The sequence below is a fragment of the Scyliorhinus canicula genome, chromosome 5, assembly GCF_902713615.1.
Source record: "Scyliorhinus canicula chromosome 5, sScyCan1.1, whole genome shotgun sequence".
NCBI classification, from domain to species: domain Eukaryota; kingdom Metazoa; phylum Chordata; class Chondrichthyes; order Carcharhiniformes; family Scyliorhinidae; genus Scyliorhinus; species Scyliorhinus canicula.
This window is the reverse complement of record NC_052150.1, coordinates 42,076,575-42,148,663: the sequence shown is the minus strand read 5'-3', so window position 1 is coordinate 42,148,663 and position 72,089 is coordinate 42,076,575. Positions and strand designations below refer to the sequence as shown.

The 72,089-nt window shown below is 47.4% G+C and overlaps 1 long non-coding RNA gene across 1 annotated transcript; it reads right to left on the bottom strand.

The window, feature by feature from the left end:
• Nucleotides 1-14,068: 14,068 nt before the first annotated feature.
• On the bottom strand, nt 14,069-70,223 carry LOC119965936. Its single transcript, XR_005460640.1, has 2 exons — nt 68,729-70,223; nt 14,069-14,803 (listed from the first exon to the last, which is right to left on the bottom strand). It is a non-coding gene; the product is annotated as an uncharacterized LOC119965936 (long non-coding RNA).
• Nucleotides 70,224-72,089: the final 1,866 nt, after the last annotated feature.

The window sequence follows — 72,089 nt, the reverse complement described above, 5'->3', positions numbered from 1 at the left end:
CAATGTCACAATATCTTACACTTTGAGATGGTGCTTACAAACTAAATAGGAGTCATAAACCTTTTTAAATCCTCAAACAGACTATCAGATATAAAGGACTTTACCGTCATTTGAACCTTTGCAGACATTTTCATACTCTTATTAAGGAGGGGTTATTGGGAAACCTTGGGGGCGATTCTCCAAGCCCTGCACCGGGCCGGAGAATCGGAGCAACTGTGCCACAACGCCCCGCGCCGGCGCGCTATTCTCCTAGGTGTGGAGAATCGGCGCCATTTGCGCCGCGCGTTTGGCACGGTGCCGGCCGCAGGCTGCTGGAATCGGCAGGGCCGCCGATTCTCCGACCCGGATGGGCCGTGCGGCCACTCCAACACGACAGAGTCCCGCCGGTGCCGTTCACCCCTAGTCGCTGCCGGCGGGAACTCTGCGGGAATGCTCGGAGGGCGGCCTGTGGGGAGTGGGGGGGGTGGTTCCTTCACCGCGGGGGGGGGGGCTCCGATGGGGTCTGGCGTGGCGGCTCTGAACACCGACGCCATGTTGGGTCGGAGCCGGCGCGCGGAAGAAGTCCCCCGCGCATGCGCAGGTTGGCGCGCCGCCCGTTCGGCGCCGCATAAGGAGGCTGGAGCAGCATGAACCGCTCCAGCACCGTGCTGGCCCCCTGTGGGGGCCAGAATAGGCTGTGTCTGGGCCCTGTTCGCACCATTGTGGAACGCGACGGTGTTCACGAAGGCACGATCACTTGGCCTCCATATTGGAGAATCGCCCCCATTAATTTCATTTCTATGTCGTATGTGTATCTCTGAAAGACCAGGTCACATTTAACACCCAGAATAGTGGTAATGCTAACGCTTCTCTTAATTGTTTCTGCAGCTTGCCATCACAAGTCTCATCCACAAGGTTTTCCTTTACCACATCTTCCCTTTTATCTTCTTTCTGTTTTGCCTCTGCACAATGTTCTGTTTTTTTTTGCCTCCCACTCTGCAAATAGCTGGAGTTACTTTGATCATTATCCTTTTATTTCAAACAGTTCAAAAAGTCTAACCTCCTAAAATTTCTAAAGCCATCAAGCTGATGTTTTTGAGCAATGCACAAACTTGTTTTTAAAAATAAGTCTGACGTGTTCACAAATCCTTAAGATTTGTGGTTGCTTTTTGATGTTGAACATTTTGACCGAAGCTTTCTGCTGCTCACTCCAGCCCCCTCCTTGATTGGGATCCGGAGCAGGTGGATCAGACAGGGGTCTTGCCTGACCCCCAAACTCTCTCCCTCTCCTGATCTCAATTGTATATTCAGTCCTGGGCACATTTACCTCCATAAGGCAGCCTTCCCATCCAGGAGTGCCCTTGAATCTACAGGCATTGCTAAAGAGCAGTGCTGGGAACAAGACCAAAATATTGGCCAGAATTTCACACTGTCCCCCAGCGGGATTTTAGGCTGTAGGCTGTGTGAGTGTGGAGGGGAGGGGGGGGGGGGGGGGGGGGAATTGCAGGGAGGGAGTCCCTCCAGGTACCTGACCTTGCAGCAATTTTATGCTGGGGTAGGCAAGGCCTCAGATGGGAAGCCCATCCTGGCCCAAATTGAGGCCAATAAGTGTCAATTCATGGCCGCTTTAAGGGCCGTTTACCATCCAGCTTAAATTTTTAGGCTCACGGATGAATTAATGATCACTGGAGGAAGGTCTGAAATAATATAAAGTAGATCTTGGGTGGGAAGGGAGGGGTCTGACTCCATCAGAAGATCCTTTCTGTCTGGGGCACCCCTCTAAACACCGAGTGACCCCATGATCTCAAATGCCTGTGTAGAGATGTGTGGTCTTAGAGTATCTGAATTGCTCCTTCTTTGCACATTAGTACCAAACTCTAAATTCTGGGGGCCCTACAGTAAAATGTTGAAAGATCTTGGAAGTTAACCGTATGTTTACCTTTCCGTTCTCTTGATATTACTGGCAGAGTTGCCAACTGGATGTCTAACTGGATGTATTCCTGAAGGTTTCGCTACATTATTTCTTGTCTCCAACAGCCCTGCTCAATCAAATGGCTTTTCTCCCCCTCAATGATCGTCAGTACGTTTATACCTAATAAATAAAACTATTCAGAGAAAGTGGTAAAACTCAGTTTTTTAATGGCCCAATGTTTTTATTTTAGGTTGGCAGCAGCAGTGTCCAGGAGATTGATTTTATTTATTCCGAGAGACTTCGATCATGGAGGGATTGGTTAGACACCGTTTTCCCCAAATCTTCCTGGCTCAGTGAAAAAGTCGGGAGATGGGAATGCAATAGAGCACATTCCCATTTAACTCTCTACTTGGCTTGCCCCCAATGTGCTGATGAATCAATGGGAGAAGTGGATAGGCTGATATGCGTGGATAAAAAATTGTTTCCGTCTCTGTGTGAATCATGCATTCAAAAGGAATGGATTTATGATTTTACTGCACAAAGCAATCAGGACAGTTTTGTCTTCGCTCCTCCCCCAAGATAATAGCCCATTTCTATTATGTGTGCACCTGTGACACACAGTTTAGAGTTTGGGATGACGCTTAAGTTACAGGCTGATTAAATTCCACAGTTGTTGTCAATCTGGCTGCAGCAATAAAATTGTCAGGCAAACAGTACAAGATTAAGGAATAGATTCATCTTCCTATTCATCAAAATGTTACCTCCTGTACGAATTAACCTTTACAACCTTTGCAAAGTGCTTCTCAGCACCAATGACTGAAAAACTAATTCATGCATTAGATTCTTGAAAAGTTTTGTTGGAAAAACACGCCCTCTTGGATGGTAATAAAAATGTGGGAAGAGAAATTAGTTGCTCAGTCTTGGAGACTAGGCGGTGTGAGGAATCCCTGGATGAAAGAGCTAATAGGAACAGTGGTGGGCCAATAGGCTTTCAATTCCTCAAATGCTTTGCTGTAGAACAGGTAAAATAATGGGCTAGACCTTCCATTCCCCAGAGGTTTGTACCCCTGAGGTACTCTGCAAGATGTGCTGCGGACCCCTCAGAAGTCTAGGTAATGTCTGCATGAGAATTACCCGGGAAGTTTCAACTTCCATTGGGTGATTATCCTATGTCTGGAAGCCTCTGAAACTCCAATTTAATGTTAGAGGACTTTGAATGGTTCTGACTCACTGAACAGAATGCTTATCCAGGAAAGGTTAGATTAAAATCAGTTCTAACTCCTCCAGTAACAATACTTGTGACCACCCCATCCCCACCCAAATCAACCCCCCCCCCCCCCCCGGACTACGCATACCCAATCCCCACTGACCCACCCCCAACCACCCCCTCAAACAACCCTCCACCTCCGACTACCACCCTGACCCTTTCCATCCTCCCGGACAACACCACACACCCCTGACTACTCCCAACTAATGCCCCTAGGCCTCAACTACTTCCCATGATCACGTGACTAAACCGCTCACCTCCTGACCACTTGGCTAAGCCCATCAACTCCCAGCTATCCGCCTGATCACCTGGCTATCCTCCCAACCCTCTGACCTGTCCTGAAGACTTACCTTCCACGCTTTACTTCTCTCCTGTCAAAGTGGCCGGGACCTTTAAACTTACCGGTTTTTGACAGCTAGGCCATAAGAAGGAGACGTATTTTCACTTTCCCGATGATCCTGCACTGCACTGAAGCCCTCGAGGAGCAACTACGCTGGGCATGGTGAGAGATGTGCAGCTCCAGACTGAGGTAAGTGAAAAGGAACAAAGCAGCAATCTGATGGTGATTGTCACGCCACCGAAGGTGTGGCCCAATATCTGATTGACGTACTTAGATACTACCCCCCTCTCACCCCGCCCACAGAATCTCCACTCTTAAGATCCTTGATCTTGCTGGGGCCTAGCAGCCCTCAAGTACCTTATCCTGCTATATTTGCTATTCGACTACTGGTGATGTCCAAGTCAAGTCCAGTTTTTTCCCGTGCTCATTGTCCATTGATGTGCCCTCATCAGCAGGAGTTACGAGATAGTGATCAGAAGCAGGACCTTTGGCCGATCTTTTCTTTCTCCATTTCAACTGGGGCCAATAGCTGATGGACACTGAGCACTGCCTCAGCTGAGATACCTCAATACTGGCTCAATACCACTCCAATCGGTGAATTTAGAGAAACAGGAATACTTCACATACCAGGGCTGTAAAATACAGATTTTAAATTAACAGACGCACTTTTCTGATCACAGTCTAATGTCTTGTCCAGAAAATGGAAATGAAGGGCCAAAGTGGATTGATTACGTGCTGACCGTCCATTGTAGAGCTTCAAGCCGCAATCTCATGACTGGAAGGTGGGAGTGCTGCAACTGAACCGAACTGATGCACGCGCATGGGGAAAATATAAAACAGTTCATGAAATACAGCAAAATGGGCGGCACGCAGCGCAGTGGTTAGCACTGGGACTATGGCGATGAGGACCCGGGTTTGAATCACGGCTCTGGGTCACTGTCCTTGTGGAGTTTGCACATTCTCCCCATGTCTGCGTGGGTTTCACCCCCACAACCCAAAGCTGTGCAGGGTAGGTGGATTGGCCACGCTAAATTGCCCCTTAATTGGAAATAAAATAATTGGGTACTCTAAATTCCTTAAAACAAAATACAGCAAAAGCTCCCTGTGCCTCATCACTTTAACCCACCTTCCGTTCCCCTCCCACCTCTCTATCATCGGCCTGTCCACTGTTCCTACAAAACATAACGTAAGCACGAAGGAAAATGGCCGGATTTTTTCGACCGTTGTGATTCTCTCTTCCCACTGGCACGCACCCCAGCCCATGGGTTTCCTGGTGGCTTCGGGTGGCTTCAATAAGAAACCCCATTCACAAGCAGTGGAGTAGTCAATCCCGCCGCCAGTGGTTGACACGCTGCAGAGAAACACCTGGCTGGTGGACTGGAGAATCCAGTCGGATATTTCCTCTTTTTTTTCCCTAAACTCCCTGCATCCCACTTACTGACTTCAGTAATTCGACCTGAGCTCCGTCCTCGATTTGAAACTGAATTTGCACCCGATTCCTAAATTTGCCTGTTCCCTGAGGCTTCCCAATTCCTTGGCTGTTTGGATAGTTTAACCCATTGCTGTGCTACAATTCCTATCCATTCCTTGACTGAAACTACATTATTCCACTCTGATTCATTCCTGTTTTACCCTGTTTGTTCTTTATATATAGCATCATCCCATCCTCTAAACGTATTCTTACACCTGATTACACCAGTTTTCGAGCAGGATTACATCTGAAATATTAACATTTCTGTTTTGTTTACAAATGCTGATCTGACCTGCTGTGTGTTTTTGTTTCAGGATTCCCAAAAGTTGCAGTATTTCACTTTTTACTAATAGACATTGGGACAGGCTCAAGAGGGCGGGTGCTGAGAAAGGGGCGGGTACGGGCTGGCGCGTCTACCGTGCTTCCTCGGGAGGACAGCCACTGCAGAGTCGTCTCCGGAAGCTGCAGACCTGTAAAAACTAAATTGCGATGGGAAAGCTATGCAATGAGTGTCTGGGCAGCGCATTCAAACACCAACCTCCAGTCCCCAGCCACCTTTAGAAATTTTATTTCAGCCCTGACATTTCATCCCGGCCCGGATCGAGGTTACAGCTAAGACGTAAAGGCCACCTGGCCAATCAACCCGCCCACCAATTGTTCGATCCTGGCTCTGGGTCACTGTCCGTGTGGAGTTTGCACATTCTCCCCGTGTTTGTGTGAGTTTCGCCTCCACAACCTAAAGATATGCAGGGTAGGTGGATTGGCCAGGCTAAATTGCTCAATTGGAAAAAATTAATTGGGTACACTAATAAATAAATAGTCTGCCTCATTGTCCCCGTGGGTGCATTTCTGACTGGCTCGCATCCATCGACTGAAATATTGCATGAGTGCGCGTTGACAGCAGAACACACGCCCCTTATTCTGAACTGGAACCCCTTATCGCGTGATTTCACAAGTTTCCAGGAAGGGCGCACCCACCTGAGCAACGTAGAATTCTGCTCACAGACTTTCCCAGTGTAACTGAACATCCAGAGCCAGGTAAAATCCATGGATGTGCGCTCCCTGTATACGCAAATATCTCACAAACGCAGTGTCCCAATGACCGACTAAATACACCAGAAATTCACAATGTAGGTCAGATTTTCTGAAATATGTGTTGACAGAATATCCAGGAAATTGTGATGTGCAACTTACAATTCTTTTTGTTCATTAAGGATAGAAAAACACAGGGCAGCACGGTGGCTCAGTGGGTTAGCACTGCAGCCTCACGGCGCTGAAGTCCCAGGTTCGATCCCGGCTCTGGGTCACTGTCCGTGTGGAGTTTGCACATTCTCCCTGTGTTTGCGTGGATTTCACCCCCACGACCCAAAGATGTGCAGGATAGGTGGATTGACAACGCTAAATTGCCCCTTAATTGGAAAAAATGAATTGCTACTCTAAATTTTAAAATAAATAATCTATTTCCAGTTCAGAACAATACCAGATATTTCCCAAGTTTAAAAAAAAATTAAGGATAGAAAAACACAAGCAATGTATCCATGATTCTGTGATGTACGTGGTTGGCAGTAAGGCTCCCCACCAATTCTGAATAGCCCTTGTGTGCAAATCATTCAAAAGTCTAGAAGTGTTTTATGTTCATAAATGCTGAAATTAAGTGTATTTGCTTGGAAAGTTTTCCGATCAGCATTTGATGACTTTTCCAGTTACAGATATTTGTCCTCATGCAACGATCCAACATAGAATAGTTACAGCACACAGTCAGCATCCCATGTCTGTGGCCACTTTACATCAGAAGCAGGAGTAGACCATTCGGCCCTTGGAGCCTGCTCCTCCATCAGATGGCTGATATAATGTGGTCTTAACTCCACCTCCCTGCCTGTTCCCCATAGCCCTTGATTCCCTTGTTAATCAAAAAATCTGTCCAACTCAACCTTGAATATCCCTGCAAGAGGAACTCAGCTGATCCCAACTTCTCAGCCTTTTCCCCATAGCCCGGCATTTTTTTCCTCATTCAGATAATTATTCAAATCCCTTCTGACTTTTTGAGGGGCAACACGGGAGCCCAGTGGTTAGCACAGTTGCTTCACAGCTCCAGGGCCCCAGGTTCGATTCTCGGCTTGGGTCACTGTCTGTGCGGAGTCTGCACGTTCTCCCCGTATGTGCGTGGATTTCCTCCGGATCCTCCGGTTTCCTCCCACAGTCCAAAGATGTGCAGGTTAGGTGGATTGGCCATGATAAATTGCCCTTAGTGTCAAAAAGGTTAGGTAGGGTTACGGGAATAAAGGGGCTAGGGTGAAGGAGTGGGGCTTAGGTGCTCTTTTCAAGGGCCAGTGCAGACTCGATAGGCTGAATGGACTACTGCACTGTAAATTCTATGGGCGGGATTCTCCCTTTTCTCCCACACCTGCCGGAAAACGGGCAAGAATCAATCCGGACTTTTTTCTCGAAAGTCCAAGGTGTTTTTCCGTTCTCCATGGAGCTAGCATAGGCCCGGCGTGCGTCCCGCGGTTCTGGCTGTCGGCGGGGCCTGCTGTCCAGGCTGTGCATGCGCGAGGTTTCCACAAGCGGGTCTGCGCATGCGCGCGGCTTCCCACTTCGGCGCGGGCGATGATGAAATGGCGGAGCATCGCCGCTGGGGGCTTTTCAGCGGCCCCCAACTGGCCCCGCGTGGACAGCGCCGCACAGCTGGCGGGCGATTCTCCAGTCCGTGGAGAAGCGCGTCCCGGCGTCGCAGCGGCGTGGTGGGATTCTCACTCCGCCCCGGCGACTCTCCGAACCGGCGCGGGCTCGGAGAATCTCGGCCTATGATTCTATGAAAGCCACGATTGGATCTGCCTCCGCCACATTCTTGGGCAGTGCATTCTAGATCCTGACCACTCACTGCATGAAAACCGTTTTCCCTCGTGTCACCGTTGGTTCTTCTCTCGTTCACCTTCAACTCTGGTTCTCACTCCTTTTGCTAATGGTAATAGTTTCTCCCTAACTACTCTATCCAGACCTCTCAAGGTTTTGAGTATGCCATCAAAGTGGGTGGTGTTTTATTTGTTTCCGATTTTGGAATTATCAATTTAACTATAACTTGGACGGCATGGTGGCACGGTGGTTAGCACTGCTGCCTCACAGCTCCAGGGTCCCAGGTTCAATTCCGGCCTCAGGTTTGCACTTTCTCTCCTTGCCTGCGTGGGTTTCCTCTGGGTACTCCTGTTTCCTCCCACAGTCCAAAGATGTGCAGGTTGGGTGGATTGGCCATGTTAAATGTTCCCTTAGTGTGCAAAGGTTTAGGTGGGGTTATGGGGATAGGGTGGAGGTGTGGCCTTAAGTAGGGTGCTCTTTCCAGGGCTGTGCATACTTGATGGGCCACTCTGCACTGTAAATTCTATGATTCCATGGTGGAACACTGTAACAACTAATGTACCATCTTTCATTAAATAAAATAGTCTTAAAACTACTTCACAGAAGCTTTATCAGACAATTTACATTAATGATTTTGACCTTTGAAGCAAAATTTCTAAATTGGTGGATGACACCAGATTTGGGGTTGGGGTGTGGGAAGAGTCAGTACTACTGAGGAGGACTGCATCAACCCATATTAACCCTCTTGCCTTTTAGGATCAATTCCAGGTGAGAGCATGTCTGACAGCATGGCTCGAAAGCATTTTAAGTCAAACATTATTTACCACATGTTTCTGATTTTCTGACCTTAACGAGCAGCGGTGTTAAGGGCAACTCGAAACTACTGATGATATTGCTCTCGCAATGTCACTTTTATTTGTTTGGTAGTTTATTTTGCATACCTCATTAAAGGCTGGAATCTCTTCTTTAGCAAGGCCGAGCACAGCTGCACCAAATAAAGGCAACTATGTGGCCTCTTCACACATGTTTCAAGAATTTTCCTGAGCTAATGCTTTTATCACTGGACAATTTGTTAACTGATGCAAAGGTAAATTTAAATAAAGGGCTTACTGACCCATTGAAAGATAGCTGGGTGTGGCTCCTGGTTTACTTTTACAAGCAATAAGGTTTTTCAATTGAACCACCTCTAATATAGGAGTAAATATTTGAAATGCTAAGAACCGAGTGGGATATCTTTGAAACTGCGATGTCTAACTTTCAACCGTAAACCTTCCTGTTCACTGTTGCAGCTATTTTTGGCCTCTTAGCAACATGTAAATAGGCTTTATTTTCTCTCCCACTTAATTTTTCTTTCAGACTTGAAACAAATGGCAAAACATGAAGGAATGACCCAGCTCCTTTTCTGTCCCGGATCACTACCATTGCTAAGTGATCATATCACGTTTAATATGAACAAGAAAAAAAATGTTGGACTGGTTTGCAAATTCAGAACTTTGTTCTTAAACCATTTCAACTCGCAAGCTCCAAAAAGGGCCCAGATACAAGCCGACCTTTGACCTAAGATCCGGAATAATTACCAGATGTGTGGCTTAAATGCGCAGCCTGGTCTCCACAGTTACATTCTGGGTCCTTCAAAGCATTGTTGCCACTACCACAATCCCTTTTCCACTCTCGGTATAGCTGATTACTTGCCTTGTGTTTTTTTTTGATGAAAGAAGTTTCAAGTTTCGCCTGCAGGTTAATCTGCACATGAAAATAACACGTTTGTGTATTTTATTTATTTTTCAATTTTCTCTCTTGTTCCCAAGGGTAGCATTCCGTTTATTTCTTTAATTGTCCTTGGAATGTGGCCCTCACTGGTAAGGCTGACATTTATTGTCCATCCCGAGGTGTCCCGAGTAGGTGTTGATGAACTTTTTTCCTTGAATTGCTGTGATTCAACTGAACGGGCTCACAAGGTCACCCCAGAGGGCAGTTAATGTTCAACTATTTTGGGGTGGGTCTGGAAACGCGAAGTGATCGGGCCTGGTGAAGTCAGGAGGTCTTCCTCCCGAACATAGAACAGTGAATCAGTTGCAATTTTAGAACAGACTGACACTTTCACGGTACGAGGTTCTTAATGCTCAGATCTAAATTATTTTAATTAAATGAATATATATTTTAAATTCTCAAACTGCCATTGTAACATTTAGGTTCGTGAACACACACTTCTCTCGGCAGTTCAGTAACATAACCATTACACTGCCATGTGTATATGCGCATGGAATGTTTATAGATAGAACAGTACAGCACAGAACAGGCCCTTCGGCCCTCAATGTTGTGCCGAGCAATGATCACCCTACTTAAACCCACGTAACCCGTATCCCAACAATCCCATTAACCTTACACTACGGGCAATTTAGCATGGCCAATCCACCTAACCCGCACATCTTTGGAGAATGTATGGCTGGGATTTTGCGCACCTGTTTGTCGTGGGCGTAAATAGCGAAGGGAGCGCAGAATCTCACTAGAGGCTGAAAACGCGCCGATGAGATCTCGTGACGCGATCGTCCCTTCCTCTGTCAGTGGCGTAATGGGGTCCCAACGTTCAGTGACGAGAACCCCATTTAAATACAATTCAATATCATTAGTGGGCTACGTGGCTGTATTGTCCCCCCGCATTTAGATCTCAGCTTTTCAACAAGCCTGCAGCATTGTGAACCAGGTGAGGGAAGCCCCTGGGGGTGCGCAGCTATGTACAGCTCGGGGGGGGGGGGGGGGGGGGGGGGGGGGAGGACGACGACATTCCCAGGCAGTACCATGGCTTGGCCCTCTGGCACTGTCCCTTTAAAAAAGGTGCCCTGATCTCTGGTAGGCTGCCATTGCCGTGGGGGGTTGCTCTTGCATTTTTTTTCTGAATGTGTAGAAAAATACAGAAGGAAACGCTGATCTTTTCTCTCTTGAACCTTGTTCATGCTGGCATTGTGCATATGTGAATTGTGCGCCATTGTGCATCAGTGACCCACTTTTAAACAAGGTTATCCTGTTCCAGTTTTGTTTCCTGGATTCCATACATTTCAGCAGGGATGAATGGATAGCCCCGAGGAGAGGGAATCTTAGCTAATTTTTCCTTCCACATCCCAGTGGAATTAAGAGCAATTGCAATACTCAAACCATTGTCCTGACTGACCAGGATCACAACAGGACCTCCGGTGTCAAATCTGGGATGTTCCTGTGGTCTAAATGGTCCAATTGGAGAATCATTCTGAAGCATCGGTGGGGTTCCTTGGACAATTACTTGCAACGTACACAAATTATGGAGAGAGCAAATGCACAGAGCAGTTAGAATGGCAGAAATTGTCACAGACTAGGAACTGGGTGGTTTTGTGAACTAAAGAGAATAGAGTTAAATGCATATGTAGAGTGACTGTGAAGTCATGTGATTTAATTTATCTTTCTTTAATGAAACCGTAGTAAATGCCAAATGGGATATGGTTATCACAGCAAGTATTGCAATTAAAAATTATTTTGATTTGAGAATTTGCAATCCTAAATAATTAAGAAAAAAACAGAATTTGAAAAAGAAATGTGAAGGGTAGCATATTAATTAATGTCATTAGGAATTTCCTGGGCTGAAACGGGATGCTCCGTTTTGCCGTCAGCTTGGGGGTTTTCCGACAGCGTGGGAAACCCCAATGACCAGCCGGCGAAACGGAGAATTCTGACGGAGTGCAGAACCAGAAATCTGGCGCATCAGGACGGAGAATCAAGACCTCTGTTTTACAATCACCCACTGTGCACAGTCACTAGACTAGGGGCGGCATGGTGGCACATTGTTAGCGCCTCCCAGTGCCAAGGACCTGGGTTCAATTCCGATCTTCAGTGACTGGCTGTGTGGAGTTTGCAGATTCACCCCTTGTCTGCGTGGGATTTCTCCGGGTGCTCCGGTTTCAACCCACAGTCCATAGATATGCACGTTAGGTGGATTGGCCACGCCAAATTGCCCCGTAGTGCCCAAAGGTTAGGTGGGGTTATGGGGGTAGGTGGAGCATTGGGCCAAGGTGTGGTGCTCTTTCGGAGGGTCGGTGCAGACTTGATGGACCGATTGGCCTCCTTCTGCACTGTAGGGATTCTATAATTTCTATGACTAGAAGGACGGATATGAAATAACGAAGCCTTGTTTTCGTCTCTCCTCTCCTTAAAATATTAGATTTGAAATTGGTTCTGGCCCGTTTTCAGACTCATAACCAGCGACGCATGGTCTGGGTACATTCCCCGAACGCTCACCTGAAGTTGCTCCTTGAGCCTTATTTCAGTAATCTGGCTAAGCTATTTTCTGCCAGTTGTGAACCTCGAAGCAATGTGCCAACGCCAACAGATCAGTTTTGGGCTTCCTGACTTCCTGAGGGAGCAGAGGAGCCAATTGGAGGCCAGCAGCAGCCCTGCTCCTTCTCGGGGGTGGGGGGAGTGGTTTGGGGGGGGGGGGGGGGGGGGGGGGGGGGGGCAGTGGAGGGGGGGGGGGGGGGGGAACCTTTCTGGTGGTTTTCAGGCACTTGCAAGCCAAAGTGGAGCGGGGCAGGTCCAGATCTGTTCCCAGCTGATCCAGTTTCCCAGAGGAATGATAAAATAGGTTGTAGACCCTTAATTGTATCGCTTGTCAGCCCTTTGCCGAAGATCGAGCATCAGATCAAGCCTAAGATGAGGTGCAAAGCCGTTTCTTGTCAGCTTGGATCTTGTGTGCCTCCCTTTGTGGAGACCATGAATTGGGTTCAAGTTGAATTGGCTTTTGCCTTATAAGATGGATTAAGATTTTGCCCTTTCCACTTTGCATATTGGCTTCTTATACCCCATATTGACATATGTTAGGCACCAATACCTATTTTGGGCAGCCATTACAGACACACAGGTGATAGTCTGACCCAATATCAGATTGGTAGCCTTGGGCCACACGATATTGGACCTCAAATTGGTCCCAGTTTTTTAAAATATAGATTTAGAGTACCTAATTCATTTTTTTTCCAATTAAGGAGCAAATTAGCGTGACCAATCCACCTAGCCTGCACATCTTTTGGGTTGAGGGGGCGAAACACACGCAAACACGGGGAGAATGTGCAAACTCCACACGGATAGTGACCCAGAGTCAGGATCAAACCTGGGACCTCAGTGCTGTGAGGCAGCAGGGCTAACCAACTGTGCCACCGTGCTGCCCACCGGTCCCTGTTGGCACATATTTTAAAGCTGTAAAGCGGACACAGCGCGTACAGTTTCTACCCCATTGTGTCGTTCTCAGGTTCATTTCCACAGGCACCAGTTTCCTGCTCCAACATCTAGCAAATGGCCATTATTCATATCTGTACAGAGCCATCGCAATCACGTCTGGTCTTGTTCTAGCGTGTCGTCCATGTAAGCACGTAACCAGCTGGATGCTGGATAGTGATCAGGGACATGGACAGAAATCCTGGCTGATCATTCCCTCTTTCTAATTCAGGGAATGCTGATTGCCCCAGGTCCTGCCCTCCAACCCACCTGAGATCAGGTGGCTCAATGCAGATTGTGGGTCAAACTTGGGGCCTTTTGAGTTGTTGGTAAGCCTCCAGCTATTTGCTCCTAAATCTACTGATCTGTTAGGATTGCTTTGGAAGTACAATCTTGATTTGAAAAGATTTTCTTAAGGAGATTGTGATTTTAAAGCTCTACTAAAAGCATCTCACTTGTTGACCTGAGGTTTTGCTGTCATGTTTTGAGGTTATCGTTGATTCCCTTATGGTTTTAAAGTGCGAGTCGGAGCTTCTGTTTGCTGCAAGTAGTCTGGTGTAATCTGAGCTTCCTTCTGAAGAAGCCAAAGGTCACACATAATATGCGGGCCCATGGCGATTAAGCAATAAAACTGACTGAAGGTGCTGTTTCTTCCCCTATCCTGAGCCTTTTACAGCTGGTTACCAATAAGTTTCAGAAAGCAGCTGAAGGACTGGATAAATTCATGTCACCTCTTGTCTATTGGAATTAGAGTTGGAAATCTCCAGTTTTCATTCCAGCATTGGTTCAAAAAAACATACCTAGTCACACCAGGGAGAATCTCAAGTGTGCAGACTGAATTGTGTGGTTGAAACATATTTTCAACACAATTCATCCACACAGCAGAGAGATTGCTTCATGATCCATTCTTCTCACATTTATTTTGTGCTGTGAGATGGATTGTGCAGTGTGGTGTGAAGTGATAATGGCAAGATGCACTTTCTGTACCATACACACAAACTGGAACAAGAATAGAAAGCATCTATAAGGCATCTTTAAAATGTCTGCTTTACAAGAATAATTATCAAACAAAACTTGACGCTGAGCCACATGAAGATATTTCAAGATAAGCGATCAAAAGCTTGGTCAGAGAGAGATTTTAAGAGTCTTATAGAGTGGGGCGGCACGGGGGCACAGTGGTTCACACTGCTGCCTCACAGCTCCAGGGTCCTGGGTTCCATTCCGGCCTTGGGTGACTGTCTGTGTGGAGTTTGCACTTTCTCCCCGTGTCTGCGTGGGTTTCCTCCAGGTGCTCCGGTTTCCTCCCACAGTCCATAGGTGTGCAGGTTAGGTGGATTGACCAGGCTAAATTGGCCTTAGTGTCCAAAAGATTCAAAAGGTGGGTTACGGAGCTGGGGTGGAAGTGTTGGCTTAAGTGGAGTGCTCTTTCCAAGGGCCGGTGCAGACTTGATGGGCCGAATGTCCTCCTTCAGCACTGTAAATTCTATGAATCTAAATGAGGGAAGGGAGGCAGAGAGGGAACTCAGTCAAAGGCATAGCAGCCAATGGTGGAGCGATGAAAATCAAGGATGCGTAAGAAATCTGAATTGGAGGAACGTGGTGTTCTTGGATTGTTGTGGTGCTGGAGGAGGTTACGGAGCAATGGAGGGCTTTGAAAACAATAATCAAAATACTTATTTTCCAGCCGCTTTCTGCGGTGATCTCCTTGAATGCTGGAGACCCATTTGAACAATCCAGTGTTGCAATCTGGAAAGAGAAAAAAAATGCAAATCAAAGTTTGTCACACTTCAAGCGTAATGCTCATTTAAAAAAATACTTTGAATGAAATGGTTGACTATTCTGCTGGGCTGAAGATCTGTTTTTTTACTGCCTAACCTTGGATAGGGTGATCAAGAGGAACTTTACTTCGCTTGGATGAGAACCAGGGGACCTTGCATTTAAATAGCACTTTATCATTCCCCCAAAGCAGTGTACAGTCAATAATGTACTTCTGAACTGTATGTCACATACAAAATGTATTACATGCAGCAGTCAATGAATGCACAGCAAGGTCCCGGAAACAGGAATGATGTAATGATCAGATCATCTGTTTTTGGAATACTGATGCTGGTTGTGGCATAATTATTCAAGAAAATCCCTCCACCCTTCTTTCAATGGTGCTGTGTGAATTTTTTTTACACCCGCCAGAGAGGACCTCAGATTAACATAGAACATAGAACAGCACAGAACAGGCCCTTCGGCCCTCAATGTTGTGCCGAGCAATGATCACCCTACTCAAACCCACGTATCCACCCTATACCCGTAACCCAACAACCCCCCCCCCCTAACCTTACTTTTTAGGACACTACGGGCAATTTAGCATGGCCAACCCGCACATCTTTGGACTGTGGGAGGAAACCGGAGCACCCGGAGGAAACCCACGCACACACGGGGAGGACGTGCAGACTCCACACAGACAGTGACCCAGCCGGGAATCGAACCTGGGATCTTGGAGCTGTGAAGCATTTATGCTAACCACCATGCTACCACATCTCATCTGAAGCTCAGCACCCCAGTGTTCTCCTCCCTCAGTAATGAATTGGAGTGTCCGCCTGGACTTTGTGCTCATGTGCCTGCAGTGAGATTTGAACCCGCAACCTCTGAATCAAAAATGCGAGTGTTGCCAATGAGCTACAGCTAACAATGGGGTGTGAAGTTTCCCCCGAAATAGAAGTTTATAACTGCCTTGCTAACAATTTTGGCAGTATGTACTTAGCATCGCTGGGCTGAGTTGAGTTTGAATCAAACCAATTGGTGGGACCCACCATGCTGGCACCGGAAAATGCCAGAGCCTATTTAATGATATCACTGTTTCTCCGTTTGCTCAGTTGTAGAGGAAGAGAGAAAGAGGAGATCAGCTGATTTTGAATTCTGCATGTGCATTTAAACTGACATAGATAGATGGTTGAAAATGGATACTACGGTGCAACTATTTTTTGTGCCTTCAAATAGCTCATAGGAAAGCATTCGGATGTTTTGCCAGCAGATTTCACGAGATGAAAGCTCATGAAATTACAAAACGGTGAGGAGGTAAAACCTGAGCAAAATTGAAAATGCCAACCTTGGCAAAATTCTTAGCAGGGAAAAGAAGAATTTTGCGAGTAATCCTTTCATGGGTTAGATTACCATACTCCCACCATCTGTTAGTCTCACATGTTAGTCATTCGCCAGCCACACGCTTTCAAGCTGTTTCTGTATACAACTCCCCTCCAGGTATTTTGTGAAAAGCTGCAAGAGAAGCAATCTGCACTGTCATAAGATACACATTTTAAATAAAAGAGTGCCTTTGAGCCCAGTGCTTGAGGCTTGACAGATATATAAGGTCATCTGTTGTAATTATGGAGCAAAAAGAAGTTTTCATCACTTTATGGGGAAAATGATGTTGGACTGATGAGCTGGAGGGTTCTGGTAAAGTAAATGACTGCGTCAAAGCCTAGTTACAGCACTTTTCTCTGATGGCTTTGTTTGAACTTGCCTGCAACAAAGTTGATGAAAATCAACCAAGTTGGTAGAAAGAGGCCATGAGGTATAAGTAGTACAAATCTCTCATAACAGTCTGCTGCAAGTACCGTGCAAGGGTAAAGAGTTCCTTTTAACAAAATATAGATCCGAATTCATCAGTGACGTCAGGAAGGGTTATGTAATCTTGCTTGGCAATGTGTTTCCCAATCTATGTCCAACCGGTCGTATTCATCCTAGAAAAGACATTTGCGCCACCACTAACAAATTATAAGTTGCGGTATTCTTTCAGCAGAACTGGGTGAAAGCGGGTGGTGGGGTGAATTCAACACTTTTGTCGCAAAACTTCTAATCCTGTATAATCCTATCTTGATGAGAGGAAACATTGGCTGTGCTGAACTTACATTAAAATAAAAGCAAATTGCTACATATGCTGGAAATAAAACAGAAAGTACTGGGCAAACCCAGCTTTAAATAATTCCTTAGAAATTACAGGGATAGGACGGGGTGGATGGGGAATGGACATGGGTAGAGTGTGCTTTCGAAGGGTTGGTGCAGACTTGATGGGCAGCATGATCTCCTTCTCCACTGCAGGGGTCTATGATGCTTCTGTGAAATTACTGCCTGCTGGTATGGTGATTAGTGACATCAAATGGATCCTTAACTACATAATTTTCAGCTGTATCTTGATCTTGGTTTATTACCTATGCCATGTACTTTACACTTTAAAAAAATCTGTTTGTGTCCTTTTATTCCCTTTCCTGACACTACCAATTCCTGTTAGGACATAATTCCATTGACAGGTCTTTAATGTATTATCCGGGTAGCAATTCTTAATTTGTGAGTTTATCTTCACATTGTCACTATTTTTCCCTTTGGGGAAGCGGTGGAAGGATGCCCAAGCTGATTATCAATCCGTTGAACCGTGTTATGAACATTCCTTCTATGGCCAACGTGCCCTGGCATTGGCATCAGACTTGAATCCGGAGCTTCTGATCGAGAGGTCGAGGTGCTATCACTGTACCACAAGATCTCGCGAGCAGGGCTACAGAAGCAGGTTGGATCTTGACCCATTTGGCATCCAGATACACAACATTCCAACAGGAGTGAGACCACAAGCTATTTTATTACACCCCATAGCCCAAGGGCACTAAGGCTAATTGTAGCCGTTTATCCAATACGCTGGCTGAGAGTGGCTAACAGCACAGGAAAGCAAACCTTGCCTCTGCGGCTATGCCTAGTTTAGTAGTACTGCCTGATGAAGCCTGTACCTCTCAGACCACTGAGGGAAGCCAAAATGTACACTGTTGATATGATATATACATGGCACAGTCCATTTAGCGGTGTCATCAAGTATACATGGATTATTGGCTGGTGAATGACTTGTGTAAAGCTTTACTGTTTTTCCTGGCAGTAGAATGGATTTGGGTTCAAATTCTATTGAAGAGAAGATTCTTGTTTGTGTTGCTTAGCCCCGTTGGTTATGTCCTTGCAGCTTACAAGGAGACTATTAGGAAACTTGATACTTGTTGCTTTATATGGGGTTTATGGTTGGTGTCAGAGGACAGTGATTGTCAAACTCAGGGGCGCGACCCGCAGGGGGGTCACGGGCGGGTGTCGGGAGGGTCACGGAGCCGTCCTTCGCGGCACACCCGATTGCGCAAATGTGCGCGCAGCAGCCGGCTTTTAATAACGCCGGCTGCAAGCAACCTTCAAAATGGCCGCGAACATGTAAAACAAATAGGGGCTGGTTTAGCTCACTAGGCTAAATCGCTGGCTTTTACAGCAGACCAAGCAGGCCAGCAGCACGGTTCGATTCCCGTACCAGCCTCCCCGGACAGGCGCCGGAATGTGGCGACAAGGGGCTTTTCACAGTAACTTCATTGAAGCCTACTCGTGACAATAAGCGATTTTCATTTTCATTTTCAAATGGGGCTGCGTTGCACATGCGCTCCCAATCATCAGTCCACATGCGCATAACCGGTGATCGGGCACGCATGCGCAGTGCAGCCGCTTTTTTAAAAAACGGTCGCATCTTTTTATTTTACAAGTTCGGGGGGGGGTTATTCATTTTATTCATTTATTTTATTCATTTAATCTTTATTTTTTTCATTTATTTTATTCATTTTGTTTACAAGTTTGGGGGGTTTTATTTCATAAACTTTTACTGGAAAAAAATGCAGAAACTTAGACATTTGGAGACTCCATACTTCCCGACACTGGAAGGCTTCACCTTCATCCAACAGGTTCCATTGGAGGAGCGTGTACGAGGGCCAAAGGGACCCAAAACCATTTCCTCCATTTTTGTCAGCAGCAAACAAGGTCAGTGAAAATGGTGGGTCGCGCAGGTCGGCCAGGTTGGTTCCCGAAGGTTGGCCGGTTGGTAAAAATGGGTGCCCGGAAAAAAAGTTTGAAGAACACTGTCATAGGAGACATTAAACCATGAATTAACCAAATACTGGGTGGATTTTTCCAAAATTTTGACAAAGTATAATTTCCGGTGTGAAAATTAATGCAAATTCTCGGCACTGATGGTGTGATATCGATTGCAATCTTTGGGCACTTAGAAATTTTTTTTACCCACATGAAAAATGCTGCACCTGAAGGGGAAGAGGTCTGATTAACATGCTCGCGGTTCCTCTGAGCACTTTGATCCAAGGGGCGCTACATTTAAGCGGCTCCACAGCACTACATCTCATTCAAACCAGGAGAATGGCAGTTAGAAGATTAGCTCCCAGATTTTAAAGGAGGCCTTTACTCGATTAATGGATGCCGTGGAGGAGAGGCCCACTAGCAAGATCACCAATCTGGCCTGGGAGACGGTGGCAGCACTGGTCATAGAATTTAAAGTGCAGAAGGAGGCCATTCAGCCCATCGAGTCTGCACCGTCCCTTGGAAAGGGCACCCTACCCAAGCCCACACAACTACCCTATGCCCATAACCCAATAACCCCACCTAACCTTTTTGGACACTAAGGGTAATTTAACAAGTCCAATCCACCGAACCTGCACATCTTTGGACTGTGGGAGGAAACCGGAGCACCCGGAGGAAACCCACGCACACACACGGAGAACGTGCAGAATCCGCGCAGACAGTGACCCTACCGGGAATCGAACCTGGGACCTTGGAGCTGTGAAGCAAATGTGCTAACCACTATGCTACCATCAGTGCCAGCAGCCTGACCAAGAGGATAGAGTGTGCATTGTAGGGGGAAAAAAATGAATAGCCTACTACCATCTGCAAGGGCGAGTGACTCCTGACTTTCTTTGGCACTCCACATTTCTGTCAAACCCTGGACTGGTACCTTGAATACACAAGCCACCACCTCGCAGCTTCCCAGCAACCAACCTCCCAGCATCACCCTCACTCCCCACCCCCGGCACTCCTCATTAGAACCCCTCCCTGCTTAAGCACAGTGCCCACACATGCCAGTTGTCCTCAACCTCTGACCCGTCAGGCATCCGGCTCACATTAACCCCTTTTGTGTCCCTGCAGGAGAAGATTGCCCACTACCACAGAAAGAGAGCCATGATGTGTAAATGACGGCGTTGGACTGGGGTAAGCACAGTAAGAAATCTTACAACACCAGGTTAAAGTTCAACAGGTTTGGTGAATTTCACCTGAGGAAGGAGCAGTGCTCCGAAAGCTCGTGTTTGAAACAAACCTGTTGGACTTTAACCTGGTGTTGCAAAACTTCTTACAGAGAGAGAGAGAAGACAGGTGGTGGAAAGCCTCCTTTTGAGGAGAGGGCCATGGAGCTCGCGGGGTGGAGCAGGAGGTTGGCCTGTGACAGAAAAGTGAACAGCTTATACACCTTCATCCAAATGATCACAGGGGCAGCAGGCAGAACAGGGTGATGTGCCAACATCAGTGCCATGTGAAAGTAGGCCTGGGCCTTCCAGGTCTGGCCCTCCAGAGGATGCCTACAAGGGAAGGGCATCTCAGGCAACAGGACATTAAATGCAATAGACTGCCTCCGCTTCTGATGTGCACCGTAGGAATACATCTAAGACATAGTGGAAGAGTCCACAAGGCTAAGACGTTGTATGGGTACAGAGTAGGGACAGGTGAAATTTGGCACAGCTAGCCTTATTAAAACCTCTTGTTGTTCTCAACCTTAAGGCTTCACTCTCCTTTATCCTCCTCCCACTGGAATAGGTCTTCACCCCTCTAATGCTATGGGACGAAGTGATCCAGACCCAACCTCAGTCGCACATGAGCCAGGGAGTCAGCAGGCTGGCAGAAGAAAGGCAAGAGTCAGACATAAGCAAAGGCTGAGGAGTATCAGTTTTCCTCACTCTGAGTTGTCTTCACCTTCCTGCATTGACAGGCTGAGCAGGCACAAGGGCTCCCCAAGCCCAGCACCCTGATGACTTGTTTTTTTTTGATGACACTTGGTCCGCAGAGGGGTCGTGAGGCTCTTGAAGGGGGGGCGTTGTAGAGTTGACAACATGATGGTCCTATTGTGCAATGCGGAAATCAATGATGTCATCCCTGGTCCTTCTGCCCATGCGACCTTCACCCTTGTGTGGCCTCCAACCTCCATCTCCTCTTCGACCTCTCCATCCAATCCCTCCTGCACTTCCTCCTCATCAGAGGAGATGTCCGCTCCTCCTGGTCGTTGCATCAAGGATGTCGCCCCTCTGCTGCGCCAAGGTGCGTCGGGCACAGCAGGCCACAACGATGCGAAGGCCCCCTTGGGACTGTATTTCAGGGCCCCACTGGACCAGTCGAGGCAGTAGAAGCACATCTTTAGCAGAACAATGCACTGCTCAATCACAGACTGGGTGGCACCGTGAGCCTCATTGTAATGAGCCTCTGCTTCAGCCTCAGGCCCTTGCATTGGGTCATCAGCCAAAACCACAGTGGGTATCACTTGTCCCCAATTGACCATCCCTGGAATCTGGAGTGATCCTCGAATATTCCAGGGATTTGAGACTAGCCAAGGATGAAGCTATTCTTGCATGTTCCACACATGTGCATGATCCTCATCTGCTCGTCACAACCCATCTGGACATGAAGGGAGTGGAACCCCTTCCTGTTAATTTAAACCAGACTCCCCGATGCCACAGGGCGTGTAGAGCTACATGGGTGTCATCTATGGCCCCCGCATGTGTGGCAGAGCAGCTATGGTGCCAAATCCCATAGCCCTCTTGTAGTGATGGACCTGGTCCAGTTCGAAAGTAATGTAGCCTGAAGCCCTTGCATAGAATGTATCCCGGACCTCATGGATGCATTTGTGGGCAGATGACCACGAGATGCTTTCAGAGTTGCCTGTGGTCTCCCACCTGGTTGTCCCCTCCCTTAATATATACTTTGCTGGGGGTTCTGACCGGCTGTTTCAATGATGGCCCATCCCTCATGGACACAGTCAACTGTACACTTATGTATAGCGTGAGGACTAATTTATGTATACGGTGAGGGCTATCGGATCTTCTATGCCAGGCGCTGGGGTCCGGCAGTTATGCTCACACATTCCCTCTCGATCAGATGCACCCTACCGTTTATCCTTAAAACATGGATTTTCAACCATATCCTTGACTTTGAGAATGTGGACAGCTGACATTGTTAAGGCCGGTTATTTTGATGAGCATGAGTCTCAGGAATGTTAGATGGCACAATTACCCTCTGAATCGGGGATAGGCAAGTCTAATAGGCGTCATTCTTACTCAGGCTGCATCATCCCTAGATCTCCTTTTCCCAATGCTGTCAGGCCTTTACATGTCAAACTCCTGGACAGCTACTCCATGAATTTTAAATGCTTTCCCACCCCCACACCACAGGTTGGTTACCGTCCTGCCTTCTCTCTTGAGGTCTCAACCAACCAGTCCCTTAGGCAGGCCTCCCTCAGCCTCATCACACCCTTCCCCCCCCCCCCCCCCCCCCCCACCTCATGAGTCCTCACCCACAGATGGTACATACCCCCACGCCATCAACAGCTGACAAACTCTGCACTCATTTTCATTTCCTGACAACACAGCCTGCAGACTGACACAGCGCTCCGAGAACTTTTTAAACTACACAGCCTGCAGACTGACATAGTGCTTGGAAAACATTTAAAAATTCACAGCCTAAAGTCTTCCGGACAACATGCATCAGCTGCGACCCACATCCCAGAGGAGACCCCCGACATCCCTCCTTACCCTAATCTCACCCTCACTCCCCCCTCCCTCATCTCCAACATCCACACCACCAAGCCCCCCCTGTTCAACTCCAATCCCCCCAACTTCCCACACCCTTGAATAACCCCAACCCCCCCTTGAAATCCCCCACACTACCCCTCCATAACCCCCCACCTCCACACCCCCACCCTTGAACCCCCCCTATGGAGCTGGCCAGCGGGAATTGTCCCCTTGTCCACCCTGCTACACGGTGGAGCGGGGGGCTCCCTATTTCTTCTCTCTCGGGGTCATGGCCCCTGGTTCCCACTTTTAAAAAACAGAAATAATTCATGCCCAGTGTGACCTCACACTGGTGGGTGGGAATATTCAATGCGGTCTGAAGATTCGTCTTTAAACTCGTGAATTAGATTAAAGTGCAATCAGATTCATTCAAGTTCAGGTTCTCGCGCTTCCTGGGCATGAACCTGATCGAGCCATCGGGAAGAGCCTGGGAAGATCATGCTCCGAAATCTAACCGGCCCAAATCCCGTTTTTTGCTCTCTCACGTAGTTTTGCGACCAGTAGGGGATTTACACCCACAGCTAATGGGTCCACAAAATTGCACCCGCTCTTTCAACATCGGTGGGTTTCATGAGGATTGGATAATTGCCACAGTGTTGGTGGTTGGAGGGGAGAGGGTGCAGCCTGCCTGCCACAGTGGGTGGAACACATTGGTGGATTTCAGCTCAGAACATTTCCAAGTGTTTGTCATATTGGCTTTATCAGGATGTTGAGGGAGCAGAAGGAAGCGTCATGCTTGATGGTAATCTGGGCAATGACTCATTCCCCTGAATGCACTTTGCTAGCATTGGTAAATTGTTGGCCACACACGCAGGCTACGTTTTACTTTTACACATCTGCTCTGGAATTAAGGGCCCTGCTTGTGTAAGTGGGTGGGGATTCACCTTTGTTTTAAATCCTCTTTCATTTTGTCCCAAATCATATTTTGTGGATGTTTTTTTATCAGATGGATTTTCTTTACCTTTTTTTTTCATGCCACTTATGTATTAACCCCTAAAAATATTTTCCCCCTATCTATGCAAAAGGCCAGGAAATTCTGAGGGGGGCAACGGCCCGTCATGATGGCAGACACGCTATCGTCCACCTAGCCCGTTCGTCGTCGCGGCCCATGGGGCCCGGCTGTCCTGACATGTGCCAGACCCCCCCCCCCCCCCCCCACCAGACCGGCGGCACCCATCGGGAGGTGGCTCCAGGGAGGCACACATGGCAGTCCCCCTGTGAGGGCAGTGCCAGTGGATGATGGCCCTGGCAGGGGGGACGGCCGACAGGTGCCAGGGCACCGAGGGGGCGCGGGTGGGGCGCATGCTGGTAATCGGGCCTGCCGTGTTGCCCATGGCACCTGGTCGTGGAGGGGGGGTATACCAATGATAAAACCCTGTCTACTCCCATCCCCTATAGATCATACAATGTTCAGCCATCTTCCAGCTGCCCTACATGAGGCCCAGTGGGAGCTGGAGCACAGGCGTGAGAGGGAGGTGGAGAAGCCTGCTGTAGAGCAGTGTGCCACAGTGGGGCAAGTGCAAGGCGCCCAGGCCGCAGTGCCGCATGCCCGAGAGGCGCAGGAGGGGCACCATGCTGTGCGGGAGCCACAGCACGCGGATGCCGAGGGAGAGGAGGAGGAGGGTGTGCCACGGCCACGGAGGTGTCCAATGCGGCACCGGGTGTACCGGCCCCACATGTCCCTCAATGACCGCCCGGACAGGGCGAGCAGGAGGAGACTGCGGATGAGCCGCAAGACCATCGCCCACATCTGCCACCTGATTGCACGCCTGGCACCACGCGGGACCGGGGGTGGACATGCCATCCTGGTGGCCATCAAGGTGACGGTCGCCCTCAACTTCTTCACGACGGGGTCGTTCCAGTCACCGAGTTGGGACCTCTCCGGCATCCATCAGCCATCGGTGCACAGGTGTATCCGGGCCGTCACTGCGTCCTGTACGACATCGTGGACCGGAACATAAAATTCCCTGCGGACCGCGCCCACCAGGATGCCCACCAGCGGGGTTCGCCGCTGTTGCCCAGATGCCCATGGTGCAGGGGGCGATCGATGGAGTGTACATCGCCATGCAGCCCACCTTGGAGGAAAGGACCGTGTGCCTAAACAGGAAAGGTACACATTCAATGAACATGTAGGTTGTCTGCGACCACAGGATTTCAATCCTGAACGTCTGTGCCAGGTACCCTGGCAGTGTGCATGACTCCTTTATATTGGCCCAATCGTTCATACATGCCATGTTCGAGGGACACCCCCCCCCGCCCCCCGGCTGCGGGGCTGGTTGCTGGGCGACGGGTTACCCGTTGTGGTCATGGCTGTGACGCTTATACGGAGGCCACAGACCGACGCGGAGCAACGCTACAACGATGCCCATGCAGCAACCAGGGGTGTGGTCGAGAGGTGCTCTGGGCTGCTCAAGATGCGTTTCAGATGCCTGGACCGCTCTGGAGGGGCCAACGAGTACCCCCCGTCAGAGAGGGTCGGCCGCATCGTCGTGGTCTGCTGTGTCCTGCACAACATATCCCAGCAGAATGGCGATGTGCTGGAGGAGAAAGAGGACGGTCAGGATTAGAGGAACTCCTCCCCAGATGAGGGGGATGGCGAGGGGGAAGCCGATGCACGGGACATGGAGGATAGATGGGAACACGAGACTGCCCGGCGCCGCCGGCTGGGCCAGGAGGCATGGGAGGCGCTGGTGGCTGCCGTTTCGGTGACCACGGTGGGCGGCAGTAGTGAGGGGTATGGGCACAGGCAGCGAGTTCGGCACGTCCCCAACGGACTACCACCCTCACCTCCCCCACCCCCACCACAACACCCTCACCTCCCCCACCCCCACACAACACCCGCATGCACACTACCCCTCCATGACACATCTGCCTGCGGCACAACGGGATGGGGGCTCGATCGATGGTGTACACGGGTCTGCTACAAAGCATGGAGCATGATCTCAGCCTGCTCTGCGATGGGCTCTGAGCCATACATCGTTCGACAATGTCTTACTCATGGCGACATCACGACCCTCCACCTGGGTGGACTCAGCTCGCAGCCCTGACACTGCACCTCAGGGCCCTGTCGTATGGCCGGGGGCGAGCTAGCTTGGCGGAACCGTGGGGTGGGGACGGCGTGGGGTGGGGGTGGGGGTTAACATGCACCGGAGCCCATCCTCTATCGCAGCACTCCTCACTCACTGGCACACAGTCCCCGTCCCACCCCCGCACGCAACGGGCAGAGGCAGTTCGCATAGGTGTGGAATGTGTTTAATAACAGACGTCCTGTACATGTGTCACTTAAATTGATTAAGGAAAAATTGGTGAATGAGAAATCAGAGCTTACATTATTGGATTACGTGTCAAATTTTAGGGAACGATTAAATAGAGCAGGTGAATTGACTAGGCAACATTTAAAAGTTGCACAAAATGTGATGAATCCAAAGTTTGTAGTTTTGCCAGTGGAAAGTTTTAGTATTGTTACCAGTCTTAGGTGAACCTTTAAAAGCAAGGTTTCGTGGACCTTATCAGTTTGAAAGGAAATTACGTGAGGTGAATTATGTGGTAAAAACACCAGACAGAAGGAAAACTCACCGAGTGTGTCATGTGAATATGCTTAAAAGGTACTTTGAAAGGGAAGGATAGAAAAAGGAGGCGGTTTTAATGATTCTAACTCAAAGTGATGAACCAAATCTAGATGACTTGGAATTTTACATACCTCAAATTAAATTGGAAAACGAGGATGTTCTTAAAAATTGGGATAAATTGTTGAGTTACCTTCCAGAGGAAAAACAAACTGACCTGAAAGAGTTATTGATATCTCATGGGCAAGTTTGTGGCGATAAATTGGGAAGTACCAAAATGGCTATACATGATGTAGATGTGGGTAATGCTGTTCCAATCAAACAACATCCATATAGACTTAACCCTTTAAAATTTTCACAAGTTAACAAAGAGATTGAGAGTATGCTTAAAAATGGCATAATTGAAGTGGGTTGCAGCCAATGGAGCTCACCCATAGTGATGGTGCCTAAACCGGACGGTACCCAATGGTTGTGTGTGGACTATAGAAAGGTTAATGCAGTTACAAGAACGGACTCTTATCCTATCCCACGTTTGGAGGATTGCATTGAGAAAATGGGACAATCAGCTTTTATCTCCAAACTTAAAGGTTACTGGCAGGTACCTTTAACCGAAAGGGCGAAGGAGATTTCAGCTTTTGTGACTCCAGGTGGTATATACCAATTCAAAATTATGCCATTTGGCATAAAAAATGCCCCAGCCACATTTCAACAGTTAACTAACAAAACTGTTTCAGGATTACCCAATTGTGCGGTATACATCGACGATCTGGTAATTTTCAGCCAGACATTTAAAGAACATTTGAAATATCTGATGGAGTTATTCAATCGACTTAAGGAGACGGGTTTGGTGATCATAGAATTTACAGTGCAGAAGGAGGCCAGTCGGCCCATCGAGTCTGCACCAGCTCTTGGAAAGAGCATCCTACCCAAGGTCAACACCTCCACCCTATCCCCGTAACCCAGTAACCCCATCCAACACTAAGGGCAATTTTGAATACTAAGGGCAATTTATCATGGCCAATCCACCTAACCTGCACATCTTTGGACTGTGGGAGGAAACCGGAACATCCGGAGGAAGCCCACGCACACACGGGGAGTCCGCACAGACAGTGACCCAAGCCGGGAATTGAACCTGGGACCCTGGAGCTGTGAAGCAATTGTGCTATCCACAATGCTACCGTGCTGCCCACTAAACCTATCCTAAAGTGAATTTGGAAAAGCCCAAATCACTTTCCTTGGCCATACAATCAGACAGGGTCGAATGGTCCCACGGGATGTGAAGACAACAGCTATTGAGGAGTTTTCAATACCCTCGAGGCAAAGGGAAATAATGTGATTTCTTGGCATGAGTGGATTTGATCGAACACTTGTGCAAAGGGTTTGTAGCGTGATTGGTCCACTGACGGACTTGCTCAAGAAGCGTAACAAATTCCAGTGGACAGCGGAGTTTCAACAGGCATTTGACTGCCTGAAAGCGGTGTTAACCAATGTACCTCTGTTGGAGAATTACAATGGACTCTGTGATCAGATTGATCGAAGGTATCTGACTTTAAAGAGAAATGCCGAGGTGTAGAGAAATGGACGGATCGTGCAAAGACCTTCTTGTTCAAAGAAACTATCAATCGAGAGGGATTTCAGTTGGAGGAAGAAAAACGGAAAAGAATGGACCATATTATTATCCCTGTTTGCGTGTGTTGTTTTTTGAAACGATAAAGTATATTTATTGTGTACATTTCTTAAAGGATGGTGAAAAGGTGAAAAGTGAAACCATCTTGAATTTGATGGGTTTTTTTTTCCTTGGGGGGGAGGTGTCATGTGAGAGTACCTTTAAGAAATGGGTGTTTAAGAAATGTACCTTTAAGAAATGGGTGTTTATCAGTGATGTCAGAGTGTGGGTGGAGCTGGGCTGTCAGTCAGCTTTTTACTTTTGTTTTAGGCTGTTTGCTGCAGTGTGCGTTTTAGTTTAATTTTCAGTGTTGGAGTTGAAGCCAGACAAAGCAGGTGTACTGTTGTTCTCTCTGCCGTGAAAAGACTATCTCTTGATCATTTGGTGAATTCAGAATTATCAATGTTTTCAGTGGTGAATGTAAACCTGATGTGCTTCTGTTAAAAGGTGTTTCTTTTGTCTTGTGGATGTTGTTTGGGAAGTTATTAAGGATTACTTAGTGTTGTATTCTTTGGGGGTTGTATTTGAATTGATGGTTGCGAAGATGTTCACTGTATGTCTTAAAAAAGGTTAACTTGAGTTCATAAAATAAACATTGTTTTGCTTTAAAAAATAATTTTCCATTTCTGCTGTACCACATCTGTAGAGTGGGCTGTGTGCTCCCCATATCACAATCTATTAAAAGTTGTGGGTCAGGTGAACTCCAGCAGAGGGAAGCAGAGCAGAGCTTCTGATTGGCTGTTCTGGGGAGATTTGCATACGTGCAGTGCGGTCAGCGTAAGTTGAAGGTGCACCTGCACAAGTGACCCGAGGAGTTCGATGGAAGGAAAGCATCCAGCAGAGGGCAGTAGAGCAGAGCAAAAAAAAAGGGGCTGGTTTGGCTCACAAGGCTAAATCGCTGGCTTTTAAAGCAGACCAAGCAGGCCAGCAGCACGGTTCGATTCCCGTACCAGCCTCCCTGGACAGGCGCCGGAATGTGGCGACTAGGGGCTTTTCACAGTAACTTCATTGAAGCCTACTCGTGACAATAAGCAATTTTCATTTTCATTGTCAACTCCATGATGCACTTTGGGGTTCTCTAATCCCTGGCCCATAACAGAGGGTGGAGTTCTCTATTCATGGTAAAGGGAGAGAGGTGAAGGAATTCATCCTGGCCGGCAATTTCTAATGTCAAATATTAGCCGTGGTTCATGATCAGACTCCGAGTGTCAGAGAAGACAGCTTCACCGATGAGAAGCAACTATGCAGATACAGCAAAAGTTTAGGAAGGCAAATGGTATGTTGACCTTCATTGCAAGAGGATTAAAGTATCGGGGCATCAATGTCTTGGAGAGGGCTTTGGTGAAACCACACCGACCTGGAGTATCGTGTACATTTTTGGCCTCCTTACCTAACAAAGGATGTACTTGCCATACAGCAGTGATAGGCAACCTGGGCCAGTGAATGGAACGCATGAGTAGCCCTCCTTCATCTCAGTGGGCCACAAAATTGAAGTCGGCCATATTCACTAAGCATGACCTCACAAATAAGATTGAATTCATTTCATGCATGCTGAATATGTCATAATGAGTTATCAAAAATGCTTCATCATTCGTATCTTAATAGAGCTGTCATCAACTTCAAACAGTAAACCAATAGAAATATTTACACTTTGATTAGACACAAGAATAGTGCACGGCTCTCACAGTCAACGCTGTGAACAATCAGCACACACCTCACTTCACATGCCCTTTCTTTACAGGTTTCGCACTTCAGTCATACTGGTAGGAAAAAAACACACGGACGGAAACCAGCGGAATCTGGCAACTCTGCACATGGGCAACAGTGGAAAAGATGTCTCGTGGGCATGTGGCCCCTGAGCCGCATGTTGCCCACCGCTGCCATAGAGGGAAGTACAGCGTAGGTTCACCAGACTGATTACTGGGAGGACTGGATTGTTGCATGAGGAAAGATTGACCAAGTCTCTATTCACTGGAGTTTAGAAGAATAAGAGGGGATCTCATTGAAACGTCTAAAATTCTTACTGGGCTGAAAGACTGACTGCAGGGATGGTGTTTCCTCTGGTTGGGGGTCTTGAACAAGGGGTCGCAGTCTCAGAATACATAGAATCATAGAACTCCTGCAGTGCAGAAGGAGGCCACTCGGACCATCGAGTCTCCACCGACCCTCCGAAAGCGCACCCCACCTTGGCCCACTCCCCAGTTTATCCCCGGAACTCCACCTAAACTTCGGACACTAAGGGCCAATTTAGCATGGCCAATCTACCTAAGCTGCACTCCCTCTATGGCAGCAGTGGGCAATCTGCAGGGGCCACAGGGCTTAGACCTGGCTACAGATTCCAGTAGTTCATGAAAGATGCAGCTCCTGCAGGTGGCGAATGTCAGTGACTGTCTCAGTGTTCAAACACAGAGTCATTTAAATCATCTGAAGCCAGACAAAATTATGATTTTCATTTCCGAATGAATGAGAATTGGCACAATTTAGGTGCCCTGGGAATATTATTCACCAGTTCATGCACAGGTACTTCAGAAATCCTCCTTCACGTTAACACTGGGAATTCCAATTTGAAAACGAACCCCCTTGCTCTCTTTTGCCTCACAATTTACGAATCAGACTGACATGGATTTCATAAACGTGAAAAACCACGTGCTCTAGTGACAACATAGCTGGATTTCATGGGCCTTCCCCAGGGTAACTCATAAAATGCATGTGGCTTGCCTGCCACCTTACTGTCCATCTGCTCCCCACCTGTCTCCCATTTTATGGAGGGCAGGGCAGGTGTCAGGTGGCCTGCTCTCCCTTGGGCTTATAGAGACCCTGAAATGGCTAATTATTAGCCGCTAAAGTGCGTCATCCTGTCTCCGCCATTATTTTGCAGGTAGGCCAGCAGGTTTCACTCGGCGGATTTGTGTCCGGCAAGAAGGGGGACTTTGAGGGACTTCCTGTCCATCTGGAGCATCTTTCCCAGGATAATACCTCCCCCTTTAACCCTCTCCCCTAGCCCCCCACCTCCCAAACAACCTGGCCAGCCAGCACCACAGATTTACCTTCAGCCTGGCTTCAATAACCTCCTCCACTTTGGCTTCTGGCTGCAGTCCAAGCAATGGCCGCCAGTCTAATCCAGCGCTGCAGGGAGTACAGAACTTCCAGCCAATCGGATCGGTCAGCAGCTCTCGAAGGCAGGACTTCCTCACCAGATTCAGGCCCCTCCGTCAGGTCAGGTCAGAGCCAGTTAATGCTCTGTCGAGTGTAAAGTGGCTGCAGCACAACCAGCTTTTTTCATTGTCGGGCGCCCGACCAACCTTTCAGTCATGATTGGTGGGGGGGGACACACAGCGCTCTGTAAAATTCAGCCTATAGTTAATTTTAGGATCACTGCAGGACACATTCCAATTATCCAGACTGCAGTGTTTGTGAATGGAAGTCACATAGCTGGCCAACTTCAGTGACAATGTTAGCTAATAGGCCTCAACAGCTATGGGGAATATTTAAACAAATGATGTGTAGTGGGATGGCCCGACGAACGAGAGTCTCAACATGTGCCTGTTTTTCAATAGCATCAGGTCAACATCCTGCAAGTGGTAATTGGGCAGCCCCCCGGGGTCAGCCTCACTGACTCTGTGCTGCCTCAGTATCGACAAGCTGGAGAAAGGTAAATTGAGATGGTGGTGTGGGGATAGGGTGGGGCGAAGTGAGGCGGTGGTAGGCGTATAGTGGGATTTTGCAGAGGAGGTGACTGAGGGAAGGGGAGCATCTGGAGTAGTATGGGTACAGGTTGATTTTCAGAAGTGGGAAGATGCAAAATCAACCCCTATGTATTTATGAGACTAAAATTGTCTGGAAAATAGGTAACCATGGCATAGCGCTTGCTAATTAGAGACTCTTAAGCACCAGCAGTTCTGTAAATGTGCAGTTTGCTTTTAAAGCTGAAACACTTTCTCCGCACCTGTCTCCTGTCCACCCCATCTTACATCAAACTGAGTAAAGTCACTACAAATTGCCAGTAGTAACTGAGCTTTGGCCTAGTTCGCTAGTGGTACAACTTGGCCTGAAATTATGCCTTAATATACCAGTGGCATTTATTTAGTTGAATAAAAAAATCGAGGGAGGAATTTCAGACAAACCTGCTACAAATTTGTGCTGCTGGGACCTGACATAGCCCATGTCTTTTATATGACATTTTTTGTAGCAGCTGAACAAGAACCTGAATGTGCAGAACTGTTTCACCGCTAACCTGGTTTGAGATTTTAGGCAGTACGATTCGGGCAGTCACTTGCCCCAATAGGCAACTAGGTTGGTAAAGCTGGTGCTTTTGCAGTCCGTAACTGATGTATTCTGACCAACAGAGCCATTCTGTTTGCATTCATTTGTTACCCTGGGTTAAGTTAGAATATAGTACAGTCGTGTTCTGCTTTCTTTCTGAAACAGGGACTGTAATTTGATCTGGTAATTTGTGTTGATCATAAATAACAAAACACTGAGTTCCTGGGGCATTGGTCGCTGCTCATCATTAACTGCCAGCATCTGAATACAAACCACTTACCAAGGTCCAGCAGCTTAAGTGGTACAGGCAGTTGTTATGACTCAGAAAGGAGTTATGGCCTTCCCGGATTTGAGCCAACATTGGCTCGCTCTCAGCATACGATTTACAATGTCCATTTTTTTTTACCTTCAACAAAAATATTTTCAATCATATATTTAATTAAAAGGCAGTGATTCACATTCCCCTTATAACTGCACATACCACAGGCAGAGGAGGAAGAGACAGAGTCAAGCTTTTGCAAGGGTTTTTTCACTGGCCCTCACAGTACATTTGTAAACCAGGTCTTGGTACCGGACTGTAGCATAGTGTAAAAAAGCTGATGGCTTAAAAGAATGATGATATATCATTATGTCGAGGTATTTGACCAAATTATGCACTGAGTGCTTTTAGATTGAATTACAGAAAAATTATTTTAACTTGCTGACATGTCCATGAGCAGAAACATCTACCCATTACTAAGATGCTGATTTTTAAGGCATGCTGCAAATATTAAATCTATTCAATTGTAATGTTTCTTTTTCAAGCACAGGATAATGGTTCAAAAAATGATGCGGTTTCAGTCATGGGGCGGGATTCTCCGACCCCCCCCGCCGGGTTGGAGATTCACCGGGGTCGGCGTCAATCCCGTCCCCGCCATGTCCCGAATTCTCCGCCACCAGAGATTTGGCGGGGGCGGGAATTGCGCCGGGTGGGCCCGCCGATTCTCTGGCCCGCGATGGGCCAAAGACCCGCCGCTGTCAAGCCCCTCCCGCCGATGTGGATCAAACCACCTACCTTACCGGCGGGAGCAGGCGGCGCGAGTGGGCTCTGGGGTCCTGGGGGGGCGCAGGGCAATCTGGCCCCGGGGGGTGCCCCCACAGTGGCCTGGCTCGCGATCGGGGCCTACCGATCGGCTGGCGGGCCTGTGCCGTGGGGGCACTCTTTTCTTTCCGCCTTCACCATGGTCTTCACCATGGCGGAGGCGGAAGTGACCCCCTCCCCTGCGCATGCGCGGGGATGACGTCAGCAGCCGCTGACGCTCCGGCGCATGCGCGGACTTACGCCGGCTGGCAAAGTCCCTTCGGCCCCGACTGGCGTGGCCCCAAAGGCCGTCCATGCCAGCCGGCGGAGCGCCAATCATTCCGGCGCGTGCTAACCCCTCAAGGTGAGGGCTTGGCCCCTAAAGATGCAGAGACATGCACACCTTTGGGGCAGCCCGACGCCGGAGTGGTTCACGCCACTCCATCCCGCCGGGACCCCCCGCCCCGCCGAGTAGGGGAGAATCCCGGCCCAGGTTTGGTTCTCCATAGCTGTTTGTCAATGCAGTTTATGACTTGCTGCCACTATTCATGAATACAAGGCTAATTGAGATAGCCTGACAGATATTAATAGATCCTACAAATCTAATCCTACACACTCTAATCCTGCAAAACAAATATAATCTCCCCAAATTAGTAAAAGTATTTTTAAAATTGATTTTCAAAGTAACAATGAATGGTGGGTGGTATGAACATATTCGTTGCACTGTTGGAGGTTACATGAATAGATGTGGGTTAAGCGTGCTCACCCACAAACTATCTTGTGGCATTTATTTCCAGAACAGTTACTGTACCTGTACCCAAACGTGTATCCATTGCTTACTCTAAGGTTCTGTTCCCCTCCAATGATGTCCTGGAACAATGGTTAAGGCAGAGCATGGTGCCAGTAAGTTTGGAACATTTCTCTAAGATCCAAAATGCAGAGACAACAAAGAAGAATTCTAACTGTCTCTTACTTCTTTGAATGTACCTTGTCATTTGTAATGCAAAGGAGCTTCCCCATCTATTTTACAAAAGGTGAGATTTTCCATTTCTTTTGCTGCATTTAGGACGTTATGCAGTTTGTCTGAAAATGGAGAACGGGATGATGGTTTATTGCTGCTGTTTAGGGAGCACCAAGATGCCCAGGTGGGAGTCATAACCCCTACTCGCATTTATCTTTCCAATTGTCAGAAAGTGCGATATATTTTGTTTAGGGCCTACTCAATTAACACAGCTCAGTTTTAGACTAAGCACAGCAAGACATGAACTTGAGAATATAATCTGTCTTTTGACAAACATACCTTTTTAAAAAAAATTCAGAGTACCCAATTATTTTTTCCAATTAAGGGCAATTTAGCATGGCCAATCTGCCTATCCTGCACATTTTTGGATTGTGGGGGTGAAACCCACGCAGACACGGGGAGAACGTGCAAACTCCACACTGACAGTGACCCAGGGCCGGGATTCGAACCCGGGTCCTCAGCGCCGTACGCAGTAATGCTAACCACTGTGCCACCGTGCTGCCCTTTGACAAACATACCTGACAGTAGTAATGCATTGCTGTTCCCCAGTGTCCTAACCAATATTTATTTCATAACAGATGGCTCAATGTATTTCATCAATACATTGCTGTTTTGTGGGATCTTGCGGTGAGCAAACTCCTATAGTACAATATTTACAATATTCGGAAGTATTTCATTGACCGTAATGTGCTTTTGGATACTTTGAGCTTCTGAATGGCAGTTTATAAATGCAAGTTCTTCCGAGGGATTCCATCGGTGGGATCTTCCACTTCGCCAGCAGCACACTCATGCCTGAGAGTTTCCCGAAGGTGTGGGGTGGCCACAATGGGAAACCCAATTGGCCGGCTGCCGCAACGGAGGATCCCATTGCCCGCGGGGGGGGGCACCATGCCAGGAAACAGGGCTGGCGCAATGGAGAATCCTGCCCCTTATCATTCTTTGATGAGTTACTGAAGGCCCAGCCAAGTGGAGGGGTGGTGGTGGAGAGATATGAAATGCAAAAACATTAACACTCTTTAGCTGGTAAAAACTACATTGAAGGATTACATTTCATGAGTTGAATGATTTTTTTTTCTGGTTTGATGTTTCTTAAGCTGCAATTACGTGAAAACAACAGTAGGTTCAGAAACAATTTTATATTTATTTGAAATAACATTTGATTGTGTTATGATGCCCTAGAAACCAATAACTTTGATTAAACAGATACTTTATTCTCTAGCACAATGCTAACCTTCACTCCTAGTGGCCTATTTGCTTTTCCCATTCCCAACCAGGTAATTTCCAATCCAGAAATGACTTTTACCTCGAGTGTTACACTGGAGATTCCTTCCCTCTAGCCCAAGCTGTGTAAATCATCCAGCCTCCTTTAAATCCTCACAAATTTATGTCAGGAGTTTCCAGTCCCAACTACTGCGGGAATTGGTGCGGGCCTGACCAAAAAATTTGGAGAGCAGCCAAAAGTCCATTGACTTGACAGGATCGGAAGAAAAATTCCCACCCTTGGTCTCCTCAATTTGAGCACAAGCTCACATCTGCATACTGCAGGGTGGAGTGGGCCAGTATTTTCTCTGCTTCAGGTGCAGGGCTGGCTGCCTTTCTTTGCTGCTCTTGCTCTCTCTTAGATTCTTGCAAACTTACGTGTGTCTGCAAGTTTCAGGGACTTCTTTTGAAAACCCGTAATTGGACACTACAATGATTTTCTCTGGTTTTTCGCTTCCCAAAGCCATTCTCCATGGCAATGTGAATCACATGGGCCATGCATCCAGGTATAAATGCTTCTTAGCTATCCTCTAGACCCCCAACTCCATTCAATCTTGGAATTAAACAGAAGGTTAAAGTACAACCATTTATAAAACCTGACATTCCCAGCACCTCCCTCTAAAACTTGGAGATTAAGGCCCAGATTTTCATCCCAACAGAGAGCCTTGCCTTCATGGCAGAAATAGTGGAAATAGCTGAAAATCCTATGCCCCGCTCGTGAACATGGCAATTCCCATTTTCATGGGAGCGGGAATAGTGGCGGACATATTTTACACACACGCATTTTACATTTAAAATTATTAACTGTCTCCGCTAAAGTGGAATTTTGAAAGCCTTGGAATGTGAAACCAGAAAATTGCAGATTAAACTTAGTAAAGCAGTTCTTAACTTTGTGGATTAATTTGGAAAGACAAGGTAATGTACCTCTTTGGATATGGTCTGGGGACACCGTTGGGAGAGGTAAGGTGACATTTGATGGAGGTAAGGTGCCCTTTGTAACTGCTAAAAGGAGACATAAATGAGTAGCACGGTAGTGCGATGGTTAGCACTACTGCCTCACGGCGCCGAGGTCCCAGGTTTGATCCTGACTCTGGGTCACTGTCCATGTGGAGTTTGCAGTCTCCCCGTATTTATGTGGGTTTCACCTCCACAACCCAAAAGATGTGAATGGTAGGTGAATTGGCCATGCTAAATTGCCCCTTAATTGGAAAAAATGAATTGGGTCCTCCTAATTTATAAAAGAAAAAGGAGGCATACATGTGCGTCAAATGTGCATGAACCCATTATTGTTAAACTCATTGGAACTGTCAACAGACTTTCCAAAATTAACAGTCAGAACTCTCAGAAACATCTACTAAGGGGAACTGTTGAAACTGTCAGAAGCACTTGTCAAAATTGTCAAAACGATCAAAACTACATTTTAAGGGGACATATCAAAGGTTTCTGAAGCATCTGTCAAAGCGATCTGTCAAAAATATCAGAAGCAACTGTCAAAGGGAGCCGTCAAGCCATTTAAAAGTTCTGCCCTTTAAATATTTGAAAAAAAAAAGTCTGGAATGTCAAAAAACGTATTGCTTGCTTTTTCACTCTATCTGTTGACATAAGCCAAAGGGATTCCATTACTGGATTAGTGCTGCGTGACTGATTTTGCAACCATCCATTCTCACAGTAGAGTGCTTGCCATTCCACAGTTTGATTGACAGTTACAAGTGGATATAGTTTCTTTGATGTGGGATGAATTCCAATGCTTGTTATAAGTGGTTATGTACTTGAATGAAACATTTGTTATTAGGCTTTATTTAGTTGAAGAGTTGTAAATGTAGTTAATGGATTTTTATGAATGAGTGTTTTGTTCAATACAGTGAAATATACAATAGATACTTAAGGTCCAGATTCTGCTCTGGGGTCTGATGTGGAGTGGTGGGAAAATTCCTGGCCCTGCGAACTCAACCATTAAAAATGGCCGCTCGCAGGTCGGATTCCTTTTTCTGGGGGCAGGCTAGATTGTAATTCAGGTCCACCACCCCCAGAAAGAATACTGGGAGGCTGCCAGTTGTGGGGAGGACAGGCTGGGTAGCCATTGGTCCTCACCCCACACCCCCCCCTCACCTCCCGTACACACCCCATATCTCATCCATGCCAGCTTCATGCTCCTCTAACCCCTATGCCAACCCATGCCACTCTACCCACCCTAACCCACCCCAAATTCTCTTACACTGTCTGTACTCTCCATAATGCCCATGGCCCTCTATAGCCCCTACGCCAACTTAGCACCAACTCATGCCAACCCGTAGGCGACACAGTAACACAGTGGTTAGCATAATTGTTTCACAGCTACAGGCTCCCAGGTTCGATTCACGGCTTGGGTCACTGTCTGTGCGGAGTCTGCACATTCTCCTCGTGTCTGCGTGGGTTTCTTCTGGGTGCTCCGGTTTCCTCCCACAGTCCAAAGATGTGCTGGTTAGGTTGATTGGGCATGCTAAATTGCCTTTAGTGTCCAAAAAGGATTGGCGGTTGCTGGGTTACAGGGATAGGGTGGAGGTGTGGGCTTAGGTGCGATGATCTTTCCAAGGGCCAGTGCAGACTCGATGGGCCGAATGGCCTCCTGCACTGTAAAATCTATGATGGCCCATCAACTACCATGCCAACTCACTTAGTATCATTGATAGTTCCTTGATAGCATTGCCACCTTCTTCAAAGCTTTAAAATACTTTAACAGCTTAGCATTCCAATGAGTTTATGCACTTTTGCAATTGTATTTACTCAACAATTCCAAAGGCTGCATTATCGCTCCCAAAGATGTCCTGGGACCACATTCAAAGTGGTGCATTACATAACAAAGGGGAATTCTGGCTATTCAAATGAATCCACCATTCCATTGTAATGAAAAACTGCTCCTTAGAATTCTAAAAAATTAAACTTTATCTCATATCTGCTTAGGTCCTGAGGTCTGCCCTTGGTAGATATTAGATGAGGTGGCATGGTCGATCTAATGGCAAAGAATGGTGGATGGGGGTACTTGGGCTGGCATGAGTTGGCACTAAGTTCTGTGGAGCTATAAGGAGCCATTACGGAAGGTGGAAGGGTATAGATTGGTGTGGAGGCTATGGAGGCCACTGGGGTTGGGTGGAGGGTCATAGGTTGGCATGTGGGCTATAAAGTTCTGTGGGATGGGTAGAGGGGCATAGGGACAATAAAGGAACAAAGGAGATGGGTGAGATCCATCGATTTGCATAGGTGCATGAATGGTTACAAGGGTTGTTTTCGGGGTATACCTTGGCATAGGGGGCATGAGGGGCCACAGGGGATCGATGGGGGGCATAACTTGGTGTGTGGCAGGAAAGACCGAGTGGGATGGATGGGGAATGAGGTGGCATGGATTGGCGTGGATGGAGAAGAAGGGGGTGAGGGCTGGAGGGGTGTTTCATGTTTCATTATTTTTAATATATATTTTAGACAAAGCCCCAGAGAAGCCTTCATCCAGCCCACCTCTGCACTCGGCAACCTCAATTCTTCCAGGGTTCTAGGTTCCAGGGTTGTAATCCAGCACACTCCCCCCCCAAAACCCCCACCCCCTCGTGGTCCAAAAATCCATGAATTCCCCCATCTATGTGCACCTGATGTGGGCCTATTCACAGTGAGCAGAGATGAAATAATCCTTGCCTGCGAAGCATCCCCTTACAGAATGGGGGCGGTTTTGGCCCATAAGATGCCAGATGTTAACCAAAAGGCCTATCGCCTCTGCTTCGATGACTTTGACCATTGCTGAGCAAGCTTGTTCCCAAATTGAAAAGGAGGGACTGGCCGTGATTTTGCAGTCAAAATGTTCCACCAATGCATCAATGGATGAAATTTCATAATTATTATCGACCACAAATCCCAGTTGGGGTTATTTAGGGAGGATAAAGCCATTCCCCCCATACTTTCAGCTCGGGTCCAACACTGGGCTCTATTGTTAGCAGCCTCCGAGTACATATTGCATCAAAGGCCAGGCACTCACATTTGAAATGCGGACACTTTGAGCCGCTACCCCTCCCTTGGAGTACACCACCTCTACCAGTACCACAGGAGATTGTTTCTTGCTTTGCATTTCCTTGACACATAGCCAGTGTCAGCAAGGCAAGTCAAGCTTTGGACCCAAAAGGACCCCTTGTTATCACGAGTCTAGCACATGGTCCTTCGCGGCTGGCAGTATGGTACCAGGTCTGAATTGCTGCGGCCTTAAGATGAGTTAAGGTGCAAAGACGGCGTATTATTGTGGGGAGCTAGGGTGGTCGTTCCCACCCCCGCTAGGAAGCTATTGTTACAGGAGCTACACTGTGCCCACCTTGGGATGACAAAAATGAAGATGCTTGCACGTGTGGTGGTCCTGGATGGACATCGAATTGAGAATCTGGTCAAACTGTGACCAGTGTCAAATGCACCCTTGAGAGTGATCAGGCCTCCCCAGGGTAAGGCTACACATCGACTTCACTGGCCCATTGTGGGCTCCATGTTCTTGTTCCTTGCTGCTGTTCACTCTAAGTGGTTGGAAATATACAAAATGAAGTCTGCACCTTCATCAACAATGGTAAAGAAATTGCGACAGACGTTCGTCACCCACAGGTTGCCTGAGATTTTGGTCTCAGATAATGGGACTGCTTTTACAAGTGAAGAATTCCAACATTTTATGAGGACAAATGGCATTCAACATATTCGCACGGCTCCCTGCCACCCTGCTTCAAATGGACTGGCTGAGAGAGCCATCCAAACATTCAAAGCCGCCATGATGAAGCAGCCTGCAGCCCCTTTGCAACTCAAACTGGCCCAGTTTCTTCTAGTTTATCGTATTACGCCTCACACCACCACAGGTCACACCCGCTGAGCTGCTAAGGGGGAGAAGCATTGGTACGCAATTGGACCTTATATGTCAAAACGTGGCAGGGAGAGTGGAGCCTAAACAGAACAAACAGAAAAGACACCATGGTTCAAAGAAAGAAAGTGGAAAGAACATTTGTGGTGGGTGATTTAGTTGATGCAACAAATCTTGGTGCTGGTCCAAGTTGGCTCTTGGGAACAGTCATGGCCTAAAGTGACCCAGTATCCAGTACGAGATAGAAGTACAAGGGAGAAAGTTTAAAAAAAACACTCGGATCACTGAAGGAAAAGACAACCTCACACTGAACTAGTGGGACACCCTGGCCCTGTTAGACTTATCAGCGAGATGGATGCCCAGAGGATGAACCCCATAATGTTTCAAAGAGGACTGAGGAACTACCTAAATGGATACACTCTCACCTATCGAGAGTCAGCTCGTCGCGGGCCAGACACCTGTCACTTCTATTGCTGGAACACCCGTCAGTGAATTGTACGACTCTCAAATCAATAAGAAGCACCGTGATCGACTGACCCGACAAGAGACTGTTTTGAGAGACACCTACTGTACATTTTTATAAATAATTCCGTCTTATTTGAGAATGTTCATCAGGGACTTTAAAGGGGAGGGATGTGGTAATATGCCCCTTTAAGGGGGTGAGTAGCCAGAGGGTCATGTGACCCAATCGGTCTGGAGCGCTAGGACCCTGGCGGTGGAGTCTGGGTTTCCCATCAGTTTGGAGTTTGGAGTCTTGTAACGTGGTAGCTTTTATCGCACTCTCTTTTCACAGTTTCTTACTCCAGTAAATCGTTCATTGGTTAATCCATCTGGTGTTGCCCGCCTGTCAGGATATTACAGGATGGGTATTGGATATTGGGTTGGGGATGGTTGGAGATTGCAGAGAATGATGTTGAAAGATTGAGCAGGGTGGTAATGTCAGGTATTTGGATTGGGTGTGTCAGAGATCATGCAACACAAAGAGTCAGAGATTGTGGGGCACAGAGATTGCCAAGGGATAGGAATATAGTTCAGTGGGGTGGCAAGGTACAGAGTTAATCTTGTTGGGTCTGGAGAGAACAGATCTGCCCTTCTCGACCCACAAGCAGCACTGTAAATGCATTTCCCTTCTGGTGCCATCCTTTCTCATCTATGTTTACATGCTGGGTTGCCGGAGTCCCAGGAAAGCTATTTGACTCTAGTTAAAAATAGAAAAATCTATGAAGCTGGAGGCACGCAGCCACTTTAAAATATTTCAGTGACAAACCTGCTTTCTGAAAGTGGATTGGTTTCCCACCCTGGGGTTTGGTTCGAAATTTATATAGGGAAGGATTGTCCATTTGGGATATGTTCTCTTGGTGGAGCTGAGTTGCAGCTGATCAGGAAACAACTCCAAACCATTGCCATGCAAATTTATGCATGGTGAGAATTGTGAGGGATTCCCGAGGCAATCTGCTATAGGGCTGCCATTTTGAGCAGGTGGCCCGATAGCAAGGTCCGGCGGCTGGGTACCCAGCTGTGAAACTAACAGAAAGCACTTAGCTCTCTTTGATGTTGTCTAGGAGCTGTCAATCATAGCTTGATGTTTATAAACATTATGGTTAGTTTCAGAGCTGGGCACTTCAATGCCACTCAAGCCTAAAGGGGGATGAATGGAACTATGTTGACATCTGGGAGTGTGGAAACTGTCAATCACAGCCTAGTAAAAGTACATTCACAGAGAAATGAATAAATGGCTTGCAGATCAAAGATCTGAGGGGGTTTGAAACTAGCTGACTGATTTTCTCTTTCCAGGAATTGACACGTGCTTCCTCTGTCTGAGCCAGCAGGTGTATTGCCCAGGTGAGTGTTAAAGCAGTGATTTTTTTTTTTCTCTCTGGTCTGCTCTTTAGCTTCCAGACACGGGTCTCTCTTATGGGGGGCTGCCAGGCAGGGGTCTTTCTTATGGGGAGTGTCTGGTGGGGGTCCCTCTAAATTGGGGGTCCCTGGTGGAGGGATCTGGTGGTGTGGGCAGGTCTGGCATTGTGGGTTGGAGGGTGGCCCACCGATGGACATTGGGGGCAACTCCCTTAAAGAATTACCCCCTTGACCCACCGCGAGGTCCACCGCATCAGGGCCACATTTGTTTAGACCTGCACCAATTCTAGCCCACATGATTCCCGGCCCAGAAGACTGGAGAATCACGAGGGTTCAGAGAATATGGTGCCTGGCCCATTAATAAAATGCAAATGGGTCTCTATGTTCTCTTGGTGGAGCTGAGTTGCACCTGATCAGGAAGCAAGTCCCAATCCATTGCCATGCAAATTTATGCATAGTTGGATCATCCGCCTCGTGAAGCCAGAAAGACGCTTTGCAATCGGGCGGATAATCCAGTATTGGACAAAAATCGGCGCAGGGCAGAAAACTAGATCCCACCGCCAGTGGGGGACCGGACCATCGGAACGGGGTTGGCACTGGGTGCCAATCCCGAGTTTTGCCCGATACTGGATTCTCCGCCCGATTGCAAATCGCCTTTCCGGCTTCACGAGGCGGGTGATCCAACCCATTCTTTATATTCCCACTCAGCCCAATCTTACCGATTCTTGGATCAAAACAAGTCTCATTGTTTCCCTGTCGGAAAGACGGGCACTGGTTGCAATAAAAACGTGGCTGGAGCAAATCCTGCCAAATTCCTTCTCTCGCAGTTAAAATAAAACAGTAGTTTTCTAAACCATTATTCACATCTGAGGACAGAAAATACTGATTATCTTGTCTTGTTTTAAAAATATTTGATCTTTAAAACAAGCACACTAGTGAGGGGTACAGTGTTTTGAATTATTTCCCAACTTTGCTGTCATGCCATGGAATCCTGCAGCACAGAAGGTGGCCATTTGGCCCATCGCACCTGTGTTGGCTCTTTCATGGAGCTTTCCAATTAATCCCACTCTCTTGCTCTTTCCCCATAGCCCTGCAATCTTAGCCACTTAAAGCATTTATTCAATTCAGTTTTGAAAGTTATCATTAAATCTGCTTCCACTACACTTAAGGCAATGCATTCCAGGTTGTTAACAACTCACTGTGTAAATTGTTTTTTCCTCAGAACTGTTCCTGGTTCTTACGCCAATTACGATAAATCTATGTCCACTGGTGAGCAAGCTTTCTGCCACTGGAAACAATTTTTATTTCATCGGAATACTTCATTATTTTGAACACTTCTATCAAATTGTCCCTTAACTTTCTTTGTCCTAAGCATGACGGCAAGTTGGGATACCCCCACTCACTGTGAAAGTTCACCCCCACCGAATGTCACTAACATCACAAATGAGTTCCCTGTCCGGAGGTCAGCATGGTTGATGATCAGGAAGAAAGAATTGGGTGGTGATTTGAAGAGGGCGGTCACTCAGACTGGGGAAGTGTCGATTGGAGAGTGGAGGAGGTGGGTTGATTAGGTGTGCCATCAATTGCAGGAGGGAGGTCAGGGAAGTGAGGGAGGACAGGGATGAAACTACATAATGAGGGGTGGGATCAAAGGCCTGGGGTGGGAGGGGTGGGTGGTTGGTGGATGGTTCGGGCTGGGGTGAGGGGGAGCGGGTGAGAAAATCAAAGGACTCAGGAAAATCTTGGAGCTTACTCCAACAAACACTTGGATCTGGGAGGTAAGCATGAAGCCACATACTTGCCTCCAGTGTTTAGGAAACCCACGAGTTGAAAGCCTGAGTGGCAATGAGGCCTGAAGCCTTATCTTATTTAAAGTTCCCATCCGCCTCCTTGGATTGTGTTGGCTGCCGGTCCAACTTCCAGCCTAGGTAAAGTGGTGGATTTGGTCAGGAAACAGATCTTTGAGATCTTGAACTGCTACTTAATCCCAACCCACATTGCAGTTAGAATTCAGTCCAATATTCCAGCTGAGACCTAAATCTTCTATACCTTTTTAATAGCCTTCTCAACTTGTTCTCCTCCTCCCTCTTTAGGAAGCATGTCCTAATAAGGTGTTGGGGGGGGGTGGGGGGGGGGGGGGGGCATGGATATCATTGGACTGGTCCATGATCATGCTTTGCAATGGTTTATCATTGCCTTTGCACGCTATCTGACCAAAATATTCCCTCGCTCTTTACTGCTTGCCATCAGGCTATCGGAAGATTGTCCAGGCAGATATCCAACCTGATTGGCCATGTTACACGTCCTTCCATGGCCATCAAGTTCTGAAGCAAGACTTGTAACTTGTTCTACCATGTATGTCTAGCCCAAGGTCCATCTGTTCCTGGACCCCACTAAGGTTTTAATGCTTAGTTTCTGTTGTGTCTTTTCATTCTTCTTACCAACACTTCTCAGCATTAAATTTCATCTGCCATGTATGTGCCCATTTCGCTAGTCTATGTCCTGCTGAAGTCTGTGACAATCCCCCTCGCTTTTCACTGAATTTCCGAGTTTTGTATCAGCTGCCAACGTTGAAATGGTGCCCTACATACCCAAGTCCGGTCATTAACATCTATCAAAATGTGAACAACCATTTGCTGTAAGATTTGAGCAAATACTGTACCCTCCAATGCAGTAGAAATATCACATAGGTTTAATGGAAGATTTTTCATTCTGCATTGTGTGAGCTTCAGCACGGTAGTTTATCTTCCTTTCTGGAAAAACCCAAATATTAAAAAACTGTGGGATCACACTCCTCGGCAAGAGAATTAGATCACAATCTCACATGCCAGGAAACTGACATGATGTGCTGGCTGACAATGAAAGATGATCAAACATTAAAAGCATTTTCATTTTATGGCAATGGTTAGAAAGGCAACTAGAAAGGCAACACGTACAGTGATCCATACAGACATACAGCCTTAGGGTTACACTACAAGACACCAATGAGACTACACTTAGATATTTTGTTCAGCTTGAGACCCCCCACCTTCCCTGCCTTCCCACACAAAACATATTGAGCCGATAAATGATTGTGTGGTAAAACCTATGAGTACCTGACTTGCTCACTTGCAACTTCTTTTTTCCTGTAACTGGAGTGAAGTTGGCAAACCTTAAGCTTTTATATGCTATTATTCCACAGTGTCATTTCTAGGCCACATGTTAATGGAAATAATGGAAAAATAGTTCTCATATGAATTAACTAGAAACAGGATATAAAGGGCTGGATTCTCTGTTCTGGTGACTAAGTGCTCCGGCTAGCTGAGACTTGCTCTTGGTCTCCGCTGGCTCAAGGTGTCCTTGTGTGATTCCCTCTCCTTATCCATGCAAATTTATGCATGAAGGAGAGACTGCGGGATTCTGTCGGAATCCCAGTATCGGGTCGCCATTTTGAGTGGGTGGCCCGATACCAAGGTCTGGCGGCAGGCCCCGCTCTCTATCACCTGATTGTCTGTAACATTCCCTGTCTCCACTCCCATCAGTGCATCTACAGCTCATCTACATCCTCCTTTAATACCCATCTTTAAACTTAACTCTTTGCCCAAGATTTTTAATCATCCTTCCTAATATCTCCTTCTTTGGCTTGCCATGTATTTGTCCTTCTGTCTCTGAAGCACCTTGGGAGATTTGCTACATTAAAAGCCCTATGTAGACTTCCTGTGATGTCACGTGAGAGCAAGTCGGACGAAAGGTGCCTCCCACCAGGGTCTTTGTTTTTTGATCCCTTCTGCCCGTTATTTGGGGGATTTTTGTGTCCAAACCTAGTTGGCTGATCTCGGGAACATTTACTCGCTGGAGTTATGTCAAAAGGTACGATGAAAAAGCCCGCTGGTAAAAAAAAACTAGGTTGGTAGTTCGACAAAGGATTCCGAAGTGGAAAAGATGACGGAGGCAGCCACAGCCATTATAGTGGACATGCTAGCTGTGGTGATGGCATTTAGAAATCAGATAGACAAGCAGCAAGGTAAATAGATGAAGGAATCCTTTAAAGCCATTATCGAGGAGGCATTGGGCCTTATCTGGAAGCCGCTGGTTAAGACCTCAAAGGCTGTGGAAGAGCAAGGCGAGACATTGAAGGTCATGGAGGAGACCTTGTCATCAGTTTGCCTCATTGGAAGTGGAGCTGCTGCTCATGGCCTGAGGGCAAAAGTGGAATATCTGGAGAACAGGTCGAGGTGATTAAACCTCGATGGTGGCGCTGCTGGAGGGAATTGAGATCTTGAGGCCAACTGAGTATTTATCGGAGATGTTCTTTCGGCTAGTGGTGGGGGGGGGGGGGGGGGGGGGGGGGGGGGGAGGTGTTTGCCCCTCCAGAGGGCCCATCGGGCATTCCGGCAGAAGCCACGGCTGAATGAGCCACCGCGGACGGTGATTATCCACTTTCATAGCTTCCCGAGGAAAAGGCAGGCCTTGAGTAGACAAAGGAGAACTGCAATATTGACTGGGTTGGGCACACAGTGCAGATCCACCAGGACATTGGGCCTGAGCTGGTAAAGTGGCATGTTGTCTTTACTAAGGAGTGTGATTCGGGGTAGTGTATCTGGCACGACTGAGAGTGATGGACTCAAAAGATAATTTCTTTGATATGCCTGAGCTGACAGAGGTTTTCATTAGAGAGAAAGGACTGGGACTGGGCTGAGGAGGGCTGATGGGGACTTTGTATATGAGAGACAGGTCAGGGGCTTGATGATGTTTTATTACAATGTGTTAATGTTTCTTCTTTTTATTTTATCTTGGCTGTAAAAAGGGTATTTGATAGGGAACTGGCAGGCGAAGAGGAGTATAGTTAGGATGCCAGGGTTTGGGCTCCTGGGTGGGTAGGGCGGGCTAGGAGGGATTATGTTGTTGTTTTGTTGGCATTTTGAAGGGGGACCCTTGATGGGGTCCACCTCACTAGCAAGTAGGAGTAGATAGTGAACCGGAGTGGCGTGGGGGAGGGGCTGCGATTCCTTGGGCCAGTTAGTCTGCGAGCCTGGGAAGGGAGGAAATACGGCGGGTGGGGGGGAAGCTAACAATGCCATGGTGATTTTCTTTGTTTCATCCTTGGGGTGGGGCTGGTGGCCACCTTAAGTGTGCCTGGGACCCAGGAATTTGTAAGGAGGGGATGATTTATTATAGTGGAAATGGCTGACAGATGGGGTGGAGAGACCACCCACACGGTTAGTCACCTGGAACGTGTGAAGCATGGCTCCAGGGTGGGGTGGGGGGGGGGGGGGGGGGGGGGGGGGGGGGGGGGGGGGTGGGGGGAGGGGGGTGGGGGGGGGGGTGCCTGCTGGTGAAACAAGCAAGTTGGTGAAAGGAGAAAGAAGAAGAAGAAGAAGAACAGTACAGCACAGAACAGGCCCTTCAGCCCTCAATGTTGTGCCGAGCAATGATCACCCTACTCAAGCCCACGTATCCACCCTATACCAGTAACCCAACAACCCCCATTAACATTATTTTTTAGGACACTAAGGGCAATTTAGCCTGGCCAATCCACCTAACCCGCACATCTTTGGACTTGCTCCTGACCCACTCAAAATGGCAACCCGATACTGGGATTCCGACAAAATCCCGCAGTCTCTCCTTCATGCATAAATTTGCATGGATAAGGAGAGGGAATCACACAAGGACACCTTGAGCCAGCGGAGACCAAGAGCAAGTCTCAGCTAGCCGGAGCACTTAGTCACCAGAACAGAGAATCCAGCCCTTTATATCCTGTTTCTAGTTAATTCATATGAGAACTATTTTTCCATTATTTCCATTAACATGTGGCCTAGAAATGACACTGTGGAATAATAGCATATAAAAGCTTAAGGTTTGCCAACTTCACTCCAGTTACAGGAAAAAAGAAGTTGCAAGTGAGCAAGTCAGGTAGAAAAGAGTTTTCACCCATTTAAAAGTTTTGGGGGCAGATGTTGTATTCTTACAGGAGACTCACTTGCGGGTGCAGGCGAGGTTGCAGAAGGTCTGGGTGAGCGACGTTTCTCATTCAGGCTTCGATAGTAGGGCCCAGAAGGTGGCGATTCTTATCAACAAAATGGTCCGTTTCCAGGCGGGCAAGGTTTTGGCTGATCAGGGGGGGTCGGTACGTGAGTGTTTTAGGCACATTGGGGAGGAAGGCAGTGGTGTTAGTGAATTTATATGCCCCAAATTGGGACGATGTAAAGCTTATAAGGTGGTTGTTGGTCACAATTTCAGATTTAGATACACGCCAAGTGATTTTAGGGGGGGATTTCAGCTGTGCACCCGAAACAGGATCACTGCAGGCCAAAGCTGCTGGCCCCTTGAGGCATGGTGAAGGTGTTAGCTACATTCATGGAAGAGACACGTGGGCTGGATCCGTGCCGCTTGACGCACTCTGGGGGTAAGGCATTCTCATTTTTTTCCCCAGTGCACAAGGTGTACTCAAGGATAAATTTATTTTTCATGGGCAGGACACTTCTCCCCTGGTGAAAAAGGCAGAAGTGGTTATTTCTGACCATGCTCCGCACCTGGTAGATCTGATGTTAAAAGCGGGTAGGACGCAGCGCATGGGATGGATGCTGGAAGTAGGGCTTTTATCAGATATTGGGTTCTGGAGAAAGGTCTCTAGAGCCATAAGGGAATATGTAGTGTTTAATGGGAAAGGGACGGTAATGCCCTCCACTCTGTGGGAGGCGTTGAAGGTGGTGATTAGAGGGGAGATCGTATCGTGCAATGTGTATGTGGATGGGAAAGCCAAAAAGAAGCGACAGAGATTAGTGGATAAGATCCTGGTAGTGGACAATGGGAATTTGAGTGACCCAACTCGGGAACTATTGACACGCAGGAAAATATTGCAAATGCCGTTTGACTTGCTGCCTATGGACAGGGCGGTGTACCACCTGAGGCGGTGGAAATTGAAGGGGGTGGTGTCTGAATATGAGGAGAAGGCCAGTCGTTTCTTGGCTCACCAGCTGAGGTGGTAGGAGGCTGCGAGGAAGGTTGTTTAAGTTGGGGATTCAGAGGGTAGGTTAACTTCTGCCCCAGATGAAGTGAATGGGGCATTTCAAACCTTTTATGAGAGGCTTTTATGAGAGGTCGGAGCCACCAGGGGACGAGCAGGGAATGGCAGAGTTCTTAGAGGGTCTAGAGTTTCCCAAGGGGGGGGGGGAGGAGTTTTGGGAGGAGCTGGACACGCCACTGGGATTGGAGGAGAGCTGAACAGCCCTGGGAAAGATGCAGATGAGGAAAACACCTCGCCCGGATGGATTCCCGATAGAATTTCATAAGAAGTTTGTAGATCAGTCAGTTATGTTATTTTCCTTTTGAAAATATTCTATGAAGGCGTATATAATTTTTAGCAACAATTTTCAAGAGGAAAAACAGCCAAGTAAATGTCAGTTATGTTATTGATGAGGATGTTTAATGATTCCCTGGAATTGGGTTCTCCCTGAGACAGGCATCCATCTCCCTTCTCCTGAAAAAGGACAAGGATCCCACGAAGTGTGGGTCTTATCACTCCAAGTGGACATGAGGCTTTTGGCAAAGATCCCTGGTGGTGCAGTTAGAAGCCTGTCTCCCAGAGGTAGTTGGGGAGGACCAAACGGAATTTTTGATGGGAGGGGAGCCAGTTTGGGGGATATGCCTTTTCGCCTGGCCCGGCCTTGCTTTCAGTATTTTGGGGTCCAGGTGGCTCGAGATTGGGCACGGCTCCATAAATTGAATTACACCAACCTAGTGGGGAGGATCAAGGTAGTCCTGCAAAGGTGGGACAGTCTTCCCCTGTCCTTGGCGGGCCGGGTTCAATCCGTCAAGATGAACATCTTGCTGAGATTTTTGTTTGTACTTCAGTGTCTTCGGGTATTCTTACCCAAGTCTTTTTTTCCGGGGGAATTGAGTGGCTTATATCGGGGTTTCCTTATGGACAGAGAAAACTCTGAGGATTCAGAGATGGGTCCTACAGAGGGATATACAGCTTGTGCTGCCAAATTTGATGTTTTACTACTGTGCTGCCAACGGGGAGAAGGTGTTGGGGTGATGTGGAGACCCGGGGTCTATCTGGGTGCAGTTGGAGTCTGGGTCATGCAGAGGGTCCAGTCTGGTGACGGCGTCTTTGCCATTTGCTCTGCCAAAGTATTCTTAAAACCCGGTTGTTGTCTCAACTTTAAAAATATGGAGGCAACTCCATCAGCATTTGAAACTGGCGTCAGCGTCAAGGTGGGCCCCTATTTGAATGAACCACTTGTTCGAACCGGCGAAGTTGGATGCCTCATTTGGAGGATGGAAGGGGCTGGGAAGAGTGAGTAATTTATTTCTGGAGGGGCAGTTTGCTGGCCTGGAGGAGCTGAATAAGAAGGCTGGACTCATGAGCTCGGATGTATTTAGGTAGCTTCAGGTTCGGAATTTTGTTCAATGGACGTTCCTGACATTTCTGGTGGTGCGCCTTCGACCTTATTGGAAAGAATTCTTTCCTGTTCGGGGTCGGAGAATGGTAATTTTTCCAGCAAATATGGACGTATTATGGAGGAAGAGTTAGTCTCAGTCGAGGGTCTGAAGGCTAAATGGAAGGAGGAGCTGGGATCCACACTGGAGGAGAATGTGTGGAGTGAGTCCCTCCACAGGGTGAACGCTCCGTCATCCTGTGCGAGGCTGAATTTGATCCAGCTCAAGATAGTGTTTAGGGTGCACCTCACCAAGGCCTGAATGAGTTGTTTCTTTGAGGGGGTTGAGGGTAGGTGCGAGCACTTTCCGAGAGGGCCAGCTAAGTAGACGCACATGTTCTGGTCCTGTCCCAGGCGTGTAGGTTTCTGGGTCTCTTTCTTTCCGCACCATATCGGCAATCCTGAATATTTTTTTTTATAAATGTTTTTATTCAGTTTTCATATTTTATATTGAACAAATTACAAATTGTTAGGAGAGAAAAAGAACAAAAAAAAAACAAACAAACACGCAAAAATTAACATACATATTTACAGGTAAGCATCTTCGTAGTAGTAACTGCGCCCGCCCCCCAACCCCCCCCCCTCAGCATGTTTATTTAGTTTGGTTTTGGGCCTTAGCTAGCCATCGAACCCCCGTACCGAACCTGTAGCCCCCCCCCCCTCCCGCTACCTTCCCCCGACTATTCTTCCTCTTGTACATTGGCCACAAATAGGTCCCGGAACAGTTGCATGAATGGCTCCCACGTTCTGTGGAAGCCGTCGTCCGACCCTCGGATGGCAAATTTGATTTTCTCCATTTGGAGAGATTCCGAGAGGTCGGACAGCCAGTCCGCAGCTCTGGGCGGTGCTGCTGACCGCCAGCCAAACAGGATTCTACGGCGGGCGATCAGGGAGGCAAAGGCAAGGGCGTCCGCCCTCCTCCCCAGGAATAGATCTGGCTGTTCTGAAACCCCGAAGACCGCCACTATCGGGCATGGCTCCACCCTCACTCCCACCACTTTGGACATAACCTCGAAGAAGGCTGTCCAGTACTCCACGAGTCTGGGGCAAGACCAGAACATGTGGGCGTGGTTGGCCGGGCCTCTTTGGCACCGTTCACATCTGTCTTCCACCTCCGGGAAGAACCTACTCATACGGGTTCTTGTTAAGTGGGCTCTATGTACCACTTTTAGTTGCGTCAGGCTGAGCCTTGCGCACGTGGAGGTGGAGTTGACCCTATGCAGTGCTTCGCTCCAGAGTCCCCACCCTATCTCCATCCCCAGGTCGTCCTCCCATTTCCTTCTTGTTGCGTCCAGTACGGTGTCGTCCCTATCTACCAGTCGGTCATACATGTCACTACAGTTCCCTTTCTCTAGGATACTTGCGTCCAGTAGGTCTTCCAGTAGTGTCTGTCGTGGCGGTTGTGGGTACGTCCTTGTCTCCTTTCGTAGGAAGTTTTTGAGCTGCAGGTACCGTAGCTCGTTCCCCCCCAGCTAGCTGAAATTTCTCTGTCAGTTCGTCCAGTGTTGCGATCCTGTCGTCCGTGTATAGGTCCCTGACTGTCAGTGTCCCCCCGTCCTGCCTCCACCTTTTGAAGGTGGCGTCAGTCAGTGCTGGTGTGAACCTATGGTTGTTGCAGATGGGAGCCCTGTTCGACATTTTGGTCAGGCCAAGTTGCTGCCGCAGTTGGTTCCAGGATTGGAGGGTGGCTGTCACCACTGGGCTGCTGGAGTGTTTTTTGGGTGGGGATGGGAGTGCTGCCGTGGCGAGGGCCCGGAGGGAGGTTCCCATGCAGGAGGCCTCCTCCGCACGCACCCACTCAGCCTCTGGCTCCTGGATCCATCCCCTTACTCGCTCGGCTGTTGCTGCCCAGTGGTAGAATTGTAGATTCGGGAGGGCTAGCCCTCCCCTGGTTTTTGTTTTTTGTAAGACCTTCTTTGGGATCCTAGCATTTTTACCCCCCCATTCGAACGCCATGATGAGTTTGTCCAGCGCTTTGAAAAAGGCCTTGGGGATGTAGATCGGAATGGATCTAAACAGGAAGAGGAACCTGGGCAGTACGTTCATTTTGATCGTCTGAACTCTCCCCGCGAGGGAGAGCGGGAGTGTGTTCCATCTTTGCAGGTCCTTTTTAACTTCCTCCGTCAGGCTGGTGAGGTTCCATTTGTGGATCCCTTTCCAGTCATGGCTATTTGGATCCCCAGGTAGCGGAATTTATGTCGGGCTTGATTGAACGGCAGCCCCTTTAGTGCTGCCCCCCCCCCCCCCCCCCCCCCTTGCGGGTGTACTGGGAAGATCTCACTTTTGCTCATGTTGAGTTTGTAGCCCGAGAAGGCTCCAAACTCTTTCAGGAGCGCGATGATTCCGTCCATGCTGCTTTGTGGGTCCGAGATATAGAGGAGCAGATCATCCGCATAGAGTGAGACTCTGTGCTCTCTACCTCCCCTTCGGATCCCCCTCCAATTTTTTGCTGCCCTGAGCGCGATTGCTAGCGGTTCAATTGCTAGTGCGAACAGCAGCGGGGACAGTGGGCATCCTTGTCTGGTGCCCCTGTGCAGCTGGAAGTATTGGGAGTTGGTATTGTTGGTCTGTACACTCGCCATGGGAGCGTTGTACAGGAGCTTTACCCAAGCGGTGAACCCTGTTCCAAGCCCGAACCGCTCCAGTACCTCTATGAGGTATTTCCACTCGACTCTGTCGAAGGCCTTTTCTGCGTCCAGGGAGACGATCACCTAATCCTGAATATTGAGCTGGAGCCCTGTCCTTCAGTGCCCATATTCGGGGTATCGGACCTGCCGGAGCTGCCGACAGGTTATGGGGCAGATGCCCTGCCCTTCGCCCCGCTGGTTGCTCGGAAGCGAATCCTCCTGAGTTGGAGACTGATGACCCCACCTAGTGCCTCAGGGATCAATTGGAGGGTTCTACTGTAGTTGGCAACTGTTCATGTATTTTAAGGAATTGGTCCCTGTTAGCTGTTCGGTGGGGGTGGGTGGTAGAGGGTGGGGGGAGTAAGGCAGGGGTTTGGGTTACCATATTATTGTTTTTATTATTTGGTCATTTGTAACTTCTGTACTTTTTCTATTCTTTGGGTAGAAAATTATAAAAGTTTAATTGAAATATCTATTTTCTAAAGCGCTCCAAAAGTACCATGAAATCTTTTAAAACCCACCTTTGGAGAGATAGGGGGCGGGATTCTCCGATTTCCAGGCTATGTCCTGAGGGTCCGTGGCTTTTTACGTCAAAAACCAGCGGCGCCCCAGCACCGATCCTCCAACCGGTGCGTGGCTAGCAGCAGCGCCACATACATTGCCTGGCCTCCACGCCAAAAAGAGCCAGAGAATTGCTGGGTCATTGGCTGCGCATGCGCAGGGCGGCGGCCTGCCAGATAGTGCTCCCCGGACACTCTCTTGCCACCCTCTGGCCAACCCCCATCAGTCCCCCCAGTCCTCGCCGATGCCCCCCCCCCCCCCCCCCCCCCGGCCAGCAGCACGGCCTCCGCCCGACTATGGCGGCGCTGACACAGTCCGCAGCCACCATGCTGGGTTTCCGACCGCTGAGCCCACACATCCCCCACGCGGTTGGGAACTCGCCCCATCGGGGGCGGGGCACCTTGGGAGGGCCTCCAGGTGATGTCCTGAGGCCGGCCCAAAGTCTGCGGCATACTCCTCGATTGTGCCGTTTTGGAGGGGGCGGAGCATCTGAAAACAGTACCGCCCTGAATTCCATTGTAAAAAGGGATACTCCGGCCAAACGGAACGGGGAATCCCGCACAGGACCTCAGTTTAACATCACATTCAAATGGTAACACTTCTGTTTGGCAGCATTCCCTCAGTACTGGAAAGAGAATATCAAATATTGGGTGCAATTCTCCAGCCGTTCTCTGGCGGCGGGATTCTTTGGTCTCGCCGACAGTGCACCACCGCCCTGCAGGTGGCGTGGGATGGTTCCAATGGGAAATCCCATTGACAAGTGGCGGGGGTGGAGAATCCCACCAACAGCGAATGGCACAATGGTCAAACGGCCAAAGGTCTTTATGCGGCCCACCAAGATCAAGTCATAAAAAAAAAAAAAAAATTTTTTTTATAAGGTTAATGGGGGGGGGGGGGGGGGGGGGGGGGGGGGGGGTGCTGTTGGGTTACTGGTATAGGGTGGATACGTTGACTTGAGTAGGGTGATCATTGCTCGGCACAAAATCGAGGGCCGAAGGGTCTATTCTGTGCTGTACTGTTCTATGTTCTATATGAGGCGCCCAGAATCATAACCGGGTGAAGCGCCATTTTTGAAAAGTAGAGAAAAAGAGGGCTAAAGGCAGGATGCCGCCGAGGGAAGCGCTGAGGTATATGCCGCACGCTAATTGGTTACAACCGGGACTATTAATTAATATACTATGCGGCCCTTTAAAATTGTGAATTTCTGAATGTGGCCCTTGCACGGAAAAGTTTGCCCACCCCTGCTCTAGAAGGTAATTTCAATGTTGCAATTGAAGAAATGTAAGATGTGTCAAATTTTCTGAAGAAAGTTAGGTCTTGCAACAAAGTACTTGATTAAGTACGGGTGCGGCTGAATGTTAATAGAGCAAATACCCCGTGTTGAATGTAATGAACGGCACAAACATAACTGAGAACAGAGTTAGTAGGTACAGTGGTTGAAATTATGTCTGCCTCATTGAAATTTTAAAAAATATATTTTTAATCGGGGCATTTTCAGTTTTATACAGGAAACAAGAGTCAGAAGATCAGAGATCAACCTTCCCAAACCACCCTCCAAACACCCGAAGAAATTAAACTATTAGAAAAGGACTGCAGTGGGGGCAGTATAGTGGCGCAGTGGTTAGCACTGCTGCCTCACGGCACCGAGGTCCGAGGAACGATCCCGGCTCTGGGTCACTGTGTGGAGTTTGCACATTCTCCCCGTGTTTGTGTGGGTTTCGCCCCCGCAACCCAAAGATGTACAGGGCAGGTGAATTGGCCACGCTAAATTGCCCCTTAATTGGAAAAAATGAATTGGGTACTCTAAATTTACATTTTTAAAAAAGAAAAGGTTTGCAATTTATTCATTTCGGAAAATAAGTCAAACCCACCTGTAAATCTGTTGTCCAAAGTGGATAAAAATACTGAAGTTCACAAATATGTGAAGAATATTTGCTGTAGTTCTCTAGCTTTACACTACCAGCTGCCCTCAGGTGCCTTGCCAAGAGGTTCATTCTTCATCCAGAAACAGCCTTTTTGAGCAGGGAGGCCCAAGCCTGATCCTAATCACCAAATTGTTACAGTGCAGAAGGAGGCCATTTGGCCCATTGTGTTTGCACTGGCTCTCCAAACCAGCATTCTGACTTAGTGCCTTTCCCCTGTCTTTTCCCCCATACCCCTGCATTTTCGTTCTATTCAAGTTATTCAAATTAGCACTTCCAGCATCTGCTCACAGAGCTGCGTCTTTCAACAACCCAACCCCACCACTCAGCAGTATGCTCCCCTTGGTAACTCTCAGCACGAGCTTCTGTAAGACAGGCAGGAACATGAATTCTAGTGTTCCTCCCACCTCCATTTCCTCGGCTGAAGGGCATGAAAGCCAATTGTTATCTGACTGATGTTAACTAACTCATCACAACTGATCGTATATGTTTGACTCATGGGTCAGCAGATGATACATTTGGCTATTGGGTTATCAAGGGAGGTAGTAATCAGCAGTACACAAAGTACAAACATTGATTTATGAAAGGCAAGGAGTACCAGTTAAGTTTATAAGTAGCAGAGTTCTTTGAGGGTAAAGTGCTGGATGCGATACAACGATACACAGCTTGGAGAAGAAATTGGCCCGAACAGCACGAGGAATGTGGAATTTCAGTTATATGGAGATCTGAGAAGCTAGGGTTGTTCCCTCAGGGGGTGTTTCAATTGAGATTTCCAAAGTTATGAGGCATTTTCATTGAGAAGATAGGGAGAAATTATTTATAGTGGCAGAAGGATTGGTAATCAGAAATTACAGATTTATGATAGTCGGCAAAATAACCGGGGGAAGGCGAGGAGAATTTCTTTTAAGTACGAGATGTTCATGATCTGGAATGCATTGCTTGAAATAATGGTGGATGCAGGTTCAACAGTTTCGTTCAGAAGGAAATATAATATATCTTGATTCGGAGTATGTAGGACGATGGGGTAAAGGGCTGGGGATGGGGGACTAATTAGATAGCTTGTGAACTGACTTGTGAGCCAGTGCCAACACAATGGGCCAAATAACACTAACTTGATCGGCCATATGCCTTTCCGTGATCCTTTAATCTTGATTTCGTGAAAGCATTTGCCATCACAGGAGATATGACTTGTGGAATTTAAAGGGATCTAGTTCACATTGTAACATATAGGTCGCGATCTAACCAAAATAAACCAATGCCGTTCTGGGCGGGATTAGCGAGGTCATTCCCGGCACTGCTAGCTATCGTGTGCCCCACCAAGGCCACACTTCACCCCATCCCCTGCACTGAGTCGCTCCGGTGAGCGGAGCTCCTCAGTGCAGGAAGGAGTGGGGGCACCAAATGGCCCAAGACCCCCGAGGCAACCTCCGGACCTCCCAATACCCTGACTAACCTGTCAGGGGTCCTCGGGTCTCATGCACCTTACCACCATACAGGCAGGGCCCGATCCCTGGCGCATGCACAAATTCACCCTGGCACCTTGGCAGTGGCCCTGCCAACCTGGCAGTGCTGCCTGGGCAACTTGACAGTACCAGGCTGGCACGCAGGTAGCACTGCCAGGGTGAACAGTTGACACTGCCAGTTGCCCCAGGTGGTATCAGCAGTGCCAGGGTACCACCCTGCCTGGAGGACGATCACCGGGCCTCCCATCGCCTGGGAGACCCCCCCCCCCCCCAAAGTTACCATTCCACCTGGTCCCAGTTTGTGGGGAGCAGTACTGAATGGTGCCCAGCTGGTGCCCAGCCTTGGCGATGCCAGATGTGGGCGGGATCCAGATCTGGTCAGATCTTGTGAGGTGTGATGGCTTTTAGGAAGCCCGGATGAGGCTCTCCCGGCATCTACCACCGTGACGCCGTTCGGGCGCAACCCGCCCGTGGTATTAATGAATTAGATAATAAAGAAAATGTTGTACGAGAGTCGAACAATTCAAAGTCACATTCTTCTTCTTAGGTTCTTTGCCCAACGGGGGGTCCAGCCCACAGCGCCACAACCTCTATCACAGGTAGGGGAAGGAAGCAGGTCCTGAATCCACCCCAGCCAGAGTTGGGATCCAACCACTCATGCTGTTGGCACCAATTTGATCCACACTGGCTTCCAGCCAACTGAGCCAACCAGTCTTCCAAGGAGTCTGGGTTGCTGTGGCAACATGCTCGTCTACCTGCCTATTGTTACCCCAGGAGGTAAGGATAGTGATGGCAGAGCATTCAGTTATCTTTCCACCACATGGCTGACCAGGAATCTCTCCTGCTCTTACCACTTGCTGTTGGAAGGATTTACAGTTTGACATTCCGCCTGTTTGGCCACGTTATGAACTCACCTTCCTTGACCACAAAGGCCTGAAGTGGGACTTGAAACTGGGGCTTCAGGCTTAGAAGCAAGAACACTACCCACTGTGCCACAGGACCTCCCACAAAGTCACATTTTGCCCCAAAACGAATAATCTTGCAATTCAAATGAAAGAACTGAAGTATAACAGCTTTTAAAATGCAATTCAAATGATCTAGCAATTAGAATTGAGTGATTTTGAATTATCAGGAGTAGACTGTAGTTTGAATGTTTCCGTCGTCGGACATTCCCTTAATGCATATGAATTGTGCTCATAGTATTTATGAATGGTGTGGCCAGAAGTGAGTTTGCAAATTACACTCATTTATTCTTGGAACAGGACATTAGCATATAGGTCCGCAGATGTTTAACTGCTAGACAGGTGCATGGCAAATATTGCTGCTGAAAAATGAAAGCCGGTTAAATCATGACAAATGTGTCCGAAATGGAATGGATCGAAAATGTGACATTGTGGTGACAGATGGTGAAATGCGAGAATGAGAAGTCTCTATAAGTATTCTTTCACTGTATGGCAGTGGCTAATACGATAGTAGACATATAAATAGATCTCTATAATCATAGTAACATTTTCTACAAAGTATCAGTGGAAACTACTTTTCTTCTCTTTTAGATGATCCAAAATATCAGTTTGGAAATATCAGCAACAACAGTCTCATTAGAAAATTCTTTATCGGCAAATATAATGAATTTGGTAATCCACTTATTTTAAGTTATTATTATACCAGCCAATTTCTAAACCATTGAGATAATAGAATGGGTTCAAGAGTCAGCCATGTTTAATAATGCTTCATGTCAAACTCCAGACATTTATGCACCTAAACCAAGCTGATATTTAGTGCAGTGGTGATGGGAGTGTTGCACTGTCGGGGAATTGTCTTTTGGTAGAGGCTGGGGCCTCTTACTGCCGATGCTAGTGTTTTACAAGTGGCAAGGAGCCCATGCCACGTGGGTAGGCCACTAGTTAATCCTGACAACCTTACTGTACGGAGGGGCAGCACGGTAGCATAGTGGTTAGCGCTATGGCTTCGCAGCACCAGGGTCCCAGGTTCAATTCCCGACTTGGGTCACTGTCTGTGCGGAGTCTACACGTTCTCCCTGTGTCTGCGTGGGTTTCCTACGGGTGCTCTGGTTTCCTCCCACAAGTCCCGAAAGATTGGACATTCTGAATTCTCCCTCTGTGTACCCAAACAGGTGCCGGAATATGGCGACGAGGGACTTTTCACAGTCACTTCATTGCAATGTAAGCCTACTTGTGACAGTAAAGATTATTATTATTCTTAGTGTATTCCTCCTGTTCGGTCAACCTGTGCCCTACGGATGACCCTAGAACATTGCCAACCACCCTGGCTCCTTCCCCTCCCCTTGGCCTGATCACGCGCCCCCCCCCCCCACCACTCTCCCACCCACCGCTCTCCCACCCACCTCACCCTTGCTCCTTCCCCTCCCCTTGGCCTGATCACAGCACCCCCCACCTTACTGGACCTGCCAACTGACTGTGGCAAAAGTGCTCCACTGACCTTGCAGTTCAGCCTCTGCTTGGGTTGGGAAGGGTAAACAGTCTGATGTCCCATCTGACTTGCTGTAATCATGTGACTCTGCCGTGAGGCATGGTCACTGTAGGCTGCCATTTCTGACCAGTTCAGTAAAGCCTCTCGTTGATGAAGCACTGCTGTTCTTAAACGTGAATCAGCCTCCATGTTGCTCCTTGTGGAGGACTGGTTGCAGTCTCAGCAGGTCACTGCTCCCAACGTTTGGATGCAGAACACCTTTCCAAATAGAGTTGGAAACCACGACCTGAGCCAAAATAGCTGGGGGGTGATGGGAAGGGGTTCAGCGTGGCTGCCTCTCCAGAAACATCCAGCCATAACTGATTCAAAGTAAAAGACTTTCCTTCCATCACAAGGTCAGAATTGGGAAAGTTCACTGGTTACTGCACAATATTCAACACCATTCGCGACTCCTTAGATACTGAATTAGTCCATGTCCAAAAGCAACAAGACCTGTACAATATCCAGACTTGGGCTGACAAGTGGCGAGTAATATTCATGCCACACAAGTGCCAGGCAATGACAATCTCCAACAAGAGGGGGTTTAATTGTCACCCCTTGACATTCAACAGCATTATCAACACAGAATTCCCCACTATCAACATCCTGGAGAGGGGGGGGGGGGTTACCATTCACCAGAAACTGAACTTGACTTGCCATAGAAAGACCGTGGCTCCAAAACAGGTCAGAGGCTATGAATCCTGTGGTGAGTAACTCACTTCCTGACTCCCCAAAGCCTGTCCAAACTTACAAGGCACAAGACAGGCGTGAAATAGAATGCTGTCGCTTGCCTGGATGAATAAAGTATATAAAGTCACCATAGTCCCAGATGACCATAGGCTGCTTTCCCCTTTGAGGGGGGAGCGGACTGATGGTGATTTAACCTGAGGATCACCACCCCTCACACAAGGGACAAGGTTGAGAAGGCGGGGTCTTTATGAATAATCTCAGCCAGTATGGGAATTGAACCCACGCTGTTGACCTTGCTCCGCATCACAAACCAGCTGTCCAGCCAACTCCGCTAAACCTGGATGAGTACAGTTCCAACAGCACTCAAGAAACTCAATACCATCCAGGACAAAGAAGCCGGCTTGATTGGCACCTCTTCCACAAATATTCAATCCCTCCATCACCGACACACAGTGGCAGCAGTGTGTACTCACCAGGTTCCTTAGGCAGCACCTTCCAAACCCACAACAGCTACCATCCAGCAGCACAAAGACTGCAGATACCTGGGATCACTATCACCTGGAGGTCCCGACCAGGTCACTCACCATCCTGACTTGGAAATAGAGCGTCATTCCTTCACTGTCACCGGGTCAAAATTCTGGAACTCCCCACCCCAGCGATGGCCGCATCCCATAAATGAATTTTTTAATAAAGGTTATGATGGCAGGGTTAAATGAAGAGGCTTGACATGAGAGTTATGTACAGCACAAACACCACATGGAGTGAATAGCCTGTTTCAATGTTGCACATCTCATGTAATTCTATGTTGGGTAATGGAGGGATGTAACTTACTGTCAATGCAGGAAGGAGAATGGAACTTAAAAATGTGCTGAAATGAAGGGGGAAGATCTGTCATCCCTGCATTCTTGAATCAGAACAGAGGATGTTGAAGTGATAGTAAATCAAAATACAGATTTTAGTTATAGATGAAGTAAGGGGAATGCCAAGACCAGAGCCTGCCTTCTGCTGAGGACATGTTTTTAATACATAGATTTACATAGAATTTACAGTGCTGAAGGAGGCCATTCGGCCCATCGAGTCTGCACCGGCTCCTAGAAAGAGCACCCTACCCAAGGTTAACACCTCCACCCTATCCCCATAACCCAGTAACCCCACCCAACACTAAGGGCAATTTTGGACACTAAGGGCAATTTATCATGGCCAATCCACCTAACCTGCACATCTTTGGACTGTGGGAGGAAACCGGAGCACCCGGAGGAAACCCACGCACACACGGGAAGGATGTGCAGACTCCGCACAGACAGTGACCCAAGCCGGAATCGAACCTGGGACCCTGGAGCTGTGAAGCGATTGTGCTATCCACAATGCTACCAGTCTGCCTGTGACTGGGCTCCCCTGTCCTGCGCCTCATTCACCTGAGGAAGGAGCAGTGCTCCAAAAGCTAGTGTTTGAAAGAAACCTGTTGGACTTTAACCGGGTGTTGTAAGACTTCTTACTCTGCTCACCCCAGTCCAACGCTGGCATCGCACATCATGTTTTTAATAGTTTGTGGAAAGCGAAGACTTGAGTACTGTGGAAAAAAAGTTTTCCAGGATGAAGTGTAGAAACAGCTTGCAATTTCCATTGTGTCCAGGTAGCCCCAAAACTGAAGAAATGAACCATATTGGTGGTTTAAAATTTATTCCCTCTTCAAATGTCTAGAAATTATTTCTGTAGATATTTCAAAAACTCCTAAAACACAAATTTGATCCTGAAAGGCTAAATTGTAAAATCGTTCTGTTGTGCCTTTGCAAAATTCAATTAGGTTACAGTACAAACGTTCTCATGGTACATTACGGTCGGTTTAGAAAAAAACTCAAATGAACATTATTTGGCAACATGATACAGTTGGCAAGGAAGAAAATTCAGTTTCAGTACTACATTATGATAACATGCACTGTTTATCTTATCCATTCCATTTGCAGGCCATATTTTTCTTCATCAATAAATTAGACCAATCTTTTATTCTTGCTTATATATACAAAAAAGTTGAATTTATACAGTGCTATTATAAAGAAATGTACCAAGGAGATGGGCTGGGAGACTTAGCAGAAGTATCTGAAAGCGCCTTCAGAAGATGGGATGCAGTGAGGATTTTTAAAAATTAAAAGAAAAGATGGGCAGCAAGGTGGCGCAGTGGGTTAGCCCAGGTTCGATCCCGTCTCTCGGTCCCTGTCCGTGTGGAATTTGCGTGGGTTTTGTACTGTGTTTGCGTGGGTTTCGTCCCCATAACTCAAAGATGTGCAGGATAGGTGGATTGGCCAAGCTAAATTTCTCCTTAATTGGAAAAAATTAATTGGGTACTCTAAATTTAAAAAAACAAAAGACTTGCATTCATATAGCGCCTTTCATATTTTCATGACATACCAAGTGTTGTACAGCCAATTAATTACTTTGGATGTGTGGTCATTCTTGTAACACAGGAACTGCGACAGCGCACTTGCAAACTTCCACAAATTTCAATCAGATAATGACCAGGTCAACTGTTACAGTGATTTTAACGATATTGCCCTGGGAGAACTTTACTTCTTTTCTTCAAATTGTGCCCTGGGGTCGTTTATGTTAATCTGAAAGGGCAAACATAGCCTCTGTTTAGCATCTCATCCTTAAGGCTGCACCTTCAACTGTGCAGCAATTCCACAATATTGCACTGGTTTCGTGCTCACGTTTTTGGGGACTGAGATCATAGATCATAGAATTTACAGTGCAGAAGGAGACCATTCTGGAAAGAGCACCCCGCCCAAGCCCACACCTCCACTCTATCCCTGCAACCCAGCAACCCCACCCAACCTTTCTGGACACTAAGGGCAATTTAGCATGGCCAATTAACCTAACCTGCACATCTTTGGACTGTGGGAGGAAACTGGAGCACCCGGAGGAAACCCACGCAGACACTGGGAAAATGTGCAGACTCCGCACAGTGACATAAGCCGGGAATTGAACCTAGGACGCTGGAGCTGTGAAGCAACAGTACTAACCACTGTGCTACCGTGCCGTCTCAATTGAACCTACGACTTTCTAACTCAGTGGGAAAAGGAGGTAGAGGGATTTCTGGAACACAAAACCAAAGTGGCTGCACACGCTGACAATGGGATACGGAAATGGTAGTTTGTGCAGGACAGGATTCAGATGACTTTGAGTGATTTAGAATTTACCAAGAGAGGCATGTGTGATCTTGGAGCAATGGACATGGATCTCTTTTGCTGTTCCTCTAGATGGCATCCCTGAAAATTGCCAATCCTTGCTGATTTTGTGGGTTTCTGAAGTCTTGAGAGGTGACTTGAGCACCGATAAGGGACTCAGCAACAATGAGGGTGAGGTGGATGGGGAAGGTAGCAATGTTCTGGAGGTGAAAGTAAACAATTTTGGAAGGCCCTGTAGTTTAAGTACCAACATTTAGCAAGGTCTGTTTCAGACTGAGTATATGGACAGAGAAGGAGTGTGTACTGGGAAAGAAGCAGATTTATGCTGAAGCTTGCAGCTGGATGGTTAATGTAGGCCTAACTGTGGGAAGGGCTTGATAAGCTGACAATAGCAGAGCTAGGATTCATTTGGTGAAGTACGGCCTCAAGAACAAATAGCTGAAAACCTCCATTCAAATACTGTATACTTGTGGTCTGAAGTACCATTCCGCAGTAAGGCTCAAAGTAATGTTGGTCTTGCACAGAACATCCTGAAAATGTATATCAGACCTGCACAGATGAAGAATAACTATTTGGATTTTAACCTTGCTAATGCTGATACTCCATTTCCTTTTTCTTTTAGGTGTAGTTGTGCGAAAACTAGAAAATTTCAATTGACCTAAATTTCTATATGATCTACCTACGGGGTGAAATGTAATCAATCCAACAGCAAAGAGCTTGCCCCAAATACTTCTTTAGTTCTCCATCCAAAGGCGAAGTGCCATGACTTTTTATTACAGCTACGTTGAAGGGGCAGGCCCGGGGTCTACCTCTGTCAGAACAGGGGTTTAACCCCATGCTTTTGGCATTAATATAATTCCCATGCTAGCCATCCAGCCAATTGAGTAAGGGGCAGCAAAGGTTGGCTAAATGTCCCAAATGTCATATAAAAATAATAATAATCTTTATTATTGTCACAAGTAGGCTTACATTAACAACACAATGAGGTTACTGTGAAAATCCCCCAGTCACCACACTCCTGCGCCTTTTCGGGTACACAGAGGGAGAATTCAAAATGTCCAATTCACCCAACAGCACGTCTTTCGGGACTTGTGGGAGGAAAGCAGAGCACCGAGAGGAAACCCACGCAGACACAGGGATGACATGCAGACTCTGCACAGACAGTGACCCAAGCGGGAATTGAACCCGGGACCCTGGTGTTGTGAAGCAACAGTGCTAACCACTGTGCTACCATGCCACCCTAGACAAGAACTTAAAGTGAAATTATGGTGGAAGTTCAAGATAGCCTTCAAAGTAATCATACATGTAATTCCTGAAAATATACCAAGTTAGCTCCACTAACTAATATCTGGCAAACAATGGTCAGATATATTGTAAAATCGCAATTCTATGCGCTTCTGTGATCCGCTTGAACTGAATTCCATGTCGACACCAGTGTAACTCAAGCACATTTCGAGTGAATCTTTCCACTTGTGCATCTCCACATCTCACCCTCCTGCCAACCTCCCCCCCAGCCACATCATTGATTGTACTTTCAGCCATCTAAACCCAATACTCTGGAATTCCCTCCATAAGTTCTTCTCCTTCCCCAATTTCCTCTCCTCCACAGAGACCCTACTTAAAAGAGACCACCATGCCCCAAGGTCTTCACAATTGGCTCAGTGGTCCCTTTTATTATTATGCCTCCATGAAGCGATTTTGCTAAGTTAAAGGTGTAACATAGATGTGAGTTGTTGCAAATAGGCAGAAGGAGAAGTGGATAAATATCTGAAAAAATATTGGGCGGGATTCTCTCAGCCCGGGGCAGGGCCGGAGAATCCCCACGACCGGCGCAAATCACGCCACGCCGTCCCGACGCCAGCACGCGATTCTCTGAGTGGCCGTTGTAAAAAACCCGAGTCACATCTGCTCTCAGCCACGGGACCTCGGCGTGGAAGGGTCCGGGGGCGGCCTGTGGGGGGGAAGGGGGGTCTGACCCCGGGGGGGGGGGGGGGCTCTGATGTGGTCTGGCCCGCGATCGGGGCCCACTGATCGACGGGCCAGCCTCTCTGGCAGGGGTCTCCTTTCCTCTGCGCTGGCCCCTGTAGCCCTGCGCCATAATGCAGCAGGGCCAGCGCGGAGAAGGGAGCCACTGCGCATGCGCGCGTTGGCGCCGGTGCCACTGCACATGCGCGGACCCCGCGGTGCCCAGTTGACGCCAGGATCAGCAGCTGGAGCGGGGTGGATCGCTCCAGTGCCGTGCTGGCCCCGTGTAGGGGCCAGAATTGCTGATCCTGAGGCCGTGTTGACGCCGTCAAGAAACGCGACGGCATTTCTGACGGCTTCAACACTTAGCCTCAGGATCACAGAATCCCGCCCACTAAATATGGTATGGAGAAAAGGTAAGGAAATAGGAATAAGTGAATTGTTCTTCCAAGAACTGACACAGGCTCAATGACCACCTCTTGTTTTGTATAATGCTATGTTGTCTACTACATTGACTGATTTAGCAAATCAACGCATAGAAGGAGTGCACAAAAATACCTTTTCATTCTTATAGACACGTGTACCGTCATGGAGCTGGGAACATAGGGCTCAGGAGCTGGAGTAGGCTGTTTAGCACTTCAAGCTTATTATCTGATAAGATCATGGCTAATCTGGTTGTGGCTTCAGCTTCTCATTCCTGTTTCCTCCACATAACTCTTGATTCCCTTGTCCATCAAAAATCGGTTTAACTCTGCCTTGAATAAATTTAATGACCCAGCCTCCACCGCGTTCTGGGGGAAGAGAATTCCATGGGCATATGACCGCCTGATAGAAAGAAATTCTCCTCATTTCCGTCCGAAATGGGGACCTCATTTTCTTAAACTATGTCCCCGAGTTCTAGTCTCCCCCCCACGTGTCGAAACATCCTCCTGGTACCCACGCTTTCAAGTGCCCTCAGGATTTTATATGTTTCAGCAAAATTACCTCTCACACTTTTACACTCATTGGTTCCCCTAAGATACAATCCCCGGATACAATGGGTGGGATTCTTCACTTCCCCCAGCCGCGTGTTTCCCGGCAGCGCGCCGTTCGCTGGCGGTGGGATTCTCTACCCCCGCCGCTTCTCAATGGAATTTCCCATTGAAGGCATCCCATGGCGCTGAGAAATCCACGGGTGGGAGTGCGCTGCCAGCAGGAACTGAAACTCCGAACTGCTGGAGAATTCCTATATGTTATTTAGGATCTATATTGAAAATCGGTACTAAACAAGATTTACATCATACTCAATTTCATTGAAGTACTGAATTAGTTAAGTGAACAGTTTAGCTTTTCTTTAATTAATCAGTGAAAATGCAATATGAAACTGTCAATTTCTCAAACATATCTAAAAACATATGTAGATCATATAATTTGGTTTCTTTTTTAATCCTGTACGTCAGCTATATCTAAGGTGGCTCCAGTGGCACAATCAATTAAAAATTGGCTTTGTTAAAATCATCAAACTTGATTTTTTATTTTTTATTTTAAAGTACCCAAATCATTTTCTTTTCCAATTAAGGGCCAATTTAGCATGGCCTATCCACATACCCTGCACATCTTTGGGTTGTGGGGGTGAAACCCACACAGACACAGGGAGAATGTGCAAATCCCACACGGACAGTGACCCGGGGCTGGGATTGAATCCGGGTCCTCGGCGTCGCGAGGCAGCAGTGCTAACCACTGTGTCGCCGTGCCACCCCAAAAATCATTAGACTATATTGATATTTCGACACCTGTAGTAACCCTGATTGGTACTGAAGAACTTTTGAATGTTTATTATTCGTGTTTTTTTTTAAACTAAGATCAGCTTTTTAAGCAGTGCGCTGTGGAGAAGCTGCAGAATCAGATTGATATTTCTGTCGCTGCAATAAAACACTTTCCCTTCTGCTGTGGGAAGACAAGGCATTCAAAATGCAAAACAAAATACTGTATCATTGCGGTTTGGAGCCATACTGGATTTGCTTTGTTTAACCAATTCTAGCAAAGTATATAAGATTCTAGAAATAGAGAAGCATATCTTTAATCTATATTACAGCCTTAAACAATATCTGTTCAGTTTTCTACTGGGTGAAGTGCAATACTTTAGAAGTTGATTTTAGTGCATTAATTAAAAACACTAAATTATTCTTTAACTATCTCCAACCGAAGTCGAGACCTTTTTTGGAACTCTGTAAATTGTATTAAATGTCAGTGCAAGAAACAATAGAATTAAAAACAACTTTACATTAGGGATATTTACTTACCGCTGGTGGATAAACGAAACAATCCTACTGTCTTGTTAAGTTTTACATTTTCTCTTGATGGCTTTTATCGTTTTTTATGCTGATAAACCTCATTCCAGCAGCTATGCAGGTAGATGTTAATATATTTTGCACGTAATTTTACAATCGCATTCTTAAGTAACGACTCACTCGATGAAAATGACTAGTGCTGTGGTTTTGAAAGATTATAGAGGGTTGGAAAAAGGGGAAATATTCTGCAGATGAAGAGTCGCTGTTGCCGTCATGATTTTCTTCATCCTCTATGCATATAGGTGGGATTTCAGGAGAACAATGGAAACCAGCAGTGCCAGTCTGCACTGAGTGTTTAAGTGACTGCTGTGCGGCACTATGATGCCTCGGTTATGAAAGGATCTTTTTTTGGGGGGCTTTGTACCATTTGTCGGGCTAATATGGTCCTGCTTAAACTGCACAACCCTGTACATCTGAAGATACAGGTAAGCCATTTCAGAAAAAAGCTTCAAGTGATATTTAAAAATAGAGCTAATCCTTCAGCGATAATACATTTGAGAGTTCTAAATTCTGTCGCATCCCTCCTCAGCACAACAAAACAAACAGGCAAACAAAGCAATGAGAGACGCCACCAGAATTCTACATTTGCTTTTATCACTGATAATATAATTTCACTCAATGCTGCTTGGTGATAGAAATACATTCCTTGCAACCTTATTGTCACGGGATCAAAAAATATTCTTTTATATGAAGCATCCAGCTTTTGACATACCGTCAGATCCAACTTGACATTTTACGTGCAAGAACTTCATATGTGCATTATATATATATTCAAAATTCCAATCATACCAACCTATCGGAAAGGTGAGTCCGGGATGATTTAATCCATGAATTATTCAGTTTTGAGCAGCTGGTGGAATTGCTATCTGTGAAGGGTTCCTGTGGCATTCTGCACTGCAGACTCTCTCCATTACTCCTGTCATTTTTTTATTCCTTCAACTACGATTCGCATTCCCCTGTTTTAGAGCCTGTCCCTTGGGGCCCTGGCTCATATACTACATGCATCAAATTGGCAAAAACCTATATGCCCTACTGTCTCCTCTTGCAGTTTCCACCGGTCGTTATTTTATTTTTTGGCTCATTAGATACCCACATCCTAGAAATGCCTGCAGCTCCTGAACTTGATGTCGCAAACTGTAAAGATACATCAAGGGTAAGAGAGAGATGCAAATATTGCAATCCAGGTGATGATACAAGTGCTTCCTTTGTTTTGACAACACTCTTGTTATCTGGACACTATTTCTTTGCCCCCAGCTGCATTGCATTTATTCGGTGAAATCCGATAGATAGAACAAGCCGGTTGATACATTAATTCCAGAGGTTGAAGCTCAGATAAAGGCTGGTATTTAAAAGACAATTTAATCCACACACACGGCGACAAAAGAACGATGAAGCAGTTTGACGGTCGGATTTTATAGCTGCTTAAAACTGCCATTGGAAATACAAATGTGTACAACACCATTTTCCTCAGTCTCCAGCGTGACATGCACTGCAATCCCCGGGATTCTCCACACGATGGCTAGTGATGTTGGTACTAGACAGCTGCGGCCCTGCATCCAAGAACGATTTGAAGTGAAGTAGGTCAGCAAGTCTGGCTTCTAATTTGAGTTCTGTGCTAAGCCGGAGACAGATATTGTTGTCAATCCGTGTTATTACTGTCATCCCCCTGATCTGTGCTAAGACTGGAACATCAAGCTGCATGGTTGCAAAAAATAAAGAGAGGCCTTGATCAAATGGTTGATGAAAAGTGCCGTATCCTTTGTCTCGACCTTGCAGGTATGTCAGCATGGCACAAGAAACTATTAATAAAGAGGCAGGGGAACGCAAGGCATCCTTCATCAAAGGTTCTCGTCCCAGTACTGCGGGCACAGACTTCTTTTTACGGTCCCATCACTTAACTGAAAGCACTGCATACCCAGAAAATTAACCTGTAAAACTAGGAGGCAGTTTCTGTTGCTATTTCACTCCTGATAATCTTTTTCTCCCACAAGACTGACGGCGCAGGTGAAATGATCCTATTGCTGCTTTGAGGCTGCTGCAGCGTCTGCTTTGCCGCACTGCGACTGGAAAACTGCAGCAAGCAAGAGCTAGCTTTCTGGCAGTTGCGATCGTGAAGAAACCAGCAGCACTGTGACACTGCAGTCAGCTGACGTTGCAGTGTTATCATTTCAATGGTGCTCCGCAGACTTAAACTGGTTCGCGGGGTGGTGCAAGAGAAGTGACCTCCCGGGTGAAGAAGCGGACTCCGCTGAGCACGCACGCAAAACAACTGGCGTGCTTCTGATGCTTCTTGCCTCAAGATCATCAGTTTAAATAACTTTTGGCAGGAGAGCAAAGGAAGTGAAATCTACTTCCTGTTGATACAATACGTGGGTGAAAACCACAGTAGTTTCCCCTTTCCATCGGTGAAGCGGCTGCATTAATTGCCGTATTAATTACATCTGTGAAGAATTATTTTACGCTCCTATTTACCAGAGTGCAGTCCCTTTCTGCATCTTTCCTTAGCTACAGTAACCCTTTAGCAGGCACCGTGGTGCGCGTTTTCCATTCCAACTGGCTGCATGTAATTGGTTTAGTTTAAAAATAGCAAGACCCCAATGAGGGTTAATTCTGAAAAGTTTACAGTAATAGGTTTAACTATGCATAAAATAAACAATGATTCAATTGCTCAGGACTGTGATTTTTTTTTAAGGAAATGCTCTGTTTATCGTGCACCTCATTTTTAACTTGCGGAGAACAGACTCTATAAACATACCTTTTACTGACTGTAAATTTCTCTTCATTTGCACAGATGCAAAGCTAAGAAAGACAGCCCAGTTAAATACTTCTCTGACAAATATATAATAGCTCACCAAATGGGATGAGGCAAGATTAGAGTTAAAGTACCAACTTAAAAATGAATTAAAATAATAAACACGGAGCAAGCAGAGGTTTTATATCTGTGCCATTTGCGAAAAAAACAGATTTTTTGGAATGTCTTTTCAGAATGGAAATGCCTCATTTTAAAACAGACTGCGCAGACATCGCAAGGGCGTTGACATAATACCATCAAGGAAAGCAGAATTAGGCAGCAGTTTATTGAGATCGCAACTTGCCAATGCTGAAAATGCAAAGTGCTGAACGCCTTTGCTACTTTTGAGGGTTCAAGTCGCCCCTGCTCATTTCCCCCCACATTGTTTCTGTCAGCAGTCTCACAGTTGCTGACTTCCAGTCCTTCGATCAATGCAGTTGTGAGTTAGCTACCTAGAAATGTGCAAGAATGACTCGGGAATGAAAAGCACTATAATTTCCCTCGCTCCATAGAGTTTGGTCTCCATTTGGAATTGATTGAATAGCTTTTTCAAAGAGCATGATGGTCTTCATGTCTTACTCTTGCGCTGTAAGATGCTTTGATTCAAAACACCATTCAACCAAGTAGGAGACCAGGGATTCCTAGCAGAAACTGGACAGTAATGGTCAAAGGGAAAGCCCTTAATGGCTGAGACAAAGGTTGTGATTGTCAGAGGCCAATCTTTAGAGCCCCACAACATTACCAATTGCTGTCAGTTCTTTCATCAACAGGCATCCTTCTATTGTAAGACGAGGTAGACTGATTATTTCAGTCTTCAGATCCTTCTACAACTCATCCAATAATAAAAGGTAATCCAATGTATAACAGCTGAGAAGTGGCACCAAGTAATACGCTCAAATTCAAGCAAGCAAAAGCCTCATCACTTCCCCTTGAGCTTTAATGTCACTGCTATCATTGATATCCTGGAGTCATCACTAGCCAGAATGATCTCTAGATGAGCCACGCCATCACCCTGGGTGTATCACCCTGAGTGTAAAATTAGGGCAAAGGCAAATGCAGGGACGGAGGGACAAAAGAGACCAGAAAAGGAACAGGGCTACAAAGTGCCACAACCAAGGGCTTGAAACAAGGAACCGCTGCAAGCACCCACCCAGTACGGTCTGTGGGCGAAGGGGGCCCCAAGAGTGCAGGGGACTACCCGCGTGGCGGACACACGGTGGACGGCCATGGCGGGTGCCCCCGGGACAAGGGGAAACCACGGAGCGCAGAGACCCGACCGCATGGGGAGAGCAGTGACAGCGGCCATCCTGGATGGCCCCCTAACAAAGAGAAACCCCAGAGGGCAGGGGCGCGTCCATCAGAT